Here is a 72,089-nt window from a genome sequence, read left to right on the forward strand (position 1 = left end):
TCAATTGAGAATGTCCACATAAACATTTGATGAGATTATGGCCCAATATTACTGTGGCATTATGGAGAAATATAATGTCAAAGTCACCTTCTTAGGCCAAAATCGCCTATAGACTAGAGACAACTATGAACTTTGAACTGCAACCACACACATTCTGAACATTGTCTCTGCACAAGTGCATTGGAAATCCATTGACAATGTCCAGATAAACATTTGATGAGATATTGGCACAAAATTACTGTGGCATTGTGGAGAAATATAATGTCAAAGTCGCCTTCTTAGGCCAAAATCGCATATAGACTCTAGAGACAACTATGAACTTTGAACTGCAACCACACACATTGTGAACATTGTCTCTGCACAAGTGCTATTGGTATCAATTGAGAATGTCCACATAAACATTTGATGAGATTATGGCCCAATATTACTGTGGCATTGTGGAGAAATATAATGTCAAAGTCGCCTTCTTAGGCCAAAATCGCCTATAGACTAGAGACAACTATGAACTTTGAACTGCAACCACACACATTCTGAACATTGTCTCTGCACAAGTGCTATTGGTATCAATTGAGAATGTCCACATAAACATTTGATGAGATATTGGCCCAATATTACTGTGGCATTGTGGAGATATATAATGTCAAAGTCGCCTTCTTAGGCCAAAATCGCCTATAGACTAGAGACAACTATGAACTTTGAACTGCAACCACACACATTCTGAACATTGTCTCTGCACAAGTGCTATTGGTATCAATTGAGAATGGCCACATAAACATTTGATGAGATATTGGCCCAATATTACTGTGGCATTGTGGAGATATATAATGTCAAAGTCGCCTTCTTAGGCCAAAATCGCCTATAGACTAGAGACAACTATGAACTTTGAACTGCAACCACACACATTCTGAACATTGTCTCTGCACAAGTGCTATTGGTATCAATTGAGAATGTCCACATAAACATTTGATGAGATATTGGCCCAATATTACTGTGGCATTGTGGAGATATATAATGTCAAAGTCGCCTTCTTAGGCCAAAATCGCCTATAGACTAGAGACAACTATGAACTTTGAACTGCAACCACACACATTCTGAACATTGTCTCTGCACAAGTGCTATTGGTATCAATTGAGAATGTCCACATAAACATTTGATGAGATATTGGCCCAATATTACTGTGGCATTGTGGAGATATATAATGTCAAAGTCGCCTTCTTAGGCCAAAATCGCCTATAGACTAGAGACAACTATGAACTTTGAACTGCAACCACACACATTCTGAACATTGTCTCTGCACAAGTGCACTGGAAATCCATTGACAATGTCCAGATAAACATTTGATGAGATATTGGCCCAACATTACTGTGGCATTGTGGAGAAATATAATGCCAAAGTCGCCTTCTTAGGCCAAAATCGCCTATAGACTAGAGACAACTATGAACTTTGAACTGCAACCACACACATTCTGAACATTCTCTCTGCACAAGTGCATTGGAAATCCATTGACAATGTCCAGATAAACATTTGATGAGATATTGGCCCAATATTACTGTGGCATTGTGGAGAAATATAATGTCAAAATCGCCTAATTAGGCCAAAATCGCATATAGACTCTAGAGACAACTATGAACTTTGAACTGCAACCACACACATTCTGAACATTGTCTCTGCACAAGTGCTGTTGGTATCAATTGAGAATGTCCACATAAACATTTGATGAGATTATGGCCCAATATTACTGTGGCATTGTGGAGAAATATAATGTCAAAGTCACCTTCTTAGGCCAAAATCGCCTATAGACTAGAGACAACTATGAACTTTGAACTGCAACCACACACATTCTGAACATTGTCTCTGCACAAGTGCTGTTGGTATCAATTGAGAACGTCCACATAAACATTTGATGAGATTATGGCCCAATATTACTGTGGCATTGTGGAGAAATATAATGTCAAAGTCGCCTTCTTAGGCCAAAATCGCATATAGACTCTAGAGACAACTATGAACTTTGAACTGCAACCACACACATTCTGAACATTGTCTCTGCACAAGTGCTATTGGTATCAATTGAGAATGTCCACATAAACATTTGATGAGATATTGGCCCAATATTACTGTGGCATTGTGGAGATATATAATGTCAAAGTCGCCTTCTTAGGCCAAAATCGCCTATAGACTAGAGACAACTATGAACTTTGAACTGCAACCACACACATTCTGAACATTGTCTCTGCACAAGTGCACTGGAAATCCATTGACAATGTCCAGATAAACATTTGATGAGATATTGGCCCAATATTACTGTGGCATTGTGGAGAAATATAATGTCAAAGTCGCCTTCTTAGGCCAAAATTGCATATAGACTCTAGAGACAGCTATGAACTTTGAACTGCAACCACACACATTCTGAACATTGTCTCTGCACAAGTGCATTTTAAATCCATTGACAATGTCCAGATAAACATTTGATGAGATTTTGGCCCAATATTACTGTGGCATTGTGGAGATATATAATGTCAAAGTCGCCTTCTTAGGCCAAAATCGCCTATAGACTAGAGACAACTATAATGTACTCCAATCTAGAAAGACAACATCGGCACACCAGTGGCATCTGAAAGAGTATCCTGGAAATTGTGGTGCTTCCAGGAGGTCCAGATTCAGTGCTGCAAGCTTCAGTGGTGTTGGAGGAAGACATGGTCATTGACTGCCTTCAATGACATTCTAAATGCTCTCCCACATTGAGTATCCCAGGTTTCCCAAAGTGTTTCTTTGAGAAAAAGATCTTCCTGTCTCTGTATAGTGTTACCTTTTCAGTATGAATTCAAACACTGAGAACCAAACTATATCCGTCATAGACAGTACTTACCCCTTTTAGTAGATGAAACATCACGCTTGTTTGAAGTGGGGGGCACTCTTATCATACATCACATTCCATGGTAAGCCAATAAAACCTAGCCTGGTTTCCAGCCCATAGACCCCGCCCACTCGACTGAGCACCTGGAAGCTCTCAGAGTCTGACAATCAGGCTAAATAAAACCATCACAAATGTCATTCCGGCCAGTCACTTTTGGCATCTTCACTTTTCTGCCATCACTTATGTAAATGTCCATAACAAATGCTACGTTAACCATTTGTTGTTTATAAGTCACTGTTTACTTGTTAATAAATACATTATAAATGGTTTATAAATGTTTTACCCATACTGTTCCCACTTTAAACGAAGTACCTCCAAAATGCTTATTCAAGTGTTAATACATGCATTGTTAACCATCTGTTCATGTTAATAGATACATTATTAATGCTTTGTTAATGTTCTACCATGCTGTTCCCACTTTAAACGAAGTGCCTCCAAAATGCTTATTCAAGTGTTAATACATGCATTGTTAACCATCTGTTCATGTTAATAGATATATTATTAATGCTTTGTAAATGTTCTACCATGCTGTTCCCACTTTAAACGAAGTGCCTCCAAAATGCTTATTCAAGTGTTAATACATGCATTGTTAACCATCTGTTCATGTTGTTTAGTTGTTAATAAATACATTATTAATGCTTTGTAAATGTTCTACCATGCTGTTCCCACTTTAAACGAAGTACCTCCAAAAGTGGTAATTAATAGCATTATAACTGCATAGGAAACAGCTAATAAATGCATTATAATTTCAGTTAGAATGTTAATAACTGTCTTATAAGAATATTTTAAACAGTTAACCCCAAAGGGGGGGTAAGTATCTGGGTAATGGTATCTGGGTAAAAGTATGGGAACTATTGGGATTACAGTGAATGTCTTATAAATACATTATAAATAGTTAATAAGTGTTTGTTAAATTCCTTACAGATGTATATTAACAAATAATAACGTAAAAAGTGTCTTATAAAGTGTCTTATAAATAACCCATTGACAGTTAATTAATGTCTTATAAATATCTTATTAACAGTTAATAAATGTTTTCAATTCCTTACAAATGTATATAAACAAATAATAAGTTTAATAAGTGTCTTATAAATAACCCATTAACAGTTAATTAATGTCTTATAAGTATCTTATTAACAGTTAATAAATATGTTTGTTACATGTATAATAACAAATAATAAGGTTAATAAGTGTATTATAACTAACTTATTAACAGTTATTTAATGTCTTATAAATGTCTTTTTAACAGGTAATAAGTGCTTATAACAAGGACCTAATAATAAGGTTAATACGTGTATTATAACTGACTTATTAACAGTTAGTTAATGTCTTATAAATGTCTTATTAACAGGTAATAAGTGCTTATAACAAGGACCTTAGTTTAAAGTGTTACCCAACAGGGTATGTTGTGTGTGTGATGTCAGAGCTCAGCTCCTGGTCAGCCTACAGTACATAAGTGTGAGTTGTCTTTAGACTTTCACTTCATCTCAGTGTTAATTAAAGAGTTTTATCTTGAAGGAGTTTCCTGAGACGCAGCACGAGTGAGCGAGGAGAGGCACGGAGAAGAGGGGGAGAGAGTGTTACGGTATAAAAGACATATTGTCCCAACCCCAACAGAGGAACCTATAGAACTCTCATTCTCATCAGAGTCCATTCAAGCCGCATTTGATGATGGAAGGAAGGAGTGAAGCCCAATGTTTCCAGACTCGGGGATCCTGTTCCGAGTGTTCATGTGCCTCCACCTTCCTCCATGAACCCGTGGAGAGGAGCCACAACAATGTCCTTTACTGCCAAACACTGAGGAATGAACACATCCCTTCAGCAGCATGTCAGTGTCGTATCTGGACTCAAATAATTCTATAACTATAATCATTCTATATAAACTACATTTCTGGGCTAAAGTTATTGTTGGAGTCTCTGTCTAGCTGAAAGCAATAGTACTCTTTGCATATCTCATGTTTCTCAAGGCAGTCAGTCTCAGAGGCCTGTCTTTGATATCTAAAGTCAAGGAGGTGTCGTTGACCTGTTTTACATTCCTTTTGCTTGCAGGAAGTTTGCATACTATTGTCTCAACAACAGGGCACTTGATTACATCTTAGACGTCACTCTTTATGCGATCCCCCACTGTTGATATGTAAAAGTGTAAAACACCTCTGTTTGATGGAACTGTATAAAATGTGCCTTTGTAAGTGAAAGAGGGGGTCTTGTTGGGGCAGCCTGACCGTGCGGTCAGGTTGTGCTCTGTGCTCTGCGGCCACAGCTCACTGCGCGGGAAGCTCTCTGTCTCGGTTATTGCAATAAATACAAACTCTACACTTCAGCTCATCTCTCTGCCTGCGTGTTTTCCTCATCCGATCGTCTGAGGTTTTTGATGCCGAAATACTCTTCGTCCTTTGTCTATTTTAGTCCAGTTTAGTTAGTGTACTTGAAGTAGGAATATTTACTTCATCAGGAAATGTTCTGCTCTGTAACCAGCCAGAAACAAAGAGACACAGATGAACCCAAATCAAATTACAGTGACCAGCCGGTTACCATGAATTTAGCTCCGGCAAGAGAAGTGAAGACAAATCAGCAGAGTCACGCAGGACAGAAAGCCCACATCTGTAAACAGTGTGACAAGTGTTTCAGCAGGTTACATAGTCTGCAGGAACACCAGCGTATCCACACTGGAGAAAAACCATACCACTGTAAACAGTGTGACAAGGGTTTCACTGAGTCAGGTCATCTGCAGACACACCAGCGTATCCACACTGGAGAAAAACCATACCACTGTAAACAATGTGATAAGAGTTTCAGTCAACTAGGTAATCTGCAGATACACCAGCGTATCCATACTGGAGAAAAGCCATACCACTGTAAACAGTGTGAAAAGGGTTTCAGTACGTTAGGTAATCTGCAGAGACACCAGCGTATCCATACTGGAGAAAAAACATACCACTGTAAACTGTGTGACAAAAGTTTCAGTTTGTTAAGTCATCTGCAGAGACACCAGCGAATCCATACTGGAGAAAAGCCATACCACTGTAAACTGTGTGACAAGGGTTTCACTGAGTCAGGTCAACTTCAGAGACACCAGCGTATCCACACTGGAGAAAAAACATACCACTGTAAACAGTGTGATAAGAGTTTCAGTACGTTAGATAGTCTTAAGAAACACCTGCGTATCCATACTGGAGAAAAACCATACCACTGTAAACTGTGTGACAAGAGTTTCACTGAGTCAGGTCAACTGAGGAAACATCAGTGAATCCATACTGGAGAAAAACCTTACCACTGTAAACTGTGTGAGATGAGTTTCAGTCAGTTACGTGATCTTAAAGGGACACTTCACCCTTTTTGCAAAAAAAATATATGTTAATGACGTTTAGAAGCTTTAGATCACTTTCCTGGGGGTATTTATGTGTGTAATATGTGGTTTTAGATATTTTAGATTGTAGCAGTGAGCCTGTTGTCTCTGATGTCATGGACACTGGTCTCACTACCTTCCTGGACTACAATTCCCATAATTATTTGGTGCACTGCTCCTCCTTGTGGATAGGGGGAGATCTGTCTTACTGAGACAACATGTAGTCCAGGAAGGAAGTGAGCCCAATATCTAAAACCACATATTACACACATAAATACCCCCAGGAAAGTGTTCTAAAGCTTCTAAACGTCATTAACATATATTCTTTTGCAAAAAGGGTGAAGTGTCCCTTTAAGAAACACCTGCGTCTCCACACTGGAGAAAAACCATACCACTGTAAACTAGTTTCAATCTGTTAAATGACCTGAAGAGACACGGACGGTTAGGCACAATAGAGCCAGCCATATAAACATAGAACACAGAAGTCTAGAGAAAGAAGACCATACAATTAAGAAATTAGCATTTTAAATAGATGACCCTAACCTATATAACCTCAGTAAAACTATACCTTAATCCTATAACCTTAACCCAAAAAGCTTCCCAAAAAAGGAGGGTGTCACTCGTCCAATCTGGTACCCAGGGCCCCTCTCAGCCCTGAAACGTATGGAATGAATTCTGTACTGTCCAAATATGGAGCGTGTCTTGAGTGTACAGGGTTTAATGAGGGTCAGATCAACATATGGAAGCCAGTTTTCACCGGCTGCCAGGCACAGCTGCATTAATAACATTGGGCCAGGCCCGTCTAAATGTTCACGATGCGTGACCATATATGGGGGCATTCCCCCATATATGGTCACGTTTGACCAACCAAACAACTGACTGACGGCAAATGCACGATTTCATAGTAAATGCAACTACTACTATCAATGTTTGCCTGTTATCTCTCCTAAATACAGCATGGAGTCAGTTTTGGGTCCGAGAGGCTAAACCTCATCAAATGGTGGTCCGTGGCTGAAATGCATGAATAAATAGTGGGCCCTGGTATCAAAATGGTTGAAAACCACAGCCATAATAGTAAGTCATTATGGTCCTGTAAGTGATTCTGAGTGTACTTTACTGTACCTTAAAGTATTCTTCATGTAGTACAGTCAGAAGTTAGGGCTGCACACACATCTCAATCCGGCTCAGCAAGTGCTTCCAAACATAATATTGGAATCTCAAAGGACTTGGATGTTTCACCTGTGGAAGTGAATACAGAATATTAAATGACAGTTCAGGCAAAGTCTGAAAACTAAGAAATTACCATTGTATGAAAAAAGTGGTTCTACTAACTACACTAAATGGGACGTTGAAAATATATTATCCTAAAATATTTATTACAATTTTGTAACAATCAGTGACAATGTTTTACTGAACTGTTTATTTGTTTACATTCTCTAGGACTGGAGCATACATGAAGAAAGAAAGTATCATCATATCCTATATAAAGTATAGACTCATAGACAGTTTTCTGAAAAACCCTATGTTTCTGTCAGTCATTCTCAAACATTTTCATGTCATGGACCTCCAAAAATATATGTAATTGGCCGCCGACCCCCATCTGAAAATATGAAGCAAAGATGAAGCAAAGATTTGAGTTAAAAACTCAAGTTCATAGTGCGGCTGTGCGCTATGAGCTTGTAGATCTGCTATTTTTCAACAGCTAAAGCATAACATAATGCTTAAAACACCAAAGGGGGTTCCCGCCCAAAATGTGAGTGTTATCAGCTGTTAAAGTGACCCTAATTTAATTTTAGACGTTGGCGCATATGGGTCATCAATATGAACAAACGTGTCCGTGGCAAGACTTGTCCATGTCCTTGGCATTTCATTTTATTTTGGTTTTAATGTGTGCACTATCCTAAATATTTAAATAATTTGTTTGAATGATTTTGGTAAAGTGTCGGGATGACATGCTCGTTAACATGTTGCATTGGCTACACGATTGCATCAGGTGAGGATGCGAGGCAAGACAGACAGCTAGAAGTAATGTTTGCCGACACGGTAGCTGCCTTAATTCTTTCATTGTTCCACTGGCATACCTTACATCACACCACCAATATTATGCCTGGTCTGCTTTCTCCTCAACATTAACCTTTAATGGAAACCACAACAACTTGAGTGCATGCGTTTGGTCCGACGGAGCATTGGTCCGATCGACAACCTACCTCAAACCCTCACCCTAACCTCCCCCGGGGCAGCACACCTAAACCTAACCCCAACCCTCTCCCTAACCCCAGCGCACCTCGGACCTAGCCTGGCTAATGAACCAGACTCAAATCACACTGTCGTGCAATTTATTTTTGCCAACGGCTGATTCGGTCTGGTTTATTAACCAGGCTACCTCGGACCAATGCTTCTTCGGAACAATGGTCCGTCGGATCATAGTAGGCTATGCCTCCCCAACAACTCTTGAAACAAACAAAGTGAGTGCAGGCAGGGGCAGACACGATTGACCAGTTTATTTAGCTACTACCATTTTTCAACCACAACTATAATGAGACAAGACATCAATGAGTCAGTGAATGAGTCTGGGAACGGACGTCATGACACAAAACACATAGTAAAAGCGCCAACAAAACACTGGCTACGTTTACATGAAGGGTGATCATTCCGAATAAATACTTCCGAATAAAATACATCCGATGTAATGTTTTTTGCTGCGGGTTTACATGGGAAATGGTCATTCCGAATGAGTGTTTATATGGAGAAGTGATAGAAGACATGATACATGTTAATTCGCCATCTGTTGGACACATAAAATATAGGCAGTTCATTCATAGTGACTGTCTCAACAATACAATTATATTACAGACGAAAGACGATACTTTGAAATCCCATCATTTCATTCCGCAGTAGCTTTGAGGCTGCTGGTTGGATAGGCTGCGGCTGCGGCTCCGCTTCTCCGCTGGGAAGGTGATCATCTCGTTTTTATTTGTAGGCCTACTTTATTATTTATCTACAGCACGGCCAGGGCACGCAACACACTGATTATTATTGTATCGGGTCGCTCGTTATTTTTGAGAGAGAGAGAGAGACCGTTGAACACACACACACACACACACACACACGACACACACACACACACACACACACACACACATACACACATCAGGGTTATCGTCATCTGCTGCTGCTCCACGTTTATTTGTGGATTTCGGATCTGAAAAAGGAACGAAATAACGCGCTCTATGTGCAAACTCCTCGGCGCGCCTTGGATATGAGCGCCTTGGAGCATGCTCAGAAAGACCAGAATGAACTTACATCCGAATTAGTGTATACATGAGTCCAATTTTCTTTCAATCGCATTGTACATCGGAGTAATCCGGCCAGTGACATCGGAATGGTTTTTAGATCGCATCGAGCGTTTTCATTCGGATGTAAGTTTTTGTAGGTGTTTACATAACAACGTTTAATAGGATTGGAATTCTATTCGGAATGAAAAGGGGATTTAACTGCTCATGTAAACGTAGCCACTGTCTTTGATGGCAAAATGAATCGACTATGCAGTGACGGTGAAGAAACGGAACTTGGTAATCGCTTTCTGACAAACCACTAATCATTTGGACTAGAACTTTCCAGCGAGAAATAAGGAACTAGCCATATTTGTGTACGATACATTACATGCATGGGACTGGATAGAGATCATTATTCTACGCATTTGTCTCATCAGCCATTACTGATTGTAAAGGTTGACCGGATGGCCCTTAAGGCTCCAGGAATCGTACAACTGTCCAAGAAGGCATTTTGTTGGTTTTTATTTACCCCCAAAGTCTCCAAACATCAACCAGGCAGTGCAATATTCACAGTGATGGACTGTCCAAAAATTAAGCACAAAAATAAAATCACACCTGTGAACCGAGTGGTGCAACTCTCCTCTCTCTCTCTCTCTCATTAGCAGGCAACAGTGCAGTACTACAGCGCCCCTACTAGTACATACTGGTGCTCATTAACGTCACATACAGTATATATATATATATATATATATATATATATATATATATATATATATACATATATACACAGAAAACACAGTTTTAAAAGCTCCTAAACAACTCTAATTACCAGAGGGGAAAAGAAACATGTTTCAGCCTCTGTGGCCTTCGTCAGGTATAAGCTTTTAAAACGGTGTGCAGACTTCCTCCTTCTTTTTCAGTTTATTTTGTTTGTTAGAGCACCTGTTGAATTGCCTGGGATGTGTGTGTACCTCCTGACCATTACTGTGTATGCCTGCAGCATGTATCTCTGTATGTTTTTTATGTGTCACATCCATGTGTACTTACTTTACCGTAATGGAACTATATTGCTGCTCTCAGGCAGAAACCTTGTGTCTCCATATTTAAACTTTTCTATTTTTTTTATTACATTTAAACACTTTTCATCATATAAAAGTGTCACACAAACAAAATAAACTATCTACAAGCTCATGGCACTATGTGATGCATTTACAAAAACATGTTAACCGGCAAGCACCCCTTATGTATTTGAGTTTTAACTGTCTGTTCTGTCCCTTATCTTTAAGGAGGACACTGACGCAGGAAGGGACCGCATAGTTAAAGGACTCTGCATCTACCTCAACGAAGATCCTGGAGACCTTAATTGTGCAGGAGTTCATAGTAAGTGACTGACTGTACAGTGTGTACATGCACTCTGTACATCTGTAACAGTATTATATAATTACACAAAATATGACACAAATAAGTGCTTCTACCTGACTTAATTCTCTATGGTTCATGTGTATAGGGATACATAGTGCATTAGAGGTCACAGCCCCTTTAAGTCTCCCCCTTTTGCCCCCTGTATAAATGTCCTGCGACACCTCCACCTCTTCCTTCTTTACTTCCGTCTTGGAACGAGGTGGGTGTCTTTGTTGACTTCTCTGTATAATATAATAAGAATTGTACTTGCAAATCGATTTATACAGTGTTTGTTTCACTCTGTTTAGAGAGCCATTGCACTACTAAGAACTAACGTGGAGACGTGTCTGTTGTTATTCGTTGTCAGGTATGTTACGTTATATTATTTGTTGTATTACTGTCGCTCTTCCTTCTTTACTTCCGTCTTGGAACGAGAGAGCCATTGCACTACTAAGAACTAACGTGGAGACGTGTCTGTTGTTATTCGTTGTCAGAATAAAACGTGGTTTCCAAAGACAGTTCTGGGTCCGTCTGTCCATACTCCATTCAACACAACGCAGAGAGAGAGAGACAGATTACACCGGTTACACATCTTTGAAGAACCACTGATGCTTTTTGCCAACACTCAAGCGCCAGTGTTGTGTTAACTGCTGCCAACTCAAATGTGATGCTATACATAGTTGTGACTTAACCCATTTAGACTGATTATATTATATTATATTATATTTAGACTGATTATAAAAATGCCTTCAAAATCCTGAACTACTGTAGGTTTTCTTAAAAAGCTTCAAATATTTATATATTATATTTATAAAAAAAAAAGCTAAAAAGTGATACAGCCTCAAAGCAGATTGCATCTCATTACCCACAGATGGAATTCACAGTTGCAGCTCATTATTGATTATAACAAATAATGCCCTTTTGTGAACACTTAGGATGTGGAGGAGACGATCAGTGAGGGTGCCATGGAGAAGACGACAATGGGGATCATCATAATCAAAAACACAAGTGAGGACGATGTCAGAATTGTCCTTGAGGGAGTCACGGTCATACAAGACCTGGACAATGTGGCCTTAATTGCAACTGCCATGTTGTTGGGGCTCTTTTATGCGCTGAACCTGAGTTACCCACCGAAGCCCAAATGCACATTTGAGGTACTGCAGAAAAGTATGATGGAGTTAGATGGAGGAGCCCTCTCCCACAAAGCTACACCAGCAGTGAGTAGTACAAGTAGGGTATGGGCATGGTAACGCCCCGCCTGCCTCTGATTGGCCTACCGACACTGCCCGTCTTGACTGTCCACTGAGGTTTTACATGTCTCAGAACAAGATTCATCTAATAGACTCACGGCGCATAATTCAGAGCGTCAAGCTGTGACTCCGCCCACCCCCGGGGGAAGTTGTGATTTGCTCTCGTTCACTGCAATGCAATTTGCGGCATTTCCAAAACAATATTGAGCAGAGTAGCGATTATCAAACGTATTTGCAATGCCATACATTGAAAGATCTGTTGCCCCGTGGACAAGGCACGCTACCTCCGCAAGTTAGATATTATCGGCATAGATGTTTGTCCGTATGTGATTAAGGATTGGAGCAAGTTGCATTGGCAGCCATAGAAAATTATTACCCCGGGCTAAAACCGGATGTGACATTTGTGGGCGTTCCTGTCTAGCGTGGTGTCAGTGCATAGTCTCTGAACATTATTTTTACATTTACGTCTGAGAGAGAGAGTGCAGATGCTTTTCTTCCTAGCCTCTTACATGTAAATCTCAGAACATTTTACATGTGTCTGATTTAAAGTGTATTTTTTGCTTGTACAGTATTCTTTTTTTCAGGTTTTAATTTAGTGATATTAGTGATATAAATATTCGATAGAAAATGGCTAAAAATGCTTTTTCGGCCTATTCGGTTTCGGCCCGAATAGGCAGAAAATATATCACCGAATAGTGTATGCAATTAATGCATTCAAAAGAGCTGAATAAATGCTTTATGGACCCATACGTTATTATTTAAGTTAAGTTTGGCCATAACCATTTATTTTACCATAAATCAGGTAGCTTTAAGGTACGGCCATGACAACAATGGTAGCAAAAAATATATATAATATTAATCATATACATAATATTCGGTTTTCGACCAACTGTTTCCTATATTCGGTATTCGGTTTCGCCCCAGAATTTACCTTTTGGTGCATCCCTAGGTTTTATTAGTGTTTTAAAAAAACATGTTTGTTGTTACATGCATACATGTTGTTGTGTTTTATTGTTATGTTAAAAAACACATTTGTATAATGTTGTTGTGTTATTGTTATGTAATGCACTGTAATGCATGAATGCGCTGTTTCCTGCATTAAACATGAAAAATAATCAAATCAAAAACCAACAAATTGTGTTGGACTAATATAATCACATCATGTAGCTATAGAATAATGAATATGACTGAATCATGTTGCCATAATGTATTTGAAACATTTAATAGTAAATTGAATGAAGTTAAATGAATCATGTTGACCCAACTTGATTAAAACATGTACTAGTAAATTGAATGACGTTAACTAAATCATGTTGACCCAACGTGATTGAATGTATAAGTAACACTGTTCAATTGCATTAGGGTAAGTTCATATAGATGTGTTTAACCTAGACAATTGGAGCTAGTGCTGCCAAAGCAAACCATTAATGTGCAACCATTGTCCATATTTCATTCATGTTAAACAACTTCTTTTTTTTTCAGTGTATAAACACTGCGGGCTGTATTTTGCATGTCTTAAGTACCAGGTCTTATTCCCTAACTTCAGTAAACTAAAGACCTGGATAATATAAGCTGTAGCAGTGTAGCCTACTGTACATGAGGTGCAGAATGCTCTAAATAGTGCACACTTTCCCATACCTGAAGATAGCCTATACTGAACCTGCAAAGCAGCATTTTAGCCTGGGCATAAAGTTTGCGGCACTGTCTAGAGATATCTCTATGGTCATGGATATGCAATGACAGTCCTGAATACCGGTATATCCTTTCCTGCCATTCCCCTGTGCCTTTTCATTCACTGTGTCCCAGGGCCAGGCAGAGTTTTAATGCTTCAAGTGTCCCAGAAAAAGGAAAACAAATATATACATTGTAATGCTTCCAAAAAGATTAAACATGCAGCTTGGCTTCCTATAGCAATTATATGCATAACATTCCCCTTCTCATGCCACTCTTGACAGAGTGAATATTATTTTTCTTGGTGCACGGCGGCTGCCCACTCCTCTTGCTGAATAGCGTTCGCTGAGGCCAAGGCGAAGCTGGCTCGGCCTACAATTTTCACCAGTGACTAAAGGACGTGTTTACACCGTTTATAGACTTGTTAGGGCCGCCAGACGGGCGGAGGAGATGTCACAAATGTACAAGCAGCAGCAACCTTCTGCATCCTGTGCTTAAAGAAACGTGTATCATTGTATAGCGTTTAGACGGTTTTCTATGCCCCTTCATCTCATTCTCCCTGACTGACTGCCTGATGAAAAATAACCTACATATCACAGTGAAAGCGCCACTTTGCTCAAGGCTATGATTATTATAATATTCCACTCTGGCGAGGGATATTATATTGTAGCCTTTCAAGTATCATTTCCATAGTGTCCTGCAGAGGCTTCACCTTCACTGTTCATCTTTTTTTTTCAATGGGTTGACAATGTGCTGCTAGCTAGGATCTCTGGAAGGCTTCTGACTGAGCACATAACACAATTAAATAAAAGCTCAATAACAATGCATCTAGAAAATGGATATATACCAAAACACCCCTACCCCTACACACAAAACGTCGTTTAAATATTAGCGGTTTCTGCCCGACAGCAACGATAACATGCAGGCACACACACACACACACACACACACACACACACGCACACGCACACACACACACACACACACACACACACACACACACGCACACACACACGCACACACACAAACACACACGCACACGCACACACACACACACACACACACAAACACAGTACACACACACACACACACACATTGTCATAGATGCAGATTGCAGACGGGTGCATGTGTTGCCACAGGTTAGTTCTAACCTGCCACGCATGTCGGGAGCGACGCGTTGTCGGACTAATGCCTGTCGGACTGTTAGTGTATATGTCTAACCAACGCACTGTATGCACCCCCATGCGAACACCACCACAAGGAGCACAGTTACCATATCCCTCTCATCCTTTATACAGTATGTCATGCTGCAGGATAGGGTGAGCGCTTCCAGTCGAAGGCTCACATTCCCCCCGAGAATGCAGACGTAGCAGTCCAGAGTACTCTCTTTCATGCCAACTGCCATCAGACTCTATAATGCAAATGCATAAGAACTGCCTTCCCCAAATTGCATACGGTCCTATGGTGGTCCTGGTCTTGTGTGTTTATTTATGTCCACTTGTGTCTGTTGTTTTCCTGTCTGTCCAGCAGTTTTATTTATGTGTCCCATTTTGCTGTTGTAACACTTAAACTTTCCCTTTGGGGGAAAATAAAGTATATCTCACCATCGCCACTCTCTCTCTTGCCTGAGTAGGCCGTGTTGGGACCCATGAAAAAGTGCTTAGAAAATGAGTTTCGTTCCCATGTCAAGCGAACTACGCATTCAATGCATTTTTTCATAGATAATACCCTTCTAGACTTTGGGTAAAACGTTCTACTCATAAAAACCTGCTGTTTTTTTTTTATAGCCATAAATGTATAAACAGTTTATAACCAAAAAACGAAAATCGTGTGCTGCTGTTTTTGCTTGTAAAATGTGTTTTTGGCAACACATTTTTTTTCTCAAATGTCAAATGCATATACATAACATCTGACATAAGTATTGGTGCCTTTAGTTTACTCATATGTGAATTTATATCATGAAATGTAGCATATTTGTTAAAGAATATGCTTCAACTTAAGTGTTTGCCACACAGTACAATGAAACCTACACAGTAAATTGTGCCAAGAGCTTATGTTTCATACATAGAAAATGTCTCAACCTAATGTGTAATGAAAGGTAGAAAAGAAAATCAGGGCACCTTGGACCAACATGGCAGAAAATCTATCAAAATGTTACCACGCCCCCTAAATTGGAATAATGCAAAGAAATGGACAAGACTAAAAATTAAAGTACTAGAGGTCAGAATTATTACAACATATGGTATGAAACATTTATTTATTTACAAGTTCCGCAAAGTGTCACAGCATCTGTCATTTGTACATCCAACCCCCCCCCCCCCCCCCCCCCCCCCAGGAAATATATGAAAATACAAAATAGCATACAAATGTCATCATCCCATGTACCTCTTTCTTCTGTTTCCTTTGACACATTTTCACAGTCCTGGCAGTGACATAAATCAGTGCAAGACAGTTTTGCAGACATACATGAACATCTTTCAGTCTCACATTTGCTTTTTTACAATTACAGTGGACTACCTGCAACACACTATCAGGGGCAGGATTTCTAGTCAGCCATGTTACTTTTAACTCCCCATCCTCCATGCCCCATCCACTGCCAATGGGTGAAGGAGCACACATCCTACTAGTCAGAGAACGTCTCATCACTGCTGCTTGGTAGTTTGCCCTTTTGCAATGTTGGTGGAGAGCTGATGATGCCGTACAGAATGATTTGTACCTTGCATCCTGAAACAAGTTCTGTGGCCCTTGTCTTTTAGACTGTGGATTGTGTTGAATGTAGGAGGTGCTTTCAATGTGTAAACTGACTTCGGCAGTGGCTGTCTGTCTGGTCTAGACATTGTTTCAACAACAGAACTTTGTAGCATAATGCCATTTGTATGGTGAGTAGTTCCACAACCTGACAGTGTCTCCTCCCCAAAATCAATGTTATCCCACACCAGTATGGTAGGTGCCTTCTTTGAGAACCCCTTAGGAATTTTGTCTCTGCCCTCTAGAAGTTGTAGTTGAGCTAGGCTAGTGTCTAGACTGACAACTGTGTTCCATGAAGCACAGTGTCCTAATCTATTCAGTAGTGACAGAACATTGGATGAACCTGTTAAATGGCGAACAGTTAGACCAAGACACAGTGACTTAGGCGTCTGCTTCCGACCTTTAGATGCACAATGTATTGACAAACAGATAAAACTTTTAGGTTTACATCTTCAGTAATATCAACATAACAGTCTAGTGTTGGTTCCTCTGTTGCACCTATAATCCAGGAAATTACATTGAATAGTTCAACTGGCACAACAGATTTTGCTTCAGAAACATTCAAATCCTCTGCTGTGGGAGGCCAAGGGCATTTCATACCGGGAGTTTCATTTACAAGTTCAATATCAGTCCTGCACTATACAGTGTCCTTGTGTGCTCTGTAGTTTGCCCAGATGTGTGTTCATTGTCACTTTCAGCTTGGCTTACCTCGTTGACTCAGTTGTGGTCGTGTCTGATGGATAGCCTGTCTAACAGTGTATCTGCTGATAATGTTTCAACAAAAACTAGTTCAGAGATGTTGCGTGTTGCAGCTGGGGGAAATCACGGGCCAACCGCCTTTTCAGTTTATCCTGCCTGCAAAATGAAAATATAGAAAAAGACGGGCACAAATGTATAAATAAAGGGATTTTTTCACAATGAGAAACAAATTAATTTAAACATAGTGTCATAGCCTTTCTTGTGAGCGAATAAATCAATAAAATTGAAACTTTTCAGTATGAAAGAGGTTCTTTTTTGTTTACTGAACTGTCAAGGACACAGTTACCTGTAGTCTGAAGCATCAATATCCTCATTCTTCTTAACAATGTCTATGAACTTCTTCCTTAGTTGGTTCATTTTCAGGATGACTCGTTCGCAGAATATGTTGTAGCTGGCAGCAAAGGGTTGTTAATTTCTGAAAACACACACACACACACACACACACACACACACACACACACACACACACACACACACACACACACAGACAAAAAAATACTTAACATGTGCAAAGGTGTCTGCTGTCAACATTGTATCTAAAGACAGCCAAAATACAGAGTATATATATAGTATCACACATTTACAATTCAAAATGTAGGTGAAATTTGTTTTTGTATCTTCTATCCATTATATGGTTATGTAATATAAAAATAACAGTGACCTGCCCCCTTGACCTCCATGCATTCCTAATAATGTAGTAATTCAATCAGCAGTGTTTCAGTCTCTGTTCTGTAGATAAACACTTTTATCAATGATAAGTATAATATAATATAATAATATATAAATGCACTACATCACAAGACCACCGCCTTTCTATCTGCAAACTTCCTTACCCAAAAAGACATGATATTCAACAGAGTGATCCCACAAAGCCTTGGCCTCAAACACAGCACATCAAAGACCTCTGATCTAATGGGAAAATGATAGGTCTGTATGTAAATACCGGTAGCACAGTTATCGTCATAATCAATATTTCACAGTCCAAAACTGGCAATGCATTTTCCAGTCCAATGTTAACGTGTGTGTGTGTGTGTGTGTGTGTGTGTGTGAGAGAGAGAGAGAGAGAGAGAGAGGGAGGGTGGTCGCTTACCTGACAGACACTGTTTCTGCTTGTGAAAGCTTCTTCCGTTTTCCAAAACAGTAATATATTTGTCCACAAATGATGCAGATGGCTGGAAGGACATGGCCAGCAGAAGGGACGGGCAAACCTGTCCGAGAACGACGTTTCTTTCGGGGGGTTTCAGACGTGACTGTCCGAGGCAGCGTTCTCTCTTCCCCCTGCACCGTCTGTGTGCAGCGTTTCTCGGCCAAACACAATCGTCTTTTACAAATAAAGCGACAGTAACACGTGACGTGAAACACAGCGTCCTCGTTAGAGTCCTTTGATTCCCTTTTACGCACTTTTCCCCGCTGTTTTGGTTTATTTTTCCCCTCTTGGCTGGTTGAACTGGTGGCCGCCATTGCTCTAATATTATTATGGGAAGGGAATAAAGATGCTACGCGATTGGTCCACGTGACCAAAACAACACCACTCCCCTTGCACATATTATTACGCCTTGTAAGAAATAGTCCCGTTTTAATTCGCGGATTATAAAATAACTGCAGGGCGGGACGAGTAGAACTTTTTTTTTAGTACTTTCTACCTATAAATCTCTTTTATGGAGAAAAAATTGTGTAGTCCCCCTTCCGTGGGAACGGACCTGAACGAAAAGGGACCTCACCACACGGCCTAGAGGTGAGTTTCTGAGCCTCTAGCCTGACCTAAGCAGAGACATTTCTGGTCTAGAGGGGCGGGTCGCGCCTCAGAAATGCGCGCACCCTGATTGGATCTCATCGATCTGTCCGTCACCCCCGGCCCCTCCTCTCCCCCCTAGTGCAGCGCTACGTCACATAATTTAGAGCGACGCCCACCCGGAAGGGTTGACTCCCACTTTTAGACTGGTTCAGCCCACGGCTTTTTCCAGGCTTTCATCTTTCGCGCAGACGAAATGAAAGCCTGGGTATCGAGGCTACTGAGCCTCAGCAGGAGTTTTATTGGTGCTACTGCAGAGCTGTATAATACCACAGTATTGACACCAATGACTGCCAGCATGCAGTGGAATCATTCAGGGGGAGGTGTGGTGGTGGTGATGAGCTATCATGGATCTAATCCTAGATTTCTGGAGCGATAAAACACGCTGATTGGGGGCTTACTTTATATAGGAGGTCTGAACATGCTGACTTTTGCACTTGTGAAAAGCAGTACTGGTGACATTGCAATGTACTTTGAATTGTCTTCTTGTGTCACATTCACACATTCATCTGCAATTTGGCATCCGTAGGGGAGAGCCGCCACGATTGTAACGCGTCACGGTTGTAACATGAACGTTATCTCTTGATTGGTCAACGCCATCATGACACCATCGCGTCAGTGTACAGCAACGTACTCTACGTTTTGAAGTGTTTACCTTCATCCTACGGGGAGCTATTGGCGAAAAACTGACTTTTCTCAAAAAGCGTAAAACTTTACACCTGGAGTATATGTGTGCTACAATTCTTTTCTTTGATGTTGGTGAATAAAAATCCACATGGATGTCTTCATGCTCATGTTCTTCATTAGTTTGCATCGTGTTTAGACGGAATGCACGTTCATTCTGGTCTGTAAGCAACGCCAAACAACAACTTGCAAAAGTGGATCAATTGTAACACACGCCGGCTCCATTCAATACCATTATAGGTCATATTTACACAGTTGACATATTGGCCAATATTATATGTTCAGTCAGCTGTCTTCATTACATAGTGTATTCTAAAATTAGTGTAGGGTTGTATAACATTGTACAACTCAATCAATCAAACGTTTGTTTAATCAATGTATTTTCCCATTGAACTGAATCAAACGCCCAAACTGGTACACCGATACTATTTAATATTTCCCTTATTTTTGATACATTTTCTTATATCCATGGTATGAAAACAATGCTAAGGAGTTGCTTCAATGAAATATAATTGCTTTAAGCTGAAAACGATATGTTTAATGGTGTTTTTTTAGCGTTGTTACATTTACCATGCATGCAATTGATCCGATATGCGCAGCAAATGTAACACTGGAACAGCGTCCACGTTCGGTTTAATAACTCCCGACCTGTTTTATAAACAAAATTACTTGAAGTGGTTTATGGAAGCAGACATGTGTAGGTCCGTTGCCTGGAAATATTACATGTGTAGATAAAAAAATGAAACGTGCAAAGTGTTACATCCTTGGCGGCTCTCCCCTACCGTCAGTCCCCCAACCCCACCCCCGTCCGTCCATCCAGGATATTTATATTACATATGTCTACTTGAATAACATTCTAATTCAGGGTGTACACTGCATGGCCTCCATCCCAGGAGTAAAAGACTAAAGCAGGGGTCCTCAACTAGAAATGATGACGGTCCACAAATATTTTTTTGAATAAGACTGAGGTCCGGTCCCATGCGCGGCGTCCATCGGAGAGCGGGGCTCTATGCCCGTTTAGTATGGTCAAGCCAAGCTTATACAAATCAGATCGCCTTCCACCCAACCAATAATGGGGTGCAGAGTGCAGGCCCGGAGTGGAACTCCAAATCAGGCTATGCGCGCCAGAATTTTGGGGGCCCTTGGGGGACATTTTGGGGGGCTTTGCAGCAATTTCACATGAGAAATGTACCATCTGATGTTATTTATATTATTAACTTAAAAAAAAAAAAAAAAAAAAAAGTTTTTTTTTTTTTTTTTTTTTTTGGGTGGTCCGCAAAGAGGTGGTCCGCGGTCCGGTCGCGGACCGCGGTCCGCCAGTTGAGTACCCCTGGACTAAAGTGACAACGTTCAGTATTCAATTCATAGTGACATTTAAAGTAGTGATCCGATATGGTTTTTGGCCGATATATCCGATTACCGATTAGTGGACAATCAAAAAGCCTGATAGCCGACATTATGAGCTGATATGAATTTAAGTTAAAAATAGTAACTTAAATATAACATAAATTCCAACACAAGAACATCAGCGTGCTGCCGATCCGATTCACGTTGGAAAATGAATAGGGCTAATTAGCCCTATATAAAAAAATAGAAGACCACATTAGCCTAATGAATGGCATCAGCGTGTTTGAAAGTCGGCCAGTCATATCATAGTTTTAAGCCAGCTCACCTCCACTCGCGCTTGTTCACAAACATGACGGACAGACTTTATAATAATGTGTATTGATATTGATCACATGCATGGATGCCACACACAGAATAGTTTAACTCACTGGATAAACTCACTGGATTATAATTTCTTCAGACAAGAGGATCCCAGGGGCCTATAATTATTCACTTATGAATGTATAGGCTACTGTTCTTTATCGCGCAAACCAGTGTCGAGGGCCCATGCCCCCCTCCCTCCCCCCCCCCCCTCTCTCTCTCTCTCTCTCTCTATCTCTTTTGCATTGACATATATCCGATATTTTAAATATCGGATATGTTTTACCTCTGCAAAGGTGTGAGTGAGCACCCGCCTTGGTCCCGAACTTAATTAAATAAATTATAATTATATTGCTTCAGCGGAGCACGCACCGTTATAAGCTTGGAAATCTTTTAATTTCCTTTGGTGTCCTTTGATGGATTGATGTCAGTTTGTACATATATAGTAGCCTATAGTGGTAATATACAATGGTGCAAAAACGACATAACATAAAAGCCCTAACTGTCCTGCTCCTACATGTGTAGAATTATTAAATTCATAGAGTGTGGGCTATATTCATAGCAGTGACCGCGGCTGTGATTTCTTTCCAGCAATCATTTTTATTGTAATTTGTGAAGCCGCTATATAGTCTGCGGCTGCAAAGCCTTTTTTTCTTTTTTTGACAGACGGATCTCAGACAAACTGCTGTCTGCTGAGTCATGCTTGAAGCCTTTTATGGTACGATATGGGGCGTGGATCAATGCAGATGAGGTTGTCGGGTGCATTTCCGATCACTTTGCACCCGCTGCATTCAGTATGACATACACCTGCGATACGCCTGCGAACCTGTGGTACACACCACTCTCTGAATAACACGTCATCTCAACGTAGCTTGATCGGACGGATAAATACGATATCTGTTTCCGCCACAGTGTAACGGTGGCGTATTTCTTTTTAATTAATTTGGCCCAAAGTCTTTTTACTTGGCAAAAGTAGAAATCCGGTACACCTTACAAGGCAAGAATAAACAAATACACAAGGCAGAGCAAACTGATAAACCAACAACAACCATGAGAGCATCAAGGGCTATATATAGACTAGGTTCATTAGGGAGCAGGTGAGGTGAGACACACAGGTGAGCCCAGGTAGTCATCAGGGCAGTGGTTGAAATTTGAAATTTCCTTGATGGCAGATTATGTTGGGGGTCCCCAGTTCAATACCATTATTTTGGGGGGGTCCCCAATTCAATACCATTATGTTGGGGGTCCCCAGTTTAATAATGATTATTTGGGGGGGGGGGGGGGGGGGGGTCGTGGTCTGAAAAGGTTGAGAACCACATTTATAGTTGACTGAGGTCCCCCAGGGTTCTATACTAGATCCTCTAACAGTAGTTCTCAAACATTTTCATGTCAAGGACCCCCACATTGAGATTATATATTAGGCTGCAAACTTCTATCTAAAAATAAGGACCACCAGAGAGAGAGAGACAGAGAGAGAGAGAGAGAGAGAGAGAGAGAGAGAGAGAAACAAGATTATAAATGTATATATTCTTTCTATAAATTACCTTTTCTGGTGACCCACGGGAACCCCCTCAATGACCCCACTTTGAGAACCTCTGCACTAGCGCATGTCCCTCTTCACTGTGAAAATAGCTGATCTACAAGCTCACAGTGCATGGTGTCGTGGACGCGCTGTGAGCTTGTAGATCTACTATGTTTGGCAGAATGTTGGTCCCCAGAATAGGGTCACTAGGGTTGGAGTTGTGAAATCTAAATGAATAACATGCTATAAAGTATCATAGTTGGTGGTTTGTATTAAAGTGGTTATGGAACAGTTTCTACTTCTGTACAATAAAATGTTTGTATTATTTTCACTACTAATTACTACTAATGTACTTAGTTACTTATCCACCACTGAGTAACAGTAACTACAGTTTTCAAATAATCATAGTGGAGTAAAAGTACAATATTTGCCTCTGAGATGTAGTGGAGTAGAAGTAAAAGTACTGACAAAGGTAAATACTCCAGTAAAGCAAAACATTCCTCAACTGTGTACTTAAGTACAGTATTTGAGTACATGTACTTACTTTCCACCACTGCTTGTAGTTGAGTAAAAGTACACATTTTGGCTCCGATAAGTAGTGGAGTAAAAGTACACATTTTGGCTCTGAGATGTAGTGGAGTCAAGTATTGCAAATTGGAGGCACTCAAGTAAAGTACAAGTAAATGTACTTTCCACCACTGACTACAAGTATTTGAAGACTTTAGTTACTTTAGATTTGGATTATTATTACAAAACATGCATTAACCCCTTCAGCACTATACATTGTGCCTTCTTAGGCCGTTTGAACATAGCAGATCTACAAGCTTTGTGAGCTTGCAGATCTGCTATTTTCAAATGCATTTTTATACTTGAAATGGGACACTCTGCAAAACAGGTACCTTTTTTACTTTCTGTAATTAAGTACATTCAAATACTTTTTGTACATTTTACTCAAATTAATTTTGAATCCAGGACTTTACTTTTTGGAGTGTTTTCTTACAATGTGGTATGTGGTTTTTACTTGAGTATAAAATCTGAGTACTTCTTCCACCGCTGGCAGAAGAAAACTGAGCTGCAGTTTCATCAATGTGATAGTGAAAACACACTCATTTTTCACAGATTGTGGGCAGTGGAGTTGAACATGGCCAATTACTCCATGTTCCAGGGTCAGTACGGTGATGGTAGTATGCACAGTTACTGTCTTCATTGTTATCAGGATCTTCAGGATACCAGTACCTGCACAGTAAACACAATGTATTGACCCACATCCACTCAGTCACTCACATACAGTACCAGTACCTGCACAATAAACACAATGTATTGAACTACTTACAGTTACTTTGATATAATTACAATATAAAAACATGTAAAATGTCTCACATTGTTTTCAGTGGTGTTCCATCCACCCACGTCCACGTCCAGGACGATCTGCCTCCGCTCCTTTTCAGACCAATCCATGAGTAGTAACCCCCAGGGCTCAATCCTTTGATGAATGCCTGGATCATTGGTACATGATTTAAATCATCATTCATTTGATCCAATACATTCACTTCTTCACTTTAATCATGGAAGTAGATCACACAACTATGTGCACGCACGCACACACACACACACACACACACACACACACACACACACACACACACACACACACACACACACACACACACGGACAGACACACATACAGTACACACACAAACAAGCATGCATGCATGCATGCACACACACGCAAAGATGCATGCACGGACACACACACACACACACACACACACACACACACACACACACACACACACACACACTAATACTGCAGTGCAGATTTACTGTTAGAAGTAGAAGTCCCATATTCAAAATGTACTCAAGTAAAAGTACAAAAGTATTGGCATCAAAATGTCCTTTAAGTACTAAAAGTCAAAGTAATAGTAAGAGTCGCATCGTGATGCGTTGTGGGCTTGTAGATCTATTATCACTATGCGTCACATCAGGACGCGTTGTGAGCTTGTAGATCTATTCTGTGACGCATTGTGAGCTTGTAGATATATTCTCACTATGCGTCACATCAGGACGCGTTGTGAGCTTGTAGATCTATTCTCACTATGCGTCACATCAGGATGCGTTGTGAGCTTATAGATCTATTCTCACTATGCGTCACATCAGGACGCATTGTGAGCTTGAAGATCTATTCTCACAATGTGTCGCATCAGGGCGCGTTGTGAGCTTGTAGATCTGCTATTTTCAAATGGGCAACATGTATGGGCTGTAATGGGCTGTATATATATCTTCATATAATTGGACCTTGCTAAAAATAATGATAAAAATAGCACAATTATTTTTCTATGTCTGTGTCTCATAGGAGGGATGTGGGCAGTTCAGAAACCCACCCACCAGTGACATCATTGATGGGTCTGTGTCTCATAGGAGGGCTGTGGGCAGTTCAGAAACCCACCAGTGACATCATCGATGGGTCTGTGTCTCATAGGAGGGCTGTGGGCAGTTCAGAAACCCACCCACCAGTGACATCATCGATGGGTCTGTGTCTCATAGGAGGGCTGTGGGCAGTTCAGAAACCCACCCACCAGTGACATCATCGATGGGTCTGTGTGTCATAGGAGGGCTGAGGGCAGTTCAGAAACATTGTGAATAAATCCGGGTTTCTGAACTGCCCACAGCCTCCTATGACACTGGTTCCCAAACTTTTTAATGTCAAGGACCCCCAAATTGACACGAATTAGCCCCGCGGACCCCCGTTTGAAAAAATATGCCAGGAACGCTGATGATTTTTTTTTTACAGCTCTAGGAGAGATCCACAACCCGTTTAATGTCAAGGACCCCCAGTTTGACATGTATTAGTCTACGGACCCCAATTTAATGGCTTTTCTATCTCTGGGACCCCCAATTTATATTGTAAATTGTAATTTAACGGGTCCATTTGGTTCCATTTATACACTCTCAGGGTTACATACCAGTGTTGTTTTTGGCAGCATTTTTTATTTTAGTTTTAGTCTCTTGAATAGTTTAATTTAGTTTTAGTCACATTTTAGTGACCTGGAATGTTTTAGTGTTAGTCTAGTTTTAGTCGACTAAATATCACAAGATTTTAGTCGACTAAATCTACAGTTGATTTAGTCGACTAAAATGTATTTTGGCAGGCCTTGCCAAATAATGACTTATACTGGATCTCTTGTCCACTATACTAGTCCCTTCCTAACATTTTAGTCTAGTTTGTATTGTCTCCACCAGGCCGAAGGCATGGGGAGAGAGTATGTTTTGCACTCTGTCCGTCCGTCTGTCCGTCCGTCCTTCCGTCTGTGAACAGCTAATCTCCGGCACCGTTAACCCGGTCAATGCCAAATTTTGCACACAACACTCCTTGATGCCAACGATGAACCTCTGCTCCAAAATTTCCAGAACGGCCTGTTATAGCACCACCAGGAGGCCGCTTTGTGCAAAACAAGTTTTTGGACAGTACACCTACAGATTTTGTCCAAACATCACGCAAATTGGTAGACAGTCTCTCTAGAGCCATTCAACAAAACGGGGCGTTTCAGATTTTTCAGACTCCATCCTGATTGGCTAAGATTGGCTTCCAAAGTTCGCAGGAGTGCTCAGTTTCAAACAAAATGCTGCAAATCATGAACACATCATGTGATTTACGTGAAATTGTGCACGCACATTCCCACTAGGCAGAGGAAGAAATGCCACAAGAACATTTTCAACTCAGCCTCATGGTGGCACTATAACTGGCCGAAAAGTGTTTTTACCTCTAACTGCACAGATCTGTGGATAACTTTGTGTGCCAACTCTCTAGAGGCCAAGGAAAAACCTTTGCCTGGAATTATTCACATCTGCTCTTTATAGCGCCACCAGGAGGCCGACATATGTAACACATTTTCTAATATTACTCCTTCAGATTTTATCCAAATTTCACGCAAATCAGTACACATGCTCTCCATCTCCAACCTTTCAGGAGTAGCCTGCTTTGTACCCGTTTTGTACAAATCGCCACAACTACTCAACGCAGCGTACGATTGTGGTGAAACTGTGCATGCATATTCCCACTAGGCTTTGGAAACTTGACAGTTTTCAAATCAGCCTCATGGTGGCGCTACATTAATATTACATTAACCTTGACGACCTTACAAAGGCTCAACTCATGTAACTTAAATAGCATTTTATGTAGACATAGCACTCTATAGGGTATACGCATAGTTTAATTATATATTCTACTGTTAGACAGACGTTAGGTTTGTAGTTTACATAATTATGATTCATGATGAGTATTTTTTATGTCTTTGATGTAATAACATGTGTTGTTCTTGCTTACTGTAAATCACTGTGGCGTAAGAGTGTCTGATAAATGCCTAAATTGTAAATTGTATGTTTGTAATAATAATCAAAACATACAAAGTATCTACAGTTCAGAAATAATTGTAGTGGAGCAAAAGTAAAAATGTTGCCTCTGAGATGTGGTGGAGTGGAAGTACTGTAGTCACACACACACACACACACACACACACACACACACACACACACACACACACACACACACACACACACGCACACACACACACACACACACACACACACACACACACACACACACACACACACACACACACACACACGCACACACTAACCTGTTCTGCTGGACTGTTAATGACCACCAGATCAGCTCCTTGACTCTGACAGTAATCTCTAGCTTCCTGCCATGAATTCCCTCCAGTAGTTAAGTAGTAACATCCGTCTCCAAACGTCTTCCATCCACCGGGACACGACTTGACTAAAAATATCAAACAGGAGATTTACTGATGGATTTCCACTGTACTGATAATCAATTCTAACACATAGTTGTAATAATAATAGTATTCAGAGATGTAGTGGAAAATTATGACTTTATTACATCAATGGTGTTTTCTACAACACATGATTACAGTTTACTCAAAGTACAATAATGTATATTTGCTACTTCTGTCTCTTAATACAAAAATTGTATTAAACAATTAAGCCCTATTTTTAAATTATGTTATTTGAATATATCAGATCTACAATCTAGCATGATGAGCTTGTAGATCTTAATTTATTTTGAAACGTTTGACATGCTTTGAAAGTTTGGATACTTTTACTTTGGTATTTTGGTGCAAGTGACATTTTGAATACAGGCGTTTTAATTTAATTGTAACAGAGAACTTTTTATATTGTGGTATTGCTACTCTTACTTAACCCATTCAGGACAGGAACCCTTTTTGGTGTTTTAAGCATTATGTTATACTTTAGCTATTGAAAAATAGCAGATCTACAAGCTCATAACGCGGCACCGAGTGCCGCGCTATGAGCGCAAACCATTGAATAGGCCTATATATTCTTTCAGAGCGAACGTTTTTAACTCTCCCTGGAACAACATATTTTCAGACGGGGGTCGGCAGCCAATTATATAATTACTGGGGGTCCTTGACATGAAACATTTTGAGAACCAGTGATATAGAAACAGGTTTTTCAGAAAACTGTTCTGATTTAGAAGACATTAGAATCTGGTCTCAGTCCTAAATGGGTTTAGTAAAACATCTGAGTACTTCTTCCACCACTGAATGTACGCATGTTTATAAAGTATGAATGAATGAATGAATGAATGAATGAGTTAATTTATTTATTTATTTTCGTGTCTTGTCGTTAAGACCCATCCCTTACGGGATTATAAGACACCAACAACATAAATAAACAATATCACGTTCACTTCCCACACAGAAGTAAAGTAAATAAGTAATAATAATCTATCTCTGTGTGTGCATACGTACGACTAATCCACGTAACTCGGGAACCGTTCGCCACACCGACTTGAAATTCAGACACGCGTTTTTATCTGTGTTGTCCCTCGGCCAATCAGGAACCACTGATTTACATAAACATACATAGTTACATTATCAGCCAATTCCAACTTGCATCGTTCCAAGTAATAACTGGGTGGGGCATGCCTACAACAAGCATCGTTTCAAGTAATAACTTGAAGTATTATTATATATCAAGTTGTTGTTTAAACATTTTCACTCACATCCGTAGATGTCTTGAATCCCCTGGCGGTCATCTGCTGGCAGCTGGAAGTCATCAGTCTCCATCCATTTGTAGTCTTTGTGCATGATGGACGATGTGTCGTTGGAGTGACCCAAACCCAGGGTGTGGCCCAGCTCATGGACCGCTACCAGAAAGACATTGTAGAAACCTGGATGGATGGATGGAAAAATAACTCCTTCAGTAAAATCAAATAAAATACGTTTTTGTTATCCATTTGTTTTTGCGTCTGGGGGCACCACCTCCTCCTACATGGGAAGTGGTGCAGGCAGATTCTTCTCTTGAGAGATTATTTGAGGGCCGGGGGACGGACGGACAGACGGACGGACTGCAGAACAGAAGATAAATTAGTGCAAATTTCCACAATATCACAATAGGCCTATATGCCAGACCCGCAGTGTCTCTGCTTTCTTGCTTGCAACCTCGTGTGCCAACCCGAGAAATCTCTGGTTTCATTAATGTCTATTAATCTAGAATGAATTAGTATAGTGTAGTCAGGTGTCTGATCAACGCCTCCTCCCTTATTGGTTGCCGGTCACGTGTCACCCAGTGGCCAATGGGTGCACCGTTACCTACATAGTCAGTCTGTGCCTGACAGCTCGTCGGGGGGAACATCACTATGGTCTTCCTCCGACCCGCTATTCTGTGTGACTACTAACTGTGAAAACTACCTTATATTGTTTAATCCATTTGTTTCCGAACGCCCTTCGGAAAGGCGTTGTTTATTGTATTTTCTTTTGATTGTTTAAGAGCCATTATTGTAAATATCTTTTGATTACGGTTTATTATATATACTATTATAATACAATCTCGCATTCGATTCGCATTTTGATTTCCTGTTCCTCCTTCTTATGTTGCCTACTCATCTTACCCCTAGACATATGAGTTGTAACAGCGTGCGCAGTGTGCGCGCAGCGCGTGTGCAGCGCGTGCGCAGCGCGTACGAGGAGATATTGGATATTGGATGACGTCACACCATGGGAGCCACCGGAGGCCAACATGGATGCTAATGTAAACAGCGAACAGACAGTAAAATACTAGGGCTGTCACGATTCGCCTAATCCACGATTAAATTCAACTTTCCACTGTACTGTACTCCACTGTACTGTACTGTACACCACTGTACTGTACTGTATTCCACTGTACTGTACTGTATTCCACTGTACTGTACTCCACTGTACTGTACTGTACTCCACTGTACTCTACGGTACAGTACAGTAGAGTACAGTACAGTACTGCACTGCACAGGGAGATGTTCCATGGGCTGGACTGGACTGGTGTCAGCCTCCACGCTACGCTGTCTGGCTCATGTCTCGCACTGAACACAGCTTCGCGCTGCGGTCCTCGTCTCGATCAAGATGCGATACATGTCGAAGCAGCCATAGCGTGTAGGCCAGCGCTAGTCCGGCCGAAAGGCCACATTTACAGCTTAATAATATGAGTCTAGCTATGACTCATCACTAGGCATGTAACGATATATCGTATATCGATATATATCGATATTAATCCCGATGATACAAATAGATTTATTGCATTTGTTTTGTATTCGAATTATGGTGTGTGTGAGCTTTAATCATATTCCATCATATTCAAGTGCTTTTGGAGAGAAATGACACTACTTTCAGTAGTAGAGCACTGTAGAGGGGAGCTGTGTGTCTGTGACTGTGCCCAGGTGATGCTCATTAATACATCAAGGAAGGCAATTATGTTTCTGCACTGTCAAAAGTAATGCTACTTCTTTTGCAATGTAGTTAAATAGAAAATGTGAAAAAAGCTCAGGCGAAGATAAATAATAATAATAATAAATAATAATTTATAAATAATAAATAAGCGGTAATATTCTTTGTTTAAAATACCGTGAAAAATCGTATCGTGAACCTCATATCGTGATACGAATCGGATCGTGAGTTGAGTGCATCGTTACATGCCTACTCATCACACGATCACTTACGGCTCTAAACTTCTAAACTTCTAAAGTGTGGCTGTAAAGAGGAGCATTTTCATGCAACTGCTCTCAGTGGAGCCATCTGGTGGCGGCATGTAATCGGTTAATATAAACCAGGAAGAATACTGCAGAGTAGTCATCTTATTGTTGATCTGATTTTCATTCTTAGTTTGCAAAGTAATGATGTGTTTTTTTATTTGTTTGCATCCATACAAAAGGAATCCAATGAAAGAGATGTAAGTTGCGCACCAAGCACTGTTCTGTAGCATTACAGCTGAACTAAAAACATCTTTAAAACAACAAGCACTCATTTATGTTAAATCTCACTTAATTTCAGTTGAAGTGTCCTGTTAATTGTAACAAATGAACAAAAGCCCCTTCAACTAATTGCGGTTGTCTCTATAGCGCAAAACTCACTTTGTGTCCAAGTGACACCATCTCTTACCTTTCACATGCTGGTTGGTGACGCTCCATTGCATGTCTGAGTTGAAGTGCACATAAACTCTCCTCTGAGGCTTGGGGCTGGAGGCATGTGCCAGGTCCGATGATATAAATTCATGGCCTTTGTGACGACCCGTGTAGAAGGAGATCATGATGTCGACGTCGGCCTCATCGCGGTGGCCGTTATGGATGTCCTCGTAGGGAATATACACAAAGGTGAACGGACTGACAATCTTCCAGACTTTGAAGGCTCTATGGATGGCCTTTAATGTGTCCTGATATGGGATTCTAGGTGGATAGGTCTCAATACTAGAGGAAGAGGAAGAGGCAAAGAGAGACAAACTAAGCAAAGCCGTCCAAGTGCAGAGTATTACATTCCCTAACTAACCCCACAGTAATCCCACAGGAAGACAAAACACGGCTTGGGCGGTTTGGCCTGACATTCATCAAGTCTCGGTCAATATTAGTAAAGTCTAAGGTGTCATGATGATGTATAGATTATTGGCACATCAATACAAATACCTGAAGACCAATCAAAATGCAGAACTTTAACTGACTGTTCTGTTTGTACCTGTAAGTGAGGTTATACTTGTCCCACTTGGCTCCAACCGCATAGTAGCTGCTCCACCCCACGTTGGTCTTGTCAGGAATGCCACAGCGGGGTCTCTTCATGGCTCTGACGGACGGGGGGGACAAGGAGACATTAGAGCTGAAAATATCAGAATATAATGTTCAGTAGCCTACAATTTAACTCTCCATGTCAGACTTCTTTAATCAGACCCGTCTGAATTGAGTGGTGCTGTGCTGTGCTGTGCTGTGCTGTGCTGTGCTGTGCTGCACTAGCCCTCCTCCCTGGCCTGTGTGTGTCTGTGTCTGTGTGTTAGGCTGTTCAACAGTGACACTTGGTGGTGAACAAACGCTATTTTCGTGCTTGGACAAACACTCCAGGGCTCTATTTTGGCCTCTATTATTCCTGCTATATATGCTCCCCCTCGGACCCATCCTCTCTAAACACGATATATCCTTCCACTGTTACGCTGAAGACGTACAAATTTACATGCCTCTCACACCCAACAGCAATAACTCCTTCGAGCCCCTGATTAAATGATACGTAGCTTGCAGAGTTAGTTCAGTCAGATATACTCGAGGGGTTTCATGTCGTGCTCAAGGGCGCATACTATTCAGTATTTTAGCTGTGACGTGAGCGCCCCCTCCTGAGATACTTCCGGGTCCTACTTTTGTGTCGCTTTTGTGTCCCCATGGAGTTATACTGTGACGCTCCGTCGGACTAAATCTGAGACGAAAACAACCATGAAAGTCTCATTTTACCGCTTTCATCGCAACAACAAAGCTGCGCTTCTCTCCAAAATCTGGCCGTCTGCCCCACATGGAATACTATCGCCATTTTATTTGATTGTGTCAACTAAATCCTCATTAATGCAAACTAGATTCAACATACTCAAGCCTGCACACATTGTAAATATCCCCCGAAATATTTTACCGGGCAAATGGACTGTTGCCACCTTCAATAATAATGATAATAATAGTCTTTATTGTCTCCACATCATATATTTTTGTTGTCATGGACACTTGTACAAAACATTAATAATTCTACTCGAGTTGGAAGCATTAAGACCCATTTTAACCCTCTATGGCTTCCTTTCTGAAAAATAACGTCAATTTAAAAAGATTCACGCGTTTAGATATTCTATTTACAATGGGATGCGGACGGGAGCTGGTGCCACTTGGACCCGGACGTAACGTAGCACTACAAAATGACGTCGGACTTAAATACTGAATACTCAAGGGGTTAATATGCTGCATTACTATGTGGGTGTATTCAGTGTGTGTAAGACCTACATGTCATTCGCTGATGTGGCAGTCAGCTGACCAATTGGGCGGGCTACTTAAAGATGGAGTGCCACAATTTCTCCAGTTTTTCATGTGTCTATGAGGTGACAGTACTTCATTAGACACCCTGGAGTTGTTTTTATGTGCAATGGTGTATTAACTTTGTATTTAGGGTTTCTTCCTGGAGGCTGAACCCTTGACAGTCAAACGGTCCAATGAAATAAACAGTAATATAGTGACATCACACTATCAGCCCTTCCCCTAACCCCTCCCCCTTTATCATACAACTACAGATGTGGGTGTGGCTTCAGTTCAGGTGGATCACCACCCATCACCACCCACCAGGCAAACCAGGCATACATAATGAACTGGTGGGCGTGTCCTCATAAAAGCATGATTTTAACAAATACTGTACACTTTTTGGAAATAGTTCTTCCCCCTTATATTGTAATAATACCTGATGATCATGTTTTAGGGCACTCCATCTTTAAAGGTCCAATGACATGCCCCGAAATTAATATGGGTGGTACAGTACATCACGTGGTCTGACTGAAAACAGTTTGAAAGCGTTCGCGATGGGCTACGGCGCTAGGTCAGGCTAGCGTTTTTGACGGTACATTTAGCGTCATATTGGCTATAAATGTAATTGAAAAAAGATTTTTTTTCGCCCGAATCTCTTAGTTAGAATGCAATTGAGGTTGGCGTGGGTTTTTTTAGGGGAACTGCAGCACAAGCTCAAATTTCGGACTTGAGTCCCACGTTCCCCCGGCCACCAACAACCCTGTCTGCCCGCTCTGAGTAGAGCCCTGATCCCCGCAGCGCGACTACTGTTCTCTTCCCTTTCTTTCTTCCCCTCTCAGCCGCAGGCTGACATGTACACCCACACCCACTGTAATACCGTAGTTAGTTTCCACAACATTGTTCAAGTGAACTATAGTGTGTTTGTTTGTATTCATTGTAATAATCAATATCGCTATGATGAATTATCGGCCTGGTTGTCCGAGCCGAGTTGAGGCATAGTCTTGCGGCCGAGATCATTAGCCTCTCCGGGGGAGGGGGGCTCTCTCTCTCTCTCTCTCTCTCTCTCTCTCTCTCTCTCTCTCACACACACACACGTGTATACACACACACAGCCCCGGTTGTCTGCGGCCTCAGAATGCCTCTCTCTCTTCGGGCATGATGGAGGAGGTGATCCTGTGGATCCGTTTTGATTTTATTTTGAATTTCCTGCATTCTCTGGGCTCAGTGGGCTGAGGGTGGAGCTGGCCAAGAGTGCGATTGCCGATTGGTCTCTCTGTGTGTGTGTGTGTGTGTGTGTGTGTGTGTGTGTGTGTGTGTGTGTGTACACACGTGTGTGTGTACGTGTGTGTGTGTGTGTGTGCACGTACACACATGCCCAGTTCACTGCGTGCTGTGTGTGTGCTATGAGCACTGCAGCCTGCATGACCAGAAGACTAGGCTCAGTGCCCCGGCGGTGAGAGGGGGCATCTGAGACGGGCTAGACTACATGCGCGGCGATAAATCATCATAGTGATATTGATTATTACAATGAATAAGCATAAACACACGTACTTGAACAATGTTGCGGTACATAGGATATTTGAAGACTGATATGCATTTTAGCCCGGTGCAGTGCTGCTACTCAACCTGTGAGCAAGGCTCCGCAGCAGACTGAACTTAGCTGTGGTTGAGGGCATGTCAGCGGGCGAGAGAGAGAGAGCTAGATGGCCGGGGCATGGGACTTGCGATTATGCAACAGTTACCCTAAAACAAAAAACACGTCAACTCAATGTCATTGTAAGTAAGATTTTAGAGCGAAAAAATAATTGTTTTAATGAGACTTTCACCCAGTATGAAGCTAAATGTGGCTGGACTACACAACATCATCAACTAGTGATGGGAGCAGTCCCTATTGAGTGAAATATTAGCTTTTTATAAAATAAACAAAGTATTGAATATTTTTCTTAACTTTATTTGTCTTGTTAGCAGGGTAGTGCAGTGCACTGTGCAGTATAGGATATTTTTGAGGTCTCTCTCTCTGCAGTTCATAGTATATTGTGTGCGACTCTGTGGAATTTTGGGACGTGTGACTTGTGACCACCATTCTATTCATTCTATGCACATTGCATAGAATGAACACTGTTCTAAACTCAACTCATAGGGTGATGCCAGTATGTCGGACTAATTGCACACATACATACACACACATACACACACATACATACACACACATACACACACATACACACACACACACACACACACACACACACACACACACCCACACACACACACACACCCACACACACATACACACACACACACGCATACACATGCACACACATGCACGCACACACACACGCATACACATGCACACACATGCACGCACACACACATGCACACAACTATATAATGACAATGCTTGCAACGATCTAGAGTCGTATCTGGGTTCATACTGAGAGTCATACTGAGAGCCGTGTCTGGAGTCATACTGAGAGCTGTAACTTTGGATACTTTGGAATTGTCATCTCATGCTGTCCATACTCTGTTACTTTTTACTGAACTCTAAATGCGACTCCTTAGCAACTAATAAAGATTCTTGCTGAGTAATATACAACGCATCCTGGAACTTCCTTCTACTTTACAAACGATTCTACAGCAGTCAGGGTGTTTTGTGATGCCCCAACCTTAGATTTGTCAAAACTTGAGGGAGCTTTTTCAATTAATTATATCAAAATATGTATGTACGAGTTAGAAAAATAAAAATAAAATAAGAAGAAAATAATAATACAAATTAAAATCCCCCCCTCCCCTCATGGTGCCCCCTAGGCAACTGCCTACTCTGCCTGATGGCTGGGCTGGCACCGCCAGCTGCAATATACTGTATGAGTCTCAGAGCATGAGACTCTGTGGCTTATTGCTCTATAATATACTGTACGAGTCTCAGAGCATGAGGCTCTGTGGCTTATTGCTCTATAATAAAATACTGCATGAGTCTCAGAGCATGAAGCTCTGTGGCTTAATGTTCTGTATGAGTCTCAGAGCATGAGGCTCTGTGGCTTAATGTTCTATAATAATATACTGTATGAGTCTCAGAGCATGAGACTCTGTGGCTTAATGTTCTATAATAATATACTGTATGAGTCTCAGAGCATGAGGCTCTGAGTGGCTTATTGCTCTAGCGAAGGTTTCAATGAATGGTTGACAAAACCAAGTAGATGTAGGAGACATACGTGATGGTTTGCTGGTCCAACAGTCCAGTGACCTCCAGGTTGTAGGACCTCTGCATCTCCCTGATGGCTTCAGACAGATCCTGGTTAGATGAGTCCGTGCTGTCCAGGGGAGCCACGTAACCATATTGTCTCAGCCATGACTGGTGGAGACACAAAGACAAACAAGACACCATTAAAAGATTTGTTCCACAATATTAAATAACAAAACACTTTGAATGAACAAATACAAACTTTTATATACAGGGAATCATTAGTACAGATTGTGCTGTCTGTGAATCTGTCTGTGGGTGAGCAGGTAATCTGTCTGTGGGTGAGCAGGTAATCTGTCGCAAATACTTCACTAAGATACCCATGTACCTGTCTAAATACTCCCCTAAATACCCATGTACCTGTCTAAATACTAAACTAAGATACCCATGTACCTGTCTAAATACTTCACTAAGATACCCATGCACCTGTCTAAATACTTCACTAAGATACCCATGTACCTGTCTAAATACTTCACTAAGATGCCCATGTACCTGTCTAAATACTTCACTAAGATACCCATGTACCTGTCTAAATACTTCACTAAGATACCCATGTGCCTGTCTAAATACTAAACTAAGATACCCATGTACCTGTGTAAATACTTCACTAAGATACCCATGTACCTGTCTAAATACTTCACTAAGATACCCATGTACCTGTCTAAATACTTCACTAAGATACCCATGTACCTGTCTAAATACTTCACTAAGGTCGCATTCATACCAGAGAGCTTTGCTGCGATTAAAACGAATCCTGCTGCGCATTGTCAGAAAGTGCGCTTCGTTTGGCAGGTGTGAAGGCTCATTCGAATCCTAATGCGCAGCAAATAACCACATTTTACTCCGCCCAAAAACGTGGGTTTCGCTTCGCTTCAAATCGCACTTGACTACGATTCGGTGCAGGTGTGAATGCAATCCGCAGTAAATAAAGGAAATGAAGCAAACATAATGTGGCGGGTGAGGAGCTGAACACAGTTGGAGACGGTTAAGGCATATTTTACGCAGCGCAAAGATGTCCCGTTACTGTGGATAGACGTGGTCGAATAAGGAGACTGAAGCCCTGATCGAAATGAGGACGTGTAGGCTACATTAATCAATTGCTTAAGAAAACACATAAAAACACTGCAGTGTATTATAGCCTACATAGTCTGTCTGTCTGTGCGTGCTGTAAACATGGAGTGCTGTCACTGTGTGGGACTGGGGAGTTATATCAGTGCGCTCATGCAGCGCTGTGCCTCCATGCCCAAAAGAACAGTGTGTGGCGGCTGCGTGCGTAGAGAGAGAGAGAGAGGGGGGGTCCCAGACGGCACGACACATGCAAGTTATGAGTGTAATTTTATCACCATAGATTTCACTGTGTAGGCTAGTTTATGAATGGAACACATTGATAAAGGTCCCCCCTGCTGCGTTTCCAATTGCTGCGAATGACAGTGTGAAGGCAAACCGCAGGCAATTAAATATGCAAGAATCGATGCGGATACGGATCTGAGTCTACCGAAGTATTAGGTGAGAATCTGACCTAAGATACCCATGTACCTGTTTAGATACTTCACTAAGATACCCATGTACCTGTTTAAATACTTCACTAAGGTACCTGTCTAAATACTTCACTAAGATACCCATGTACCTGTTTAAATACTTCACTAAGGTATCTGTCTAAATACTTCACTAAGATACCCATGTACCTGTTTAAATACTTCACTAAGGTACCTGTCTAAATACTTCACTAAGATACCCATGTACCTGTTTAAATACTTCACTAAGGTACCTGTCTAAATACTTCACTAAGATACCCATGTACCTGTTTAAATACTTCACTAAGGTACCTGTCTAAATACTTCACTAAGATACCCATGTACCTGTCTAAATACTTCACTAAGATACCCATGTACCTGTCAAAATACTAAACTAAGATACCCATGTACCTGTTTAAATACTTCACTAAGGTACCTGTCTAAATACTTCACTAAGATACCCATGTACCTGTCTAAATACTTCACTAAGATACCCATGTGCCTGTCTAAATACTAAACTAAGATACCCATGTACCTGTCTAAATACTTCACTAAGATACCCATGTACCTGTCTAAATACTTCACTAAGATACCCATGTACCTGTCTAAATACTTCACTAAGATACCCATGTACCTGTCTAAATACTTCACTAAGGTCGCATTCATACCAGAGAGCTTTGCTGCGATTAAAACGAATCCTGCTGCGCATTGTCAGAAAGTGCGCTTCGTTTGGCAGGTGTGAAGGCTCATTCGAATCCTAATGCGCAGCAAATAACCACATTTTACTCCGCCCAAAAACGTGGGTTTCGCTTCGCTTCAAATCGCACTTGACTACGATTCGGTGCAGGTGTGAATGCAATCCGCAGTAAATAAAGGAAATGAAGCAAACATAATGTGGCGGGTGAGGAGCTGAACACAGTTGGAGACGGTTAAGGCATATTTTACGCAGCGCAAAGATGTCCCGTTACTGTGGATAGACGTGGTCGAATAAGGAGACTGAAGCCCTGATCGAAATGAGGACGTGTAGGCTACATTAATCAATTGCTTAAGAAAACACATAAAAACACTGCAGTGTATTATAGCCTACATAGTCTGTCTGTCTGTGCGTGCTGTAAACATGGAGTGCTGTCACTGTGTGGGACTGGGGAGTTATATCAGTGCGCTCATGCAGCGCTGTGCCTCCATGCCCAAAAGAACAGTGTGTGGCGGCTGCGTGCGTAGAGAGAGAGAGAGAGGGGGGGTCCCAGACGGCACGACACATGCACGTTATGAGTGTAATTTTATCACCATAGATTTCACTGTGTAGGCTAGTTTATGAATGGAACACATTGATAAAGGTCCCCCCTGCTGCGTTTCCAATTGCTGCGAATGACAGTGTGAAGGCAAACCGCAGGCAATTAAATATGCAAGAATCGATACGGATACGGATCTGAGTCTACCGAAGTATTAGGTGAGAATCTGACCTAAGATACCCATGTACCTGTTTAGATACTTCACTAAGATACCCATGTACCTGTTTAAATACTTCACTAAGGTACCTGTCTAAATACTTCACTAAGATACCCATGTACCTGTTTAAATACTTCACTAAGGTATCTGTCTAAATACTTCACTAAGATGCCCATGTACCTGTTTAAATACTTCACTAAGGTACCTGTCTAAATACTTCACTAAGATACCCATGTACCTGTTTAAATACTTCACTAAGGTACCTGTCTAAATACTTCACTAAGATACCCATGTACCTGTTTAAATACTTCACTAAGGTACCTGTCTAAATACTTCACTAAGATACCCATGTACCTGTCTAAATACTTCACTAAGATACCCATGTACCTGTCAAAATACTAAACTAAGATACCCATGTACCTGTTTAAATACTTCACTAAGGTACCTGTCTAAATACTTCACTAAGATACCCATGTACCTGTCTAAATACTTCACTAAGATACCCATGTGCCTGTCTAAATACTAAACTAAGATACCCATGTACCTGTCTAAATACTTCACTAAGATACCCATGTACCTGTTTAAATACTTCACTAAGGTACCTGTCTAAATACTTCACTAAGATACCCATGTACCTGTCTAAATACTTCACTAAGATACCCATGTACCTGTCAAAATACTAAACTAAGATACCCATGTACCTGTTTAAATACTTCACTAAGGTACCTGTCTAAATACTTCACTAAGATACCATGTACCTGTCTAAATACTAAACTAGATACCCATGTACCTGTCAAAATACTTCCTTAATGTCAACGAAGACCACACTCACAACACCAGAGGGAGCTCAACAAACCACATGCAACCCAGATTTGACAATGGATTCAATTAATTTGTTTCAGCCACTTCACAGTTGATAGACAGCTCATTGTCAGTGTGTGTGTGTGTGTGTGTGTGTGTGTGTGTGTGTGTGTGTGTGTGTGTGTGTGTGTGTGTGTGTGTGTGTGTGTGTGTGTGTGTGCGTGCGTGCGTGCGTGCGTGCGACAGGGGGAGGGGGAGAGAGAGAAAATCATGATTTTTTCAACAAAAAAAAAGGCCAGATCTCAGGAAAACAAATACCAATTTAAAGTAGGAAACACTCAAGTCGATCACACCCTGTATTATGATTACCTGGGACTACAGATAATAGTGCCTCAGGTAACTTTGGTCTGGCAGTGAATGCACTAAAGGAGAAAGCATGCAAAAGAGAACATTTATAAAATTGATATCCCTGTTAGAATTTGGATAAAAATATTTGACAGCATTATCCAACCAATTGCTCTCTATGGCAGTGAGGTTTGGGGTCCTCTCAGACACCAGGACTACACTAGATGAGACAGACAGTGAGGTTTGGGGTCCTCTCAGACACCAGGACTACACTAGATGAGACAGACAGTGAGGTTTGGGGTCCTCTCAGACACCAGGACTACACTAGATGAGACAGACAGTGAGGTTTGGGGTCCACTCAGTCACCAGGACTACACTAGATGGGACAAACATCCCACAGAAACCCTGCATGCAGAAGTCGGTAGGTCCATATTAAACATCCAAAGAAAAACACCAACCAACGCATGCAGGGCAGAATTAGGCCGTTACCCATTAATTATTAACACTAGCCCTTACCCGTTGTGAGATATCCCCCCCCCCCCCCCCCCCCCCCTTGTGGCCACATTAATGTGTCAAATCGAAAAAAGGGCTTCGTTACGCCCTCCATATTCATATAGTCAATGCCTGTGTGAAAATTGGGAGTGATTGGTGCAGGCATTGAGAGTTACGGCAGTCACAGTGACACACACACACACACACACTCAGACATTGTTATAATTATAGTATGATGATGATTAGGAAAAGAACACATTTCTTTTGGCTGCACCTTAAATTAAGCCCCCAAGACAGCCTGGGATTCCAGGCCCTGCTATCCCAGATGAAACCTCAAAAGAGTCCCTTCTGCCAACTAGTCTTTGGACTTATTGATCAGCTACCACCCAACTGTGTCCAGCCTCAACCTCAGACCAGCACTGCTTCACAACCACTAATTAGAGTCAACCAAATTATTCAACTAATAAAAGACACATATCTGGAACATTGGACCAATCAAACCAAAACTCAAAACAAACTTAATTGCTAGCTGGCAGCACAGTAGGCCTATGTGACTGCATGTCACAACATAATAGAAAATAACACTAAATGTGACCATTATCTTGATACACGCACACACGCACGCACAGCTATCTGGAGCAGAGCTTGGCTACTCTTTGCAGCTGGCGCCCCCCCCCCCCCCCCCCCCTCTCTCTCTGTCTCCCTCTCTCTCTCTGTCTGTGTCTCTCTATCTGTGTCTCTCTCTCTCTCTCCTCTGTCTCTCTCTCCCTCTCTCTCTGTCTCTCTCTCTGTCTCCCTCTCTCTCTTTGTCTGTGTCTCTCTATCTGTCTCTCTCTCTCTCTCTCCCTCCCTCTCCCTCTCTCTCTGTCTGTCTCTCTCTCTCTCTCTCTCTCTCTCTCTCTCTCTCTCTCTCTCTCTCTCCGTCTCTCTCTCTCCCTCCCTCTCTCAGTGTCTCTCTCTCCCCATCTCTCTCTCTCCCCGTCTCTCTCTCTCTCTCTCTCTCCTCTCTCTCTCTCTCTCTCTCTCTCTCCCTCCCTCCCTCTCTCAGTCTCTCTCTCCCTCCCTCTCTCAGTCTCTCTCTCTCCCCGTCTCTCTCTCCCCGTCTGTCTCTCTCTCTCTCTCTCTCTCTCTCTCTCTCTCTCTCTCTCTCTCTCTCTCTCTCTCTCTCTCCCTCTCTCTCTCTCTCTCTCCCTCCCTCCCTCTCTCAGTCTCTCTCTCCCTCCCTCCCTCTCCCTCTCTCTCTCTGTCTGTCTCTCTCTCTCTGTCTGTCTCTCTCTCTCTGTCTCTCTCTCTCTGTCTCTCTCTCTCTCTCTCTCTCTCTCTCTCTCCGTCTCCCTCCCTCTCTCCGTCTCCCTCCCTCTCTCCGTCTCTCTCTCCCTCTCTCTCTCTCTCTCTCTCTCTCTCTCTCTCTCCCTCTCTCTCCCCCGTCTCTCTGTCTCTCTGTGTCTCTCTCTCTGTCTCTCTCTCTCCTTCTGACCAACATCTGTGAAACACATGACAATGCAAACTATTTCAATACCTTCAACACTGGCCCCCTCACGCACGCGCACACACACAGGCACAGGCACACGCACACACCCACGCACACACGCATGCACGCACACACACAGGCACACACACACACACACACACACACACACACACACGCACACACACTCTCTCTCTCTCAGCACGAAATATTCAGATCATTTTATAACTAGTTGAAGAACGTTTTAATTACAAGTTTCAATGATCTCTCTCTCTATTATTATAGGCTGTGATGACGTCACAGCAGCTAAAGGAACCAAATGGACCCACAGTGTTGATACTTTACCCCCCCGTTGATGGTTTTGTCCTCCCCGTTGATGGATTGGTCCTCCCCGTTGATGGTTTGGTCCTCCCCGTTGATGGTTTTGTCCTCCCCGTTGATGGATTGGTCCTCCCCGTTGATGGTTTGGTCCTCCCCGTTGATGGATTGGTCCTCGGAGGCATTGAGACCATTACAGAAGCACAGCAGCAGGAGAAAGCAGCGTCTTCCCAGGGCCATACTGGCCCTATTGAAAGGCGCTAATGGTCCTAAAGACACAGAGAGAGATACTGCAGTCCACCACTCTATGGAGGAGTGTGTAGAGAGACTGACACTCCTCTGGAATGCTGGCTCTCCTTTTCAACATCTGGAGGGGAGAGGGGGGGGGGGGGGTTGAGAGAGAGAGAGAGCAAGAGAGAGAGAGAGACGGAGAGAGAGAGAGAGAGATAGAGAGAGAGAGAGAGGCAGGGAGAGAAATTCTGAAGTAGCAGTCGAAACACAGCCGAAAGCCGTACAACACAAATGTTGTGTCAAATCATGTGACTTCCATTGGAAATGCATTGGGGCAAGACGTATACAAACCCTTTCTTTACATCTAGCATGCATCAATGTTGTATGCTAGATGCGAAGGTGTGAGTGAAGCCATAGGCCTGACTCACACCTTCACAACAGAGTGATGTATAGCTGATGCATGAGACTTATTTACTGATGCAAGCTCGCAATGCATTTCCAATGGGAGTCACATGGTTTGACACAACATTTTTGTTAGGGTTAGGCCTTGATACCCCCAAAGACGCCCCCAGGGTGGCGACACGATTCCAACGAGCCCACTCCCATCCAAAACGGTTGAGAAATGACAGTTACCATTTGGGGGTCCCGGGGGGTCCCTGGACTTTGAGACCCCCAAAGACACCCCCAGGGGGTCGACACGATTCCAACGAGCCCACCCCCGTCCAAAACGGTTGTGAAATGACAGAGTTACCATTTGGGGGTCCCTGGGGGGTCCCCGACCCTTGAGACCCCCAAAGACGCCCCCAGGGGGCAACACGATTCCAACGATGCGAAGTCGACCTTAGTCGACCCTCGAAGATGCAACATTGACCTTATTCCTTTAAAACGGGGATATGTAAGCCAGTGGTTGAGTGTTATATGACCCTGTATTCCTACAGGGCACATGTTACCAACGAGAATCTGTATGCCGGAATATTCAGGGTGAGCGGCAAAATAGCAAAATAGGAGCTGCCAGCCAGCAAACCGGTGCTGTGGGAACCAACACTAATAGCAGACCAATAAGCTTATCACCGGTTTTAAATAAAATACTAGAAAATATTGTATTTAACCAAATACAAAGTTACTTCACTGTTAACAATTTGATCAGTGAATATCAACCAGGGGGGCAGTCAGACAGATATTTTGTGAAGCCACAAGGAAATCGGGATTTCCTGAAAGTTCATATAATGGCCTGTTGTGGCACTGTCATTGGGCCCAAAAAACCCATAGCCCCATAGAAGTCCATGTATTTGGGCCCAACTTCACCTAGACTGTATTACCTTAATAAACATGGTCATGAATACTTTTTGCTTCCAGTCACTAGTTTAAAGTCTCATTTCTAATGTCATAATATTATTTTTGGAAAATTATGGTCCCATTTATAAAAAAAAATACCATAAAGTCACGCATGTTCTGAGGGGCGTGGCTACCGTTACAGTCTATGAACGGGATCCCCCACCCACTCGAGTCAAAATAAAAACCAACGAAGAAGAAGGGGGGAAGTCCCGCCTCGTTGTCTGGCCAGCTGGGCCCAAACGGATCTAGAAAGATGGCGACTTACAATTCAAGGACTGACAGGCTTCATTTTACGTTCATGTTAGACCCGGGGAACGCTTTGTCCATATTTTTTACAGTATATGATATCAACACGCTTATAGAGAGGGTCACTCAACAGCCACAGCACTTACACAAATGACAGATAAATGGTTGAAAGATGTTGATAGGAAAAACATGGTGGGAGCAGTACTGTTGAGGGATTTTGCCTGTAGTCATTTGCCTGTAGGCCTTGTAGTCATTCAACTATGTATTTGAATGTATTGTATATATCCCAGAGGAAAATACTGAGCTTCAAATTCAAATTCAGGCTCACTTATCACCAAGCGTACCCTAATTGTAACCATTTGTTACTTTGTATAAGTCATGGTCTAATGTACATCAGACTGGGGGTCCTTTGCCATTCAAAGATCGCTGGAATAGATCCCATAATTAAGTAAAGCTGTCATATAGAACACAGATGTGACATATGTTATCCTTAATATTATCCCAGATATTTCACTTTCAAACATGTTTGGGGTCTACTGGTGAACACCCCAAACAGTTTAAAGGTGTAGTGAAATGAAAAAGACGTTTTTCACACTTTTAGACCATATCCGTGGTCATTATATGGGCATACCTAACAATGGATGCCAAAAAAATGTGAAAATTCTCATTTCTGTGTGTTTTTACAGTATATCAAAGCTCACGTCACAGCTGTCACTCGATCATGTAGGTTCACACTCTATAACATACGACGAATTAGACCGTTCCTCACCCAGGAATCAGCCCAGCTCCTAATCCAGACAACAGTCTTGTCAAAACTCGACTATTGTAACTCCCTCCTTACTGGCCTACCAGCATGTGCACTTAAGCCTCTCCAGCTGATCCAAAATGCAGCAGCTCGCTTGGTCTTCAACCAGCCAAAATTCTCACATGTCTCCCCCCTGCTCCGCTCCCTCCACTGGCTCCCGGTCGCTGCCCGCACAGAATACAAAACTCTGATGCTGGCATTTAAAGCAACCAAAGGTATGGCTCCCCCATATCTTGCAAGTATGATTGAACCCTACAAACCCTCCCGCACACTCAGATCAGCCAACGCAGGGAAACTGGAAGTACCCTCACTAAAAGCCGTGTACAAAGCTCCACACGTCCCAAACTCTTCTCCCTTCTGGCTCCAAAACTGTGGAATGCACTTCCCATTGCAGTCAGAACTGCAGCATCACTCCCAATCTTTCAGACTCCATCATGGCCCATAGCACTTACCCTAACCCCTTAGATAGCATTTCTGTTGGCTTAGATAGCATTTGACACAGACTTATAGCATGTTATGTAGACAGCACTATAATTGTATTGTATATAGTCATAGCACGCCATAGTACATATGTATAGCATAGTAGTAAATATGTATAGTTTATATGTATAGAGTATGTATAGTTTCATTATATAGATATTCCACTGTTACTTTCTTAGCTTACGCATGTTTCATGATAAATGCTTTTATGTGATGTATTCCAATGCTTTTGTTCTTGCTTAAATGTAAGTCGCTCTGGATTAAGAGCGTCTGCTAAATGCCTAAATTGTAAAGGTCCATAAAAACGATTGCATTATGTATTTATTAAAACGAAAACGTGCTGCGTGATGACGTGTAGAGATACACATCGATAAAAGCCAATAACAATGAAGCTCACCCGTTTAATTCCCCATATTTGCGCATCCGTCCATCACAGGTGCTACTGATTACACAATCCTCAGTTTTTATTTCCATTCGAGATAACATCCAGACAGTGTATTACTCGCTTTCAACTTAATCATCACGCTAGAATATGTAGGCCTATCTGAAAACATTATATGGTAGAAATAAGCCACATAACAGTAAACTGGTTGTGCTGGCCGACCATATGATTTATAAACAAACAACACCACGCTGTTGCGCCTAGCATAGCTACCGTCCCATCGCCTGAAGGGATGCGACGCTCTGATTGGTTCAGAAACTTCAGACCGGTGTTTCATGTTGAAAAACCATTTTCATATTGTTCACCATTTCCGTTTCACTACACCTTTAAGTTGTTTGATTCAGCATGTAGATAGTTGATAAGGTATAGGAATGTGCTGTGTCCATTGAAAATTAATATCAAATATCCAAAGGTGAAACACAAATGTCAGAGTATGTTAAAATGACCCCAACCATGTTTGAAAGTGAAATATCCCTTTAAATAGGAGAAACAGAAACAAATACCGGTAGATGTGCTGTAGAACCTAACCGCAATTCTACCTTTCCTTTGTTGTTCTTTTGAGAATGTTAACGGTCATTAAAAGTCAGACCTGTCTGAACTGAGTGGTGCTGTACTGTACTGTACTGTACTGTACTGTACTGTACTGTACTGTACTGTACTGTACTGTACTGTACTGTACTGTACTGTACTGTACGTGTGTGTGTGTGTGTGTGTGTGTGTGTGTGTGTGTGTGTGTGTGTGTGTGTGTGTGTGTGCGGCTGCGCAACAGTGACACTTGGTAGTGAAAAACTATTTCCGTGCTTAGACATACATACAGAGGGGCACACATTGCTGCGTATAGAGTGGCTAGCACCACTCAAAAAGAGTCAAGGATGCAAGCAAGGAGAACATGTATAACACTTGTACAGACCATCGACGTGTGCGCATACACGCACACACACTCTTAGAGGCTGAATGATACGGACACACACTCTCTCTGAGGCTGAATGATACAGTCAACCCCCACTTGGAAGCACCCAAAGTCAGGACTGATTAAAATGTATACTCGTCAGTATGTGGCGCTTGCTGAAAATAACTATTTTCATGACGACAATGTGGATATATGTGGAAATGGTCTAAAGGAAGTCACCTGATATTTGCCCATGTCAGAGTCTAAGCTACGTGGGTGTGGGCTAATGTATCCAGCATTTGTTTGTCTTTATGGTCATTAACTTTTGAACAGGTGAAACAAAGAAGATAATCTTTACTGGACTGTAAAGGCAATCTGGAGCATGTGTCAAACATGGAGTTGAATAGTTCTATATTCCCGTGGTAACCACAGTTACAGTTGTGTTTGTCTCCACATCTGTCCAATACTCTTCAGTGTCCAGAAAAGAAGAATTTAGGTTAGGATACCAATTTCAGGAGAGAGAGAACTCGTACAGGATACAGGATAAACAGAAGCAATTGGAAGTCATGATACAAATAAATGAGCAGACACATTTGGAACTGGAACACAAGACGATGCATATTCTTAGTCTTTTTCTTTTCCTGATTGATTGAAATTTGTATCCCACCTGATAAAGTATTTTCTGTATACTGGAGAGACAGGAAGGCCCCCGCCCCGTTACTGAACAATAGCACTCCAGTGTCAGTTTGTCTTGCATGGGCAGACATCTTGTATATCCCATTATTACTTGCGCAAGCAGAGCGCGCAAGTAATAATTTCGCCCGGTCCGTATGCACCGTCCCAGCCAACCCGCCACTTGATGCGTATGCAAATAAAACAGCAAATTCGTGCCTGGTTTGCTGGGACCAGATTACATAAATGACCATATTTCTTATGTCATCATTTAAAGCTAGTCATACATATACTATATATATAATCAGTAAAATAAAATAGCAAATTGTGCCTGATTTGCTGGGACCAGAGTACATGGTGTGTATATGTATGACTAGCTCTCAATGATGACGTAAGAAATATGGTCATTTATGTAATCTGGTCCCAGCAAACCAGGCACAAATGTGCTGTTTTATTTTCATACGCATCAAGTGGCGGGTTGGCTGGGACGGTTTTTGGTAACCACAGTAACCACAGTATACCGCTAATCAACTTACAACTACATAATTATATAGTATAATACAGATACAGTAATTTTCAATGTCCAATATGGTGTTATGTATGTCCTAATACATGATTATTATGAGTAAACTATATAGTACAGATGACGTAGTGACCAACAATTCATAGCATAGCAAGGTGTCAGTCTCTCATTGGAGGGTTGGCATGGAAGGAACCAGAATATTCTCGCATGTTCCTTTGTCTGTGCCGTGGAGAGGAAGACCTCGGACATTATCACAAGATATTGTTTGTGATACATAAACCAAAATATAGACAGCCAGACTGGCAAACAAATGTAAATGCAATAGAGTTGTTTCCGGCCTTCACAACTGCCGAGATGGCAGAGCATAGTTCAAGGGAGAGGGTGAGCTATGGGGTAAGGGGTCAACCAACGAAACAATGCCCTCCCCCGATACTCATTTAAGTCTGTAAGCAGTCTGTGCATAGTTAAGCACGGAAACAAGAGCTTATGACTGTAATAACTACATTGGATCCACATTGGAATTATCTTTCTCTATTTCCTGAAAAGTAACTGTTCTGCATGCGAGGTTTTTGCCTCGACAGCAATACTATACGGCTGCCCTGCAAAGAACCTGTTAAACTCCTCTATTACCATAGTGAACATGTTGAACATGTTGGCCTGTAATGGTGGCGAAGATATGGATGTGCATAATGGCTCCAGGCTGGAGGAAGAGGCTGGAATTAACCCATTCAAACCGGAAAAGCATCTGTGTCTTTTTTCGTTCTTTTTTCCTAGCTATATACTGTAAATAAAAATAAAACTCTTAGGATTTAGAAGAGTGGTTTAGGAAAGGTGGTTCTCAAACATCTTTTAATCTTGAAAGTGTTTGAAAAAGGTTGAATAAACACACACACACGCACACACACACACACACACACACACACACACACACACACACACACACACACAAATCTTCTCTTCTGGGCTTTCTTTTTATTTTCATTCTTTATTTATGTATTAAGGAAGCCCTTTGAGAGCGATCTCTCTTTTTGAAGGATCACAGCAAACCAATAATGAAAAACAATAACAAACATTTTAACCACATTCATTACAGATGCAAGTACATGTAGGGTTGGTTACATGAAACAGGTGCAGTCATATTTTTTAGATTAGATTAGATTCCATTTATTGTCACTGCACATAGTATACAAATACTTTGACAATGAAATGAATAGTGGCGTATAATAAATAGAAAAATAAGCAATATAATAGCTGATGCTGATCAAGAAGAACCCTAAATGTCTCTATTGAGACCCTTTCCAGAGAGTCCTGAAGTTTGTCCCATTCACAATGCATTGCATTTTGACCCCATGCCCATTTTCGATATTTTTAAAAAGGTTTGAAAATTAAAGTGGTTAAGTCTGTCTGATTTATAGTTATTACATTTACCAATGAAAAAAGAGCTTGTGACATTGGCTGTTAGACTGTTAGACTGTTGTCTAATTTGTTTCCAAATTATTAAGGTGGAAATAACAAAAGGATTAGAGGAGTGCTGCCTAAATAATATTAAAGATACTGTTAACTGGTTAATGTGTGTATACTGTCACTTTAAAAGCGCAATTTTGTTTACCCGGGCAGTGCTGGTTGGCAGGTATCAATACACTTTTAGACCGACAGCATGGATGATTTTAATACATTTATTTCTTGATCGCCTCTTGTCTCGATTGTTTAAACATGATGACATCATGGGCCACTATGCTCGATAACAGCCTTGATAAGCCAAAAGCTTATTGATACCGGCCTACCGGGTACTCAATAAGCTTGTTATCTGATATTTCCGGGTATCGAGCTCCATCCGTATTGAGAACTGCTGCAGAGTGCAGACTAAATGGAACATACAGAGCCTTAGGGGCGATTCATACTCATAGAGCCAAATAAAAGTCGTACAATGTGACGTAATTTGAGGTTCGGGGGGGGGGGGGGGGCGTGTACCGTCCTAAAGTCGGCTCTTCAGTGCTACTGAAAATATCTGACGAGCCAACATCATTTTGTCACTACAGCGCCGAAACAGTGGTAAAATAGGAGTATGAATCGGCCCTTAATTAGTGTCATCGGTAACACCTTTGAAAGAAGTAGGGGAGGGGCCCGGAAGTATAGGAAGAGTTATTCTGTGTGCATATGAAACATAATGTGACTAAACGTAGTAGGCTTACAATTGATAAAAATTGTATCTCTAGGACCCCAATCTACACTGTAAATGCATTGTCTTCTCACTGTTCTGTAATGTATCTAACTGGAACCAAATGTCTGTTACAGTAGCCCTATTTAATACCCGATGCGATGTTGAGTGTGTCTATTAAAAGGTTTACAGCACTGGGTCCGTGTCCGTCAAGTATCAATCAGAGCGTACTCTGCATTAAAGGGGATATTGACTCACCCCAATTCAGGATGTACTCATAATTAGTATTATTTTAGTAACGTGTATGTTTGTGTGTCACAACCTTGCGGCCGTTGTGTGCGTTCGATTGCGACGTTCTGTTCGGGGTTCAATGACTGTGCTTTGTTGTGGCTTTCCTGCTGTCCGTCCAAGCAGTTTAGCTCATAACATTAGCAGCTGTTGTCGCTGCGAGTTGCAGTCCGTTGTCTCTCTGTTTGTTTTTGTTTACCCTCCATATTCTTATTCTTATTATAATTTTAGTAACGTGTGTTTCTCTGTCACAACCTCGCTGCCGTTGTCACTTTAGGTGTTGCAGCTTTCCATGCTCAGACATACAGACACAGAGACGGACATATGGACACACATAGCTCGGTAATGGAGCGGAGGCACCGCTCAATGAATAAAATAAGTGTTAAATAGATTCTGATAGTAATCATTGCTATAGAACTGTGTTTGTTCAACAGAGGTCGACAGAGAAGTAGAAACAGGAAAAATAGATCACACCCGTGTGAAGTGTGTGGTGCAACTCCGTGTGGGGGTCCCCAGGGGGCCCCCGGAAGTACCAGACCCACAGGAACACGCCCAGGGTGCCGGGCCGGTTCCGGCGAGCTGCCCGCGCCCGAAACGGTCGAGAAATGACAGTTACCGTGTGGGGGTCCCCAGGGGTCCCTCTGTACTGTACTGTCACACCCGAAATCATCATATATACTGTGTGTGTGTGTGTGTGTGTGTGTGTGTGTGTGTGTGTGTGTGTGTTAGGCTGCACAACAGTGACACTTGGTGGTGAAACGCTATTTTCGTGCTCGGACGCAGGGACCCAGCCAGGGACCCAGGGACACACATAGCTGTCTATGGTTGCACCACTCAAAAGAAATCAGGTCAGGATATTAATGTCATGCATTTAGGGCTCAGGAGAGAGAACTTAGACTAGGATACAGGATAAACACATGATGGGGTACATAGGAGCAGACACAATTGGAATTGGACAACTATAAAATTGAAGTAGAAATTTTCAATTTATCTGCCTTTTCGGATTGGATGAAATTGGTGACGCACCTGAGAATGTGTTTTCTGTGTATTAAAGAGCTGGAGACACGGCGCTGTTACTGAACAACCAAAACATTACGCTTTTAAGTTGTGAGTCACCTTTGAGTCATGATAAATATTTCCAAAATCCATCCTTTAATTACCAATCTAGAAAATGTCATTAATGGATTTATGAACTCCTGCATGGATGGATCATGCCTTCATTCACATGAAATCACTAGATCATGCTAAATGTTCCAAATCACAGAAGCCATAACACTTTATTTGTTGTGCTAATATTTTATTGTTCTATTTTTACAGTGCTCTGCAAATAAAGTTGTTGCTGTTTCCCTTCCATCCCCAAAACATCTCCAGCAATGACATTTTAGGGAGGCAAAATGTGTCGTGTCACCGCGGACCCTAAAGAATGCTATTTAACATTTAACATAACAGTATCCGGAGCACTGTTAACCTTTTAGAATGGTCATACCAAAGGGCTTTACAAAGGGAGAGGGAAGAACCAATTTAGGGTGAAAAAACTAAAGCTAAAAAGACATAAGATAAGTGCTAGATTAAAAACGATAAAAAGTTAATCAAGGCTTGGGGAGACAGCCTTAACTGGGAAAGGCTATCCGGAAGTGTGATTTTGAAGATAGTGAGGGAGGGCACAGCTTTAATATGGTTGTGCGTAGCACTGGAATCCAGACGAATCTTCCACAGGGAAAAAAAAATCCCTGGGGATATTGGTCTGGCACTCAGACCGCTATTCAAAGTGAAATGTTTTGGCTGCAAAGTTGGACTCTGTTTGTAACCCGCCTCTTCAGGTCCCATGTGCGGTAATTGGCCTTGGGGACCTCCAGGAGGTTGGCTTCACTGGACCTGAGGGAACGGGAGGTGACGTAATTAAGGTTCGAGAAGATCAGAGAGGCAAATTATTGAGTGCCTTGTAGGTATAGTGAGCAGGATTTTGTAGTGGATTCTTTGCTACATGTCGGGGAGCCAGATTAGGTGGAGGACATTCCGGAATACGTGAAGACATGCATAAGTAGTGTGCACACATACAGACCAAAGCCAAAATGCATCAATGTGTATGTAACAGACTGTACTGCATGAGTATATACACTGTTTATATAAAGTATATAAAATAAAGCACACTGACAGTAACAGTATACTACTGCTAAAGATAAAGTGCTTCAATCAGAACTATTTATACGCCCTTTTACATGGTCAAGCTGATTTTGACTTTTTAAGGCTAAAGATAAGGTGCTTATAAACCATTGGAACCCTTTTTACATGGTCAGCTGATCATTGAACAACATTTCAGACAGACAACTGACGAATAGATTAACCAATATTTATTTGCGGAATGAGTAACAAGTGTGCATATGATATTTGACTTGGCGTTCGGCTCTGCTGGATTTCTCCCTGCTCGGCACGATAAAGCAACAACATAAAACATAAAGAGCAGGGAGATAGATATACAATAACCCCCCCATGGGGAGTATAAATAGCAGAGCCCACCGGTGGTGCTGGGGTGGTGCTGGGAGAAAACATCACATACAACCGGGAACCATGATGAGCAGAGGAAGGCAGGAAGAGCATGGAGTCTAGTGAGCTTAAGTAGCCTGCCTGTTGTGTGTGTGTGTGTGTGTGTGTGTGTGTGTGTGTGTGTGTGTGTGTGTGTGTGTGTGTGTGTGTGTGTGTGTGTGTGTGTCAGTACAGACATGTTTTTTAGAGTTCCAGCTGCTCCTTCAAAGTTTGAACCTTGTGTGGCAGCGCACCTCTACCCACATTGAGCATTAGCCTACCTGTTGAATGAAGTGGCATGTATGTTTCATGCACTTTGGGTAGTCCAGGTACAGGGCATATATCAGACCGAAAAGAACACAGACGGCCTGAGGCAGGTCGGCCACCTCCATCGTCACCCTCCCTTCCAAGATAATCCCCACTTTGGAAAAGCTGAGTTGGCAGAATTTTGATAGTGCGTATCATTTGGCCGTAATCGGCTTCCGAAGTTAGTGGGAGGGGCCTACTTTACAAGAAATGCCACAAATCACTAACGGAATGTCAAATCCATCCCACATTTGAAATGTCCGGGGTGGTTTATTTAATCAACCAAGTTCTAAAAGCAATTCCATTTTCATCCAAACATGAATTTTGGGGGTTAAATCCCCTCCGAATTACTTACGCATGATCACAGGGGTGACGCGACATTGTAATTGGCTGGCAATATTAGTGGGAGGGGCATACAATTTACAATTTAGGCATTTAATCCAGAGCGACTTACATTAAGCAAGAACAAAAAAAGCATGGGAATAGATCACATAAAAACATTTATCAAGAAACATGCGTAAGCTAAGAAAGTAACAGTGGAATATCTATATAATGAAGCTATACATATAAACTATCTATACTACTATGCTATACATATGAACTATGACGTGCTATGACTACATACAATGCAATTATAGTGCTGTCTACATAACATGCTATAAGTCTGTATCAAATGCTATCTAAGTTTACAGAAATGCTATCTAAGGGGGTGGGGTAAGTGCTATGGGCCATGATGGAGTCTGAAAAGGTGGGTTTTCAGACTACGGCGGAAGATTGGGAGTGATGCTGCAGTTCTGACTGCAATGGGAAGTGCATTCCACAGTTTTGGAGCCAGAAGGGAGAAGAGTTTGGGACGTGTGGAGCGTTGTCCCGGCATTTTTAATGAGGGTACTTCCAGCTTCCCTGCGTTGGCTGATCTGAGTGCGCGCGAGGGTTTGTAGGGTTCGATCATACTTGCAAGATATGGGGGAGCCATACCTTTGGTTGCTTTGAATGCCAGCATCACAGTTTTGTATTCTTGTATTCTTATATTCTCATATGTAAGCCACTGCGGCAACCACACTTGTTTTATAGTTATTATATTACTGTTCTGTGCCATTTCAGCCTAGTAACTTTTTCAAGTTTTCTTTTTTTTTTTACAGGATTTTTCTGAAAGTGCAGGTCTCCACGCCTGTGAGAAAGTTCCTTCTAGGAAAGTCCAGCATCAGCCAAAAGGCCGATTCATACTCCTATGTAGTGTAGATTTTGGCTCGTCAGAAACTTTCAGTAGCCCCCCCCCCCCCCCTCAAATTACGTCACATTGTAGAGCTGAGCCGACTTTTATCCGGCTCTATGAATTGCGCCAGAATAATTTATATCAATAAATATCTCAGTAGATATCTCTATGGTAGAGTTTTCAGTTCCATAGCTGCTCCCCACTATATTACACTGTATCATGGCTCCCCCTAGTGACCGTTTATGGTACGTGCACAGTACACGTTCGAGGCTCCAGCAGGGCTAGTGCGCATGCGCACAACCATTATGCACACGTCTCACACACACACACACACACACACACACACACACACACACACAGTCACAGCTGTTTGCACTCGTTTGAAAACACTTTAATAATAAAAGTAAAACGTTTGAAAACAGTGTCGTCGTTAAACATCTCAACCCTGAAACACAGCAGGTAAGATATGAACTGATTCACAGCTTGTTCTTACTACATATATATTTTATATTGACTCATCTTTTAACATGGAACAACATGACGAGTATTTCTCTCATAATTATCTGCTTTTAGTTATAAATTATTCTAAACAAGCAGTAGTTAATAATAACGCAGTAATGTTATTGTAACTCGCTCCTCCAAAGGGAGCTAGCTCTCTTTGTACGTGGCTTTGTTGCCTGCCTGCTCTGCTGATTTGGAGGAGAGAGAGAGATCAGATTGATTGATTCAACTGTTGAACATTGTATTCTCAGTATGTAGAATGGGTACATTTAAAACGAATGCACAGGTCAATAATACAAAAACTGCTTATTTGAGGACGAAACCACGACAAGCACTAAGACTTGTTTATATCCTTATATCCTTGAAACCAAAGTGTTTCCAAATAGATTAATTGGTTGTAGTTTTCTTGTTGACCAAAGGGTGTCTTTCTTTCACTCATCTGGGCTAGATCTGAAATAAACATCTCACTGAGCGGCAAAAGAGGGCGCCGCTTACTGTGTTAGTCTGTGTGAGCGCTCTTATCTTCGTACAGTGGGTGGGTGACGTGACATGGTGTCCCTGGCTGTCCTTAGTGTCACTCATGTATAAATAAGAAATATATTTGTCAAAAACCTTCTGAATATTGTGCAGGACATTATGGTCCATGTGAACATACTCAAGATTAAAACATTTCATTCCTCATTTCTTCAGAATTGTCAACCAAACACAGCAAAACTCATATGGTGCGACTGTCCTGGCCTTGTTTCTCAAAGTAGGAACTTAAATAAAACTAAGGAAGAAAATGCTAAAATTCTTTTTAAAAATCCATAAATATAATATAGATGTCTATTTGTGAGCCTAATCTTTTCAAAGTCCAAGCATAATGTTTTCAGTCATTTCTGGTCAAAAATATTTTGTCCCCCAAACCAAAATCATATTGTGTGACACCATTTTGGGAAATTTCAACAGGCAATTGTTTACACACCCATTGGGATAGAGAGGTACTTCTTCAGTAAGGCTGTTCAGCACTTGCATTACAATAGCATGACAGGTGTCTGTGGTGAATTATCATTTTAACATTTTCATAAAATACGATCTTGTTGGAACGCTGACAAATGCGACTCTTCCAAGTGTCTGTGGGTGTGACACCTTTTTCATTAAAAAAGCTTAAGGTATTAGATTTTTTGGTCATAATTACATGTAAATCTATGTTGCTTTGTTATAGCTAGCATGTTGTTAGCATGCTAATGTGTAGCTAGTAGCCTCAAGGTTATGTTAAGTGCAGAAAACGTAATATGGTGTGACACTTTATCATAATGGTGTGACTGTTTTCCTGTCACGCCATATGACTTCTTTGTCACACCATATGATACAAACTGTAATTTCCTACAGATATAGCAATAAATAACAAAGTCCCATGTTTCTTTTGTCCATTTAAACATTTGTTTTAAACATTTTCACCTAAAATCTGCAACTATCCACAATAAATTGTGTTTAATTTCGTTTTATTCAGTCATTGCCATGTTATTCAATGTTAAAGCAATTTTCCTGTTGCTGTTTTTCCTGAGTAATTGTTTAATCAATCTGTAAAGTTCAGTACTCCCTAATAAGTAGGTTAAAACACAGTTTGCTTTGAAAAATGAAGATATGATCATACGGTGTGACACTAAATAATTTGGTGTGACGTTCCAAATAGTGAAAAAATCATACCTTTATTAATGATGAAACCATTAATGTTTATGGATTACATAGCAAATAGTCTAAGGAAGAGTCACAAATATTTGTGTAATTTTAGAGAAAGTTTTGTCACAATAAATGCAAAATATATTGAAAGACCGATAACATGGGCCTCACATTGAGTGTTGATTACGAAAATAATATACAGATTTAATACATTTTCACAAAACTATAGTGGATCACAGGTTAGTTATGATAAAGGACTTTGATAAAGTGAGCAACTTAAGAAAGTTGTACTCTATTTTCATTTTATAAACAATTATTGTCATGTCACACCATATGACGATTTTAGGCACAAGTACAACAAAATGCTGAATAAATTCTGATTCCAATAAAATATCTAAAAACAAAATATGTTTCCATAAAGATGAGAGTGAGTAGAACAAAAGTAAATCATTTTTATTCCTGTTATTTAAAGGTTTTAAAAAAACACTTTTTTTGGGGTGTCACGTCACTGACCCACAGTATACTCGTATACACTATGTATACTTAGCCGCAATTTGCAACTCTAGATTTTTTTACAATGGGTTGAATCTAGAGTTGCAACAAGCTCCATCCACTTCCTATTCATCTTTTTTGGTTTGTGATCTGCTTGTCTTAAATGATGTTAAACTCACCAACATTGCAGCTGCAGTCCAAGCTTGAATTATCCTCTTTCAATCTGCCGAGCTTGTTTTTTCATAAAAATCCCCCGTAGACATGTTATGAGTTACTTTCTGTCCAAAATATTCCAAGAGTTCACATTCCGAGCTGCCATTTTGTATTTTTGCAACATGCCGTAAAACAAGACGTGAGGGGGAGCGCTTGTTTAATAGAAGGCTGTGCCTGATGGGGCGTCGCACTGCGTCGGCCTCTTCTTTGGGTGTCTTACCTGCGCAGGTAAGATTCTATTAAACAAGCGCTCCCCCTCACGTCTTGTTTTACGGCACGTTGCAAAAATACAAAATGGCAGCTCGGAATGTGAACTCTTGGAATATTTTGGACAGAAAGTAACTCATAACATGTCTACGGGGGATTTTTATGAAAAACAAGCTCGGTAGATTGAAAGAGGATAATTCAAGCTTGGACTGCAGCTGCAATGTTGGTGAGTTTAACGTCATTTAAGACAAGCAGATCACAAACCAAAAAAGATGAATAGGAAGTGGATGGAGCTTGTTGCAACTCTAGATTCAACCCATTGTAAAAAAATCTAGAGTTGCAAATTGCGGCTATATGTATACTATGCCTATTTGCTCAGACACTATGACGCTGCATTCTTCGTTCATTGTCAATGGGGATTTAATGTCCTCCAGGGGGAGGTATAGTTTAAAGACCAGGATTACTGCCCTCCACAGCAAAAGGGCCTTTCTGTGTGGAGTTTGCATGTTCTACCCGTGTCCCTAGGGTAGGTACCCTCACAAAAAACATGCAGTATTCCTCTTCTCTAAACTACCTCCCCCTGGCCAGCCGGGGTGCCTGACGGAGGGGAAAGGAACTGGTTGGAATAACGTGTTCCTTCCACGCACTACGTCCGGCTGGGGAATCTCTCCCCTGTCATTTGTAAAGGAGCAACTTGGACACTTGGTCATGAAGGAAGCATGAGTTCAAGTCCATTGCTCTCCCTTAGGCGGAGGGTGTGTAGAGCCCAGGATCACATTAGATAATTGACACAGGGTTGAAAAATGGGTTACAAAATCGTGGGATAAAAAAATTGAAAAAAAGTATATAACAAATTTCCCACTCCACATCCCCAGCTGCCGGACTATAGGTATCCAGTTATTAAAGTCCTTCCTTATTCACTTGATTTCAGACCAGAGTCCAGACTGCAGATGAAGATGAACTCTCCAAACTTATAAGAACTACAATACCCATGATGCATCACTCCCGGTTGAAGATGAACTCTCCAGACTCAGCCAGGGACGTTTCTATTAAACAGGAAGCTGAAGACGTTTCTATTAAATGGGAAGCTGAAGACGTTTCTATTAATCAGGAAGCTGAAGACCACCTACACCTCGGTAAGTTGCATGTGCTCTTCCTTTCTTTTTTTGTTCTGTAGGGCTGCCACAATGTCTTAATTTCACTGTACAATAACAATGGCAAACTAGAACGTATTGTAACTAGTAGTATAAATAGTGCAAATTCAGTTTGACTTGGTATCTGTGTGTTGTGTCTGGGAGTAGATATGCTTCCGGCTCTTCATATTGGGAGCACCTGTTTCCATTATCCTAATCGTCATCAGTTACACACCTGCTTGCATAGCTGATGGTTGACCCTGATCAATTAAGTATTAGTTCCTGAAGTACAGAGGGTTAGTTCACTAAGTATAGAGTGTTTACGTACAGAGTAGTATAGAGTGTTTCAGTACAGAGAGTTAGTTCACTCAAGTATTGAGTGTCTAAGTGGTTAACAACTTTCAAACAAGTATTTGCAAGCTTAGCGTCTGCACTTTCTTACTCTTTACAAAACTGAAACATTATCATTATGTGCGACACAACTTCTATCGGGTGTGGAAAAATACTTGCTTGGTAGCAGGGCAGATAGCAGTAATAATCGTTCACTTGCGGATACAAGCACCAAAATTGGCACACATTCATAAAACCATCTGGCCAAATAACCTTTCAAGATGGCGGCCATTTTTCAAGATGGCCGCCATTGAACATACAGTAATCTTGCATTTCGCAATAAAACACCATAGACATGTCCTATTTGAATGATCTTGGTGTCAAATCATACATTTTTCACTATGTAGAATCCAAATTTGGACCCATGGGCTTACTCACTGGCTTCCTTGTACCATATATCAGTCCCGGAATCTTAATATTCTGCAAAATTAGAGGTTTGTGTTATTTATGTCTGACTCGGGTAAAATGGATGGTAGTGTATATCTTAGTATTGTTAGAGGTTTATAGTTTGTGTGTGGGGGGGGGGAGGGGTATGTAATGTAGTAACTCAACAGAGTGGATGTCAATGCACAGTGGCTGACGCCGCTAAAATGCATGGTACATAATAGCGCCGTGGGATCACTCTTTGTCTAGTCTCTACCCTTTGACCTCTTCGACTTGGGTAACCCTGCCAGGAGTACAAGACTCCTGCCGACATAGCTCTGGGGGTCATGGAGACACTCAAACTGCCCCACCCGTCGGGGCAGGAGGCAGTATTTTTTTTGTCTTTTTCTTTTTTCAAATTTTCTTTAATTTTTTTAAAGTTTTTTTTACATGTATGCCTATACTTGTTATTTATAGTACAATAGTATAGTACGCCTATACTACAACGCTTCTATTGCCATTTTTTTGTTAATTTTGCCCAAACCTATCACCCTGTGTCTCACCCCACGTCCACGCTTCGATCTAGTTTCAGCTTTCAGACTAGATGGCCGGTAAACATCTAATACAATGTCTGTTCTCTTGTACTTGGTCGAGTATGCTTTTATTGTAGGAAGGACATCAAGCATTGCGTACTCTTCAAATGTCTTTGAACTCCTTGGGGTCAGACTGTTCACCAACGCTGCACCATCAATGATGTTTTCCACCATCACTGAGGGCAGCAGGATGTGACTGGTTCTCATGACGGAAGAACTTCTTCAAGTCACACTCTCTGCTCTGGCATGATATGAACAGCTTGGAGAACAGTTGACAGTCTTCCTTCAGTACTTTTAGCTTTGAAGAGTCAACAGTGCATACGTGTCGGAAGAAGTCAACCCTATTCCTCTTGATTGTTTCATAGAAGGTATATTCTTCTTTCCCCTCCAGTCCCTTCATAAACTTCTGGAAACGGACCTTGCCTTTCTCAACGTGTGTGCCAATCAGCTCGGTGGCAGTGGGGTGAGCAATATCCTTTGTATCAAGTGAAAGCAGGTCCTGACTCTCCTCCTGGAAAGGATTGCCCATATCTTTCATGACTTGTGAGAGCTTTTCTACTTTCTCAAGGAACCCTCTTTGTACTCGTTCTGTCTCCTCATGATGGCTGGTGTGTTTAGTACCCTCTTTGGCCCCACATGCTGCCTCATACTGGGAAACCAAGTGGCTGACTTCAGGACCAGCTATCATCCATCTTCTCAGTGCTGATCGGTCTTCAGTCACGCCAATCGCACCCCCGTCTGCCTTGATGACAGCGTTGGCCTGCTCGTGAGCTTGGTCAATAGCCATTGCTGAGAACTGTCGGCTCGATTTATGTACAACAAAGTTTCCGCTCTCGAAGTCATGACTTATTCATAAGTCATGAATAAGCCCCCTTACCCTTGGCTCGGCTATCCCGGGCTGGCACACCCTGTCAATTCAGGCGCGGCTGTCTAACTAAACATCATACGTGGTAAACTACATGTAATCTACACTAGCTAACTGATGTGGGGCTTATTAGACAACATTTGGGTCACTGAAGTAATTATTTAACTACACTAAGCTAATTACTCAGCTGATACTGAACCCCATGCTGAGTTTCACAGCAGCGGTGCCACCAGTGTGCCCTGGCTGTGCATTGACATCCGCTCTGTTGAGTTACTACATTACCCCCCCCCCACACACACACACACACACACTATAAACCTCTAACAATACTAAGATTTCCACTACCACCCATCTTACCCGAGTCAGACATAACACAAACCTCTAATTTTGCAGAATATTAGGATTCCGGGACTGATATATGGTACAAGGAAGCCGGTGAGTAAGTCCATGGGTCCAAATTTGGAATATACATAGTGAAAAATTTATGATTTGACACCAAGATCATTCAAATAGGACAAGTCTATGGGATTTTATTGCAAAATGCAATATTACTGTATATTTAATTAATATATGGAAAATGGCCGCCATTTAGATTTTTTTTGTTTTATGAAAAGAGCAATGCCTAAAGAGTATGTGTGCCAATTTTGGTGCTTGTAAGTGAACTATTCTCCTGTAATTTGCACTTTATCTGCCCCGCTATGGCCAACTGGCAGCGTGAACATTGGCACTGATCGCTTGTGAAATTTGCCACACAGGCAGACAGTTTCACAGACAAATTTCTAGACGTACAGAGCTACACAGTAGAAATATTTTACATAGATTGTTAAGCTACCATCGGTCCACATTTCAAGCTTTCATCGTCAGAAGTGCTTCTGTTTCATGACGTCATGCACTGAGTGGCATGACTAATTTACTTCCAAATCAGAGGTCGGATGTGAAGTATCGTTTTTTAATTTTTTCAAAATTCCATGATTCAAATGAAATATTTGCTGTAACATCATTATTCATTTTGGTGTTAAACTAACTAAATACATTACTAAACATTCCTTTTCAGTCTTTTTGCTAAAATCTTTCAGAACAGTAATAACCTGTAGTTGATAACGGTTTAGTCAATATTATCTTGGTAGGTAATGTTTTATTTTTTACATGGAACATGGAAGAAGAATGGATTTACATTTTAGGAATCCAGTGTTGACCATCATGTTATGTTTCTGCTCCTAGACATCCTGCACATGGTTGTGTGTAAAGAGGAGGTTTCTCCTGAAGAGGAGAGGAGCCACAGTCTGCTCCAGGAGGAACCAGAGCCACCACACAATAAAGATGAACAGGAGGAGCATAAAGAACAACAGGAGGAATTTAAAGAAGAACAGGAGGAGCTACTTCAAAGACCAGAGGAACCTGTTGGGTCAATGCTGACATTACTAGCAGTGAAAGGTGAAGAAGAAAATGATGATGATGAGGATGATGAAGAAGACATATCTTCCCACTGCTCTGAGATTGAAGTTGAACTTGAATCTGATGAGGATGATGAAGAAGACATATCTTCCCACTACTCTGAGATTGAAGTTGAACTTGAATCTGACACTGAAGACAGTGATGATTGGGAGGAGTCCAATGAAGACGATGATGACGAACAGCATGACAAGAGTTTCAGTGACTCAGGTTCCCTGAAGATGCACCAGCTTGTCCTCACTGGAGAAAAAACATTCCAATGTAAACATTGTGACAAGAGTTTCAGACGGTCAGCTGACCTGAAGAGACACGTTTGTGTCCACACTAGAGAAAATCCTTTCCAATATCAACTTTGTGACAAGAGTTTTATTGCATCATCCTACTTGAAAACACACCAGCGTGTCCACACTGGAGAAAAACCTTTCCAATGTAAACATTGTGACAAGAGTTTCTTTAATTTACATCACCAGAAGGCACACCAGCGTGTCCACACTGGAGAAAAACCTTTCCAATGTAAACAGTGTGACAAGAGTTTTAGAACATCATCTTCCCTGAAGTCACACGTTCGTGTCCACACTGGAGAAAAACCTTTCCAATGTAAACATTGTGACAAGAGTTTCAGTCAGTCAGTTAATCTGAAGTCACACGTTCGTATCCACACTGGAGAAAAACCTTTCCAATGTAAACTGTGTAACATGAGTTTTAGAACATCATCTTCCCTGAAGTCACACGTTCGTGTCCACACTGGAGAAAAACCTTTCCAATGTATACATTGTGAAAAGAGTTTCAGTCAGTCAGTTAATCTGAAGTCACACGTTCGTGTCCACACTGGAGAAAAACCTTTCCAATGCAAACATTGTGACAAGAGTTTCAATTATTTACATCACCAGAAGGCACACCAGCGTGTCCACACTGGAGAAAAACCTTTCCAATGTAAACATTGTGACAAGAGTTTCAATAATTTACATCACCAGAAGGCACACCAGCGTGTCCACACTGGAGAAAATCCTTTCCAATGTAAACAGTGTGACAAGAGTCTTACAACATCATCTTCCCTGAAGTCACACGTTCGTGTCCACACTGGAGAAAAACCTTTCCAATGTAAACATTGTGACAAGAGTTTCAATCATTTACATCACCAGAAGGCACACCAGCGTGTCCACACTGGAGAAAAACCTTTCCAATGTAAACATTGTGACAAGAGTTTCAATCATTTACATCACCAGAAGGAACACCAGCGTGTCCACACTGGAGAAAAACCTTTCCAATGTAAACATTGTGACAAGAGTTTCATTCAGTCAAGTAACCTGAAGGCTCACCAGCGTGTCCACACAGGAGAAAAACCTTTCCAATGTCAACTTTGCGACAAGAGTTTTGTTAATTCATCCTACTTGAAAACACACCAGCGTGTCCACACTGGAGAAAAACCTTTCCAATGTAAACATTGTGACAAGAGTTTCATTCAGTTAAGTAACTTGAAGGCTCACCTTCATGTCCACACTTGAGAAAAACCTTTCCAATGTAAACATTGTGACAAGAGTTGCATTCAGTCACATCACCTTAAGGCACACCAGTGTGTCCACACTGGATAAAAACCTTTCCAATGTCAACTTTGTGACAAGAGTTTTACTGTATCATCCTACTTGAAAACACACCTTCGTATCCACACTGGAGAAAAACCCCAACACAACACAAACACGATGATTTGATTGGCTGATCATCATGCCATAGAGATTTTTAGATTTTCTGATGTACATATTGGGGATAAAAAGAGGGGGCAGAAAAGGTGAAGACGCCAAAAGTGATTTGTAATGATTTGATTGGCTGAGCATGGAATGTGATGTATGAGATAGGGGCACCCCTCACTTTACACAAGTGTGATTGTCGTTACTGTATTCTTCATGTCTATGAATTGATTGCATAGGGTCTGAATGGAAAAAAAGACCGCAAGGACTAAAAGGAGAATTCCATGCTAGAATGCTTTCTTATCTTTCTTTGTAGTTTTTACGTCCCCACCAAAGAGGTCCAGGTGTTTTTTTGTGCAAAAACTCCTTATTGGCTATTTTCCCTACCATAAGCCCTCAATTAATTGCATTGCATTGAATGGAAATTGAATGGGGCTATGGGGTGTTATGCTAATTTACTTATTTCCATCGAAAGAAGTAGTAAAGTGTGCCACTTGGGATATTATTTACATTATGAAGAGAGGATATATACAAAGAAATTATAATTTTGAGCGATGGAAATAAGCAAATTAGCACAACACCCCATAGCCCCATTCAACTCCCATTCAATTCAATGCAATTCATGTAGGGCTCATGGTAGGGGAAATGGCCAATAAGGAGCTTTTTCACAAAATAACACCTGGACCTCTTTGGTGGGGACGTAACAACTACAAAGAAAGGTAAGAAAGCCTTTTAGTATGGAATTCTCCTTTAAGTGTTTGACTGTACTCTGTTGCTGTTTTTGATCCTTCAGCTATTAGTGTAGATTTTCATCTTACACCAAAATTTAATTCCCATTGAAAATGAATGGAGAATTTCACGTCATAGTGTCTGAGCAAATAGTTAGTGTCTATTTTACGTTATGTTGATGTACAGGTTTTACCAAATTGTATGGCGATTTCTAAATTATTATTTACTGTAGTCCTACCAGACCCCAGGAAATTACATCTGGCTAAAATATCATGGGATCTATTATGCAATGTAATATTAGATTAAAATATGTTTAAGACTGAACTTAACTTGCATTTGTCTCACTTTACCCCACACCCACATTTTGGTAAACAGGACCTCTTTTAGCAATTCAGGCTAATCTTCAGCTAGCAGCAATCTCATGGATGTATATGTTGGTAGTTCATCAACGTTTATGATTTAAGTTTTTCTACCTGAATTAATTTGCTTTGACACAACAGCTGATTCTGTTGACGACAATACATTTTACTTTTACATGCAAAAAAACATTTTTGTGAAAAAAAAAACATGCTTACCACAGCACAATAAGGTCCTCTCCTCCGTGGCAGGTAGGAAATGGGAGGGGCTTCAACATATAATGGTCACATGGAACAAATGTGTTGTGGTCATCTATTATTACAAGTAGGAAATGGGAGGGGCTTCAACATATAATGGTCACATGGAACAAATGTGTTGTGGTCATCTATTATTACAAGTGTAAACATGTCACGTGTGCAAAAGATGTGCCCATAAGCATTCTAATTGACCACACTAGCTCTCAGCCCCTCCCCCTTTGCCTGCTGGGATCTGATCTTCTCCGATTCCAGTCCGCAGCCCCGCGTAAGGAATTGGAACGATACAGAGAAGAAATTGGAACGATACAGAGAAGAAATTGGAACGATATAGAGAAGAAATTGGAACGACACATAATAATTAACTAATAACCCATCCGTTACTACATGTGGAGTCAACTCCCGCAATTTCCTTCTTCCCATAGTGCGCTGCAACGTAACTAGGATGAGCGGCCCGTTAGGGCCGCGACATTCTAGTGTGATACAGGGGGTGTCTCAGTTTACCCAGTGTCTCACATTACCCCTGTCTCCCCTACCTCCCTTTCACTCGCATTCAGTCCCATTCACTCCCATAGTATCAGTCCCATAGTAAGTAACAGTACCTCCCATTCACTCCCATTCTATCAATCCCATACAGTAACAGTACATCCTATTCAGTCCCATTTTGAAAGGTGTGTTAAAATGGCCTAAGTCACATTTTATTATGACTTAGGCAAAATAAAATGGCCTAAGTCTCCCTCTTGACATAGGCCATTGTTTTATTAGGGTGTAACAGGAAGGCCTTTTACCAGCATCACCAGGTGGTGATTTAGGCCAAAAACTCATTTTCGGCAAAAAATTACTTAGGCAATTAGTTTAATAAGGTGACGATATGTTATGTTTATGTCATAAACATTGTAGAAAATGCCAAGATTGGTGGCACAGTTGGTAGTGCTGTCGCCTCACAGCTAGAAGGTCCTGGGTTCGATTCCCGCTGGGGATGCTGTGGGCACTGGCGGCGTGTTCCCTCCTCCATCAGTGTCCATACCCGAGGTGGGGGTTGGCGATAGGGCCTTTCTGTGTGGAGTTTGCATGTTCTCCCCGTGTCCCCTAGTGTAGATACCCTCACAAAAACATGCCGTAATCCTGGTCTCTAAAACTACCTCCCCCTGGCGCCTGATGGAGGGGAAAGGAACTGGTCGGAAATAACGTGTCCCTTCCACGTGCTATGTCCGGCCGGGGAAATTCCCGTCAGGTGAAAAGAAGCAGCTTGGACTCCTAATGCATAGAAGGAGGCATGAGGTCAGTCCGCTGCCCCCCCCCCCCCAGGTTGGCAGAGGAAGTGTAGCGCCCAGGATTACATTAGATAATTGGCACTGGGTGAAAAAGAAAACTGGGTTACAAAATGGTGGGATAAAAAAAAAAAAAAGCCAAGATACACCAGAAAGACAACCTGGGGTGGAACCGAGATGGAGAAGGCAGCCACTGAGGCCAAGGCAGAAAATAAGATAATACACCAGAAATATATGCACAATTGCACAAATTATCAGAAGAATCCCGGGAAACACGAAAGCATGGGAGAGACCCACATTTGCTATAAAGGAAAACGATGTGGCACATGTTCTGAAATGTGATGTGGTGAAGAAGCTGCCACAACCTAAACAGCGTGGAGGAACCACACAGAGAGAGCAAATCCTCACCTTTGGAAACCAGTGACTTCCAGTAAAGTCTGGATGGCAACCGAGGAAGGTCAGTGACGCTGGAGAGACAGCTGACCTCCAGGAAAGACTGGTGGGGTAACAGGGGCCAGCAACCCCTGTCGCAGCACTCGCAAGAGGGCACCAAGCAAGCTACATAACGTACAAATAAGCAATACCCCCAGAGTCTTCCAAGAGGAGGGGAGGAAGGAAGACTCGATAGGACAGATTCAACGACAACAACAATGACAGTCACACCGACTCAGAGAAGGCTTCTTTGACTCAAATACATCAGAGTAAGGCTAAGGAAATTGGACAAGGATGGACACATGCACACCTCACAGACGAACAGTCTGGTGAGATAACTATATGGTAAAACAGGGTGCATCCCTCCATTCCTACATGCTGCCATTCCGACATCCCCCCATTCCGACATGCCCCCATTCCGACATGTTGCCATTCCGACATCCCCCCATTCCGACACATTTTAGTCCCACCATTCCGACAGTCCACAAATCTTAAATGTATTTTCAAGGCAATTTTTTAAGGGGTGTGTAGCAACTTATAATGTAATAATCAGCTAATGTGTTACATTAAGAACCTCCACATAGGCGACTCATACTGTAATAAAACTTCATAATGCAATAATGTCTTTATAATATATGAGCTGATTGAGTTTTTATTACATTTTAGCCATGACACTGACATGATACTGACCATGACACTGACATGATACTGACCATGACACTGACCATGATACTGACATGACACTGGCATGATACTGACATGATACTGACCATGACACTGACCATGATACAGGCATGACACTGACCATGACACTGACATGACACTGACCATGACACTGACCATGATACTGACATGACACTGACCATGATACTGGCATGACACTGACCATGATACTGACATGACACTGACCATGATACTGACATGATACTGACCATGACACTGACATGACATTGACCATGACACCGACCATGACACTGACATGATACTGACCATGATACTGACATGACACTGACCATGATACTGACATGACACTGACATGATACTGACCATGATACTGACATGACACTGACCATGACACTGACATGATACTGACCATGACACTGACCATGATACTGACGTGACACTGGCATGATACTGACATGATACTGACCATGACACTGACATGACACTGACCATGATACAGGCATGACACTGACCATGACACTGACATGACACTGACCATGACACTGACCATGATACTGACATGACACTGACCATGATACTGACATGACACTGACCATGATACTGACATGACACTGACCATGATACTGACATGATACTGACCATGACACTGACATGACACTGACCATGACACCGACCATGACACTGACATTATACTGACCATGATACTGACATGACACTGACCATGATACTGACATGACACTGGCATGATACTGACATGATACTGACCATGACACTGGCATGACACTGACCATGATACAGGCATGACACTGACCATGACACTGACATGACACTGACCATGACACTGACCATGATACTGACATGACACTGACCATGATACTGGCATGACACTGACCATGATACTGACATGACACTGACCATGATACTGACATGATACTGACCATGACACTGACATGACATTGACCATGACACCGACCATGACACTGACATGATACTGACCATGATACTGACATGACACTGACCATGATACTGACATGACACTGACATGATACTGACCATGATACTGACATGACACTGACCATGACACTGACATGATACTGACCATGACACTGACCATGATACTGACGTGACACTGGCATGATACTGACCATGACACTGACATGACACTGACCATGATACAGGCATGACACTGACCATGACACTGACATGACACTGACCATGACACTGACCATGATACTGACATGACACTGACCATGATACTGACATGACACTGACCATGATACTGACATGACACTGACCATGATACTGACATGATACTGACCATGACACTGACATGACACTGACCATGACACTGACCATGACACTGACATTATACTGACCATGATACTGACATGACACTGACCATGATACTGACATGACACTGACCAAAGAAAAAGAGCACCAATCACAAACATTCAATCAAGAACTGACCAATCTAAGCAAGGCAGTAAAAAGAGTACTCTGCTGCACTAATTATGAGATGAAACACTGTTGCATAGAATAGGTAATCAACATGAGATCAAACACTGTTGCATAGAATAGGCAATCAATATCAAACACTGTATCCTAGCTGAATATAATTCAGAAATTAATAATTCAATTGAGTAATTCATGCTATTACATTCGATAATATTCAAGCAGGATAAACCATTTGTACTATAATCAATAAACCATAAATACAAAATAAATAAATATATATAAAAAATAATATTTATATTATATAAATAATAAATAAATAGGTGTAAACCATTTGTACTATAATCAATAAACCATAAATAAAAAATAAAAAATATAAAAAATATTTATATTAATATAAATAATAATAAATAAATTAATAATAATAAATAAATTAATATAAATAATACTATTTAAATAAATAATAAATAAATAAAATAATTAATAATTAAAATAATAAATAAATACATAAATATAAATATAAATATAAATAATAATAAATAAATAGTTGTGAAAGTGATCTGTCGGAATGGTGGGACTTTTTCTGCCGCGGGTCCCTGTCGGAATGGTGGGACTTTTTTCTGTCGGAATGTTTACAAATATGAAGCATACCACCATTCCGACAATTAGAAGTCAATGTAGGAGTGGCAGCATGTAGGAATGGAGAGTGAACACCGGTAAGGGTTATAGTGGATATGTACAAACCTTGCTTTGCACTGAATCGACTCTCTTCTGTGTAGTGGTGCGTCAGGCCGTCGGCACACATAACATAACTATTATTAATAAAATCTGGGTTTCCACTTTCCGAGGCTGCTTCAAGGCTGAGGCTGCATGATTCAAAGAGCGCGGTTGTTGTGGTTGTTGTGGTTGCGCATGCGCAAACTTTACGAGCGGTTACCCAATTTAATGGTTAGTCCCAGAGCAGTCCATAACTCAAAAGTATAATAACTAAATGCCAAACAGAACTAACCCAGCGAATTGGATTATCAGATTACCCATTTCTATGAAAATAAACCAATTTAATTAACCAACCGGCTTGACCCAGCATACAAAAATAATAGTACCCAGTGGGCAAAAAGTAGTCTTTTTAACGTCATATAGACGTGATTTCCCAACGTTCAGAAGACGTACCCAGAAGAGCCAGAATGAAAGTTTTTAAGACGTCTTTTCCGGACGTTATATAGACGCCATTATTTAACGTCATATAGACGTGATTCCCCAACGTTCAGAAGACGTACCCAGAAGAGCCAGAATGAAAGTTTTTAAGACGTCTTTTCCGGACGTTATATAGACGCCATTATTTAACGTCATATAGACGTGATTCCCCAACGTTCAGAAGACGTACCCAGAAGAGCCAGAATGAAAGTTTTTAAGAGGTCTTTTCCGGACGTTATATAGACGCCATTATATAACGTCATATAGACGTGATTCCCCAACGTTCAGAAGACGTACCCAGAAGAGCCAGAAAGAACAGTTTTTAGACGTCTTTCCAAGACGTTAGATAGACGACATTATAAAACGTACTAAAGACGTTCTGGCTATGTCTACAGAGATGGAATGTAAAAAAAACAAAAACATAATAATAATAATAACTTGCATTTTTATAGCATTTTAACATAAGACATGAGGCAAGACAATAATTCAAATTTCAAACCTTTTACTGAGAAAGATATTAAACATATTTGGGCAAGTGACATAATGCAAAATTTTAAGTATTCCAAAGTAAAACGGGCTAATTAGTCAATTTACAATTAGCCATTGGGCCAGTGGGGCCGTGGCCCAGGGGCCCTTGGCTCTCAGGGGAAATGGCTTAGCACTAGGGTTGACGCCCTGAAAAGGGCTACTTGGGTCCCTTCATTGGCCATTGATTTAGTTAAATTTAGGTAAAAAAACATGATAAATACCAAGAAAAACACAAACATGCCCTGCAAAAATGACCGGCCCAGGGGCCCTCATGAGGCTTAATCCGTCCCTCCTTTGTACCCGCCCCCCCCCCACTCTTCCAGGGGCATGTTTCAGGTAGTCTCCTGCTGCCAGCCGGATCTCGCTCTCCTTGGCGGTAGACTCACAGTTGACGACTGCAGCTACAAAAACAAAACAAAGAAAACATGTAAAAAAATGAATGCAGTTGCCACTGACTACATATTGGAACTTGTAGCACGCAAAGAATCGACAAGGGCCC

The 72,089-nt window shown here is 41.4% G+C and overlaps 1 protein-coding gene across 3 annotated transcripts; it reads right to left on the reverse strand.

The window, feature by feature from the left end:
- Positions 1 to 22,896: 22,896 nt before the first annotated feature.
- Positions 22,897 to 43,287, reverse strand: LOC310868274 (matrix metalloproteinase-14-like). 3 transcript variants are annotated; one of them, XR_014570072.1, is made up of 9 exons: positions 43,047 to 43,287; positions 36,604 to 36,743; positions 32,091 to 32,195; positions 31,524 to 31,828; positions 29,117 to 29,284; positions 27,708 to 27,850; positions 24,450 to 24,565; positions 23,439 to 24,305; positions 22,897 to 23,370 (listed from the first exon to the last, which is right to left on the reverse strand). XR_014570072.1 is itself a non-coding variant. In XM_083778627.1 (8 exons), exons 1-8 carry the CDS (start codon positions 43,257 to 43,259, stop codon positions 24,176 to 24,178), a joined length of 1,320 nt encoding a protein of 439 aa, XP_083634753.1. In that variant the 5' UTR covers positions 43,260 to 43,287; the 3' UTR covers positions 22,897 to 24,175. The 3 variants fall into 3 exon arrangements, 2 of the variants coding, with proteins under 2 accessions (XP_083634753.1, XP_083634754.1); XM_083778627.1 differs by having other exon boundaries at positions 22,897 to 24,305; XM_083778628.1 differs by having other exon boundaries at positions 22,897 to 24,305; positions 32,091 to 32,185; positions 36,600 to 36,743.
- Between the last annotated feature and the right edge of the window lie 28,802 nt (positions 43,288 to 72,089).

The sequence above is a fragment of the Protomyctophum parallelum genome, assembly GCF_964188405.1.
Source record: "Protomyctophum parallelum genome assembly, chromosome: 12".
Taxonomy (NCBI): Eukaryota; Metazoa; Chordata; class Actinopteri; order Myctophiformes; family Myctophidae; genus Protomyctophum; species Protomyctophum parallelum.

Excerpts from the sequence above, each read along its gene's own strand:
- LOC310868274 (XM_083778627.1), bottom strand. The coding sequence starts at position 43,259 with ATGGCCCTGGGAAGACGCTGCTTTCTCCTGCTGCTGTGCTTCTGTAAT. Across the intron at positions 31,829-32,090 it reads AAGTATAACCTCACTTACAG|TATTGAGACCTATCCACCTA; the intron begins GTACAAACAGAA and ends CTCTTCCTCTAG. Across the intron at positions 27,851-29,116 it reads GATTCAAGACATCTACGGAT|TCAAGTCGTGTCCCGGTGGA; the intron begins GTGAGTGAAAAT and ends TGATATTTTTAG.